Here is a 72,089-nt window from a genome sequence, read left to right on the forward strand (position 1 = left end):
TGATGTTTAAACCATCGAGCTTTTATTTTGGCCAAAAACCTTCAATCAAATTTGGGCTTATATTTACATTTCCTATAGCTAGTGTTATGATTTGTTAGCTATATCATATTAGCTTCTTGCTACGTCAAATTTTACAAAGCGTTGTCAAAAACTCGGGCACAATAGTGTTTCTAGATGATTACGATAGACATATTTGATTATTTGTCCACAAAATACTCCAGTGTTATTGGTCAAGTTTGCTGTAGCATGAGAGCTAATGCTCAAAACTACATATCAAACATGAACACTTAGGATCATTCGCCCTAAATACAATACAAACAAAATATAACAAGGACATACTTCAGTGATTTAGCTCGGATTTCTCCCCTGCAGCGTGAGTAAGGTCACCATGTATTTGGGTTATGAATGACACCGTTTTGAAGAAATGCACTGGTCTTGTTGTTATATATTAATGTCGAACAGCTTGCTGGGAAATGTAGTCACTGTTTTCACGGTAAAGCGCGTTATCGAATTTGTCCTTTAGATGGCGACAAAAATCAACAGCAGAATTGCAGAGACATTCATAACAGGCTTATTTCACTTTTAAAAATACATTTTTGAAAATTCACTGTTTCATCCACTGTGCAGGACATATCTGCTGCAGTCCTCTTTGTACACTGATATAGTCCGGAGAAAATGTGGCCATTCTGGAAACAATCCAGTGGTGTGTTTCCCAAAAGTATTGTGAGCCAAGTTGAGAAACCATTGGTAGTTCTACTTAGACTTTACGATGCTTTTGAGAAATGCAGCCCAGACCAGTCTGGTTTGAGGTGTTTTTTTCCAACAGAGTTCATCATTTGCTCCTTCTAATTGCATAAATTGCAAACTATTTATGATGTTAATAAGTTGGAACTGCTCTGCCTTATTAATTAGCCAGGCCCAGATGACATTAGTTCACTTTCTCTCCACCACTAACTGCAGAAGGTTAATGTGTATTAATGGGTGGAGTGTAAGTGATTGAAACAATGTTTTTCCATATTGCGTTCACATGACCTCTTCTAAATTGGACTATGTAAGAAGCCAGCCAATTCATGCACATGTAGTGAATTGTGGTGAATGAGCTTATGACATACTGAGGGGCACAAAAGTCTCTAAGTGCTTCTATTTTGGAATTTAAAAATAGAATTTCATTTAATGCAACATATTTCATTACAAATTATTAACATTTTATAACAATGTTATATTTGGTTTTGTCCCCCTTTTTTGTAATAACAGCAGCGCTCAAGCTGCATGAACTCATCTTATGCCAGAACTTTTCTTTGTTGTTACCATTTTTACATTTTTCAAAATCCTAAACTTTATTTTCAGGCTTAATTAAAAAAAATAAAAAAAATCCCAAGATTCAAAGTGGTCTTAGATTTTTCTTTTTTTATTATTATATCATATTTATATTTAATCTCATATATAAAAGCACAATTTTTAGAAAGTGTTATCTAGTTGTAGCTACCGCCTACATCTAATGGATGCTAGATTAAAATGAAACAAATGTTTACATTCAAATTTCTCTATGAGTGTGATCTGCCATGTGAGTAAGCAATTGGTGAACTGGTTTGCCCAGAGGAACATGGGAGCTTTTTAGCATCTCAGAAATCAATATTGTGAGATCAATGGCTCTCTGCTGAAGTGCTTTTCCCTGGTGCAATCTGTGTCACACGTACACTGGGACACAAAAGAACTGCAAAAAAAGGACCACAAAGGCCTCACATCAAGCTCTGCTGCTGGAAAGAAGACTTAAAAATAGCATTCAAAGAAAACACTGATCCTAAGGATAGACTGCAAAATGACCAACTTCACAGATGAAGATTTGGACAACTATTTGCAAAATCAGGTGACCTACTTATGCCGTCATGGGTTTTATTGAGTACTGAGATCGGAATAATTAACTTTTGGTTTTTATTTTAATATTTTAGCTTATTTCATTAGATAGCTTTGGATATAGCTTAAAGAATTTTATTTTATATGTATTTAGTTCAGATAGCTTAAAGAAAAAGAACATTGTTTTGGCTTGTTTACAAGATAATTTTGTTCTTCTGTATTAATGGAGGTCGATGTGTTATTGTCAGGTTGATCTCAGACATCGGCTGGTTTCAAAGTCTGTAGAAGATGTGCAGAAAATCATAAAAGATCTTACGGCTGAGATCAGCTCAAAGGATGCTCGTTTCCAGTCCATTGCAAACTCTGGAGTTCATAATGCCAGCCTCAAAGTAATACTTCATGTAGGCCTCTTGTCTATTATACAAATATTAACTGTATTTCATGGATGCTTTTGTAACGTCGTAATTCCTCTGGTGTCCACAATCTGATTTAGGACCAGCCAGCTTTAGTTTCAAAATGGTCTGCGTTACTCCGGGGAAGATGTGCATACAACCCCGCTATCCAAGTAAGCAACAAAACTGTCTGCTGTAGTATCATTTTAACATGAATCTACATTGGACAGCTGCTTTCTCATTGCTTTGTGGACATACTGATAGATTTATGGCTCATTTTGGCAGGTGCTCAGTCCGACTCTGTACCTGATCTCGGTGCCTCTGCAGGGCCTGACGGGTTATAAGGGGAGGCGAACACGTCAGTGGCGTTACTACACGCTGAGTGGCTCTCGTCTCCTCTCACCGGTCCGTGAGCCAGAAAAGCTTTACCAGTGGCTGGAGCTGGAGAGTTTTGTCAACCCGAGTCAGGAGTGGCAGGATTCTCTCATGAGCATTGAGGGTGATATTGTGCCAGCCAAGGTGGTGAACGTCTTCAAAAAGCATCTGGAGACATCCATAAAGACCTGCGGACTAACAAGTTAGTGTTTTTATAGTGTCCCCTTGTTTACTCGCAAAGCGGGAGAGATAAAACATTTCTAAATTAGATTTCTATCCATTTTTTTTTTTTTAACACATTGTCTGAATAATGAAAAATCTCAAAATTCTATTGAGATGCAACTGTTCTGGGATTACAGATCTATCTATCCATCCATCCATCATTTTATTGTTTTGATTGTTTGTTATGCTATTACAATCTTAATATCTTATAGTAGATTCCATAACTATAGCCATTTGCAAGGGTTTTTGCTGTCAGTGGTAAAATACTTGCTGATAACTCCCTAATTTATGCCGTTTTATACAATAAGGTTTGAAAGTCCACACAGAAAATCTGAGACCTAAAATATAATTTAAATCTGAAAATGTTTTAGAATGCTGGAATATGTAATTAATATAATATGTTAATATAAGTTAATATGTTAATAAAATATTGAAAATGAGATTTGCTGAATAAATAAGCTTTCCTTTGATGTATGGTTTGTTAGGATAGGACAATATTTGGCCGAGATGCAAATTTGAAAAAGTGGAATCTGAGGGTGCAAAAAAAACTAAATATTGAGAAAATCGCCTTTAAAGTTGTCCAAATGAAGTCCTTAGCAATGCATATCCACTCACAAAAATAATTTTTTGATATATTTATGGTAAGAGATTTACAAAATATCTTCATTGAACATGATCTTTACTTAATAACCTAATGATTTTTGATATAAAAGAAAAATCGATAATTTTGACACATACAGTGTATTGTTGGCTATTGCTACAAATATACCTGTACGACTTAGGGTCATATATATATGACAAATGTTTTAATATTTATTTAATAATCATATTATGTTAATTTCTGACATTAGCCACATTAACATCATTGTTTAATTGAACTTTTCTCTCAACTTGTTAGAATATAATTTGTAATGAAAACAGCTGTATTACATGAGAAAAATGCAAGTGTTTACAGACTTTTGGATCCCACTGTAAGTATTTTGATTGCAATCAATGAAAGCTTGTTTGCAGCTATCAGTGGAGATTCCATGAAAGGAAATCTTTAGAATGAAATAGTGTGAAGTTTAAAAAGCTCCTGATTTGACAGACAGAGCTTTTAAAGTCTTTTTTTTCTCTCTCTCTCTCTCTCATGTGATCCGCAGGTTCAATATGTTGATGGTAAACACATTTCTGCAAACACATGGACACCATATAGCACAACGTGATGTTAAAGTTTGGATCAACATTCCTACCCAAGAGAAAACAAACAAAAAAAAACAAGATCATAGAGAAATGATTGGTCGATGAGAATGTTGTTCAAGCCCTTAACCCTGGTTCTACCCTTAAACTTAATCCTAAAATCTTCATGGTCGATAAGGATGTGGATCCAGGAATAAATCCTTTTTGAGTAAATCATGTTAAGCATAAATGTGCACTAAAGTGGTTCATTCAACATTTCTTTTGTGCCTTTTTTTTTTTTTTTTTTTTTTTCCCACAGGTAAAGTGAGTATGCTGGAATCAGTTGGATCAGTGGTGCGTGTTGCTGTGGAAACATCAGAGGCACAAATTGAGGTGGAACTGGTTCCTACAGTGGAGCTAATGAACTACTGGCCGAGGAGGGCTCGATGGCCCCGGCTCTTTCGGAGATGGCCTTCCACAGAGCGCGCTCGCTGTATTAAGGTCAGTGGGTGTATATATGAATTTACATATAATTTATATATACAGTACAGTCCAAAAGTTTGGAACCACTAAGATTTTTTATGTTTTTAAAAAAAGTTTCGTCTGCTCACCAAGGCTACATTTATTTAATTAAAAATAGAGTAAAAACAGTAATATTGTGAAATATTATTACAATTTAAAATAACTGTTTTCTATTTGAATATATTTGACAAAGCAATTTATTCCTGTGATGCAAAGCTGAATTTTCAGCATCATTACTCCAGTCTTCAGTCTCACATGATCCTTCAGAAATCATTCTAATATGCTGATCTGCTGCTCAATAAACATTTAATGTGTACAATTGTACAAAATATTTTAATTTTTTTTTAAAATTTTTAATAGAAAGTTCAAAAGAACAGTGTTTATCTGAAATCTAATCTTTTGTAACATTATAAATGTATAATGTAACATTATAAATCTTTACTGCCACTTTTGATTGATTTAATGCATCCTTGCTGAATAAAAGTATTCATTTCTTTAATTTCTTTTCAAAAAAATAAAAATAAAAATTCTTACTGACCCCAAACTTTTGAACAGTAATGTATAATGCTACAGAAGCTTTGTATTTCAGATAAATGCTGTTCTTTTGAACTTTCTATTCATCAAGGAATCCTGAAAAAAAAAAAAAAAGTACACAACTGTTTTCAACATTGAAAATAATCATAAATGTTTATTGAGTAGCAGATCAGCATATTAGAATGATTTCTGAAGGATCATGTGACACTGAAGACTGGAGTAACGATGCTGAAAATTCAGCTTTGCATCACAGGAATAAATTACTTTGTCAAATATATTTAAATAGTACACAGTTATTTTAAATTGTAATAATATTTCACAATATTACTGTTTTTTTACTGTATTTTTAATTAGATAAATGTAGCCTTGGTGAGCAGACAAAACTTCTTTTAAAAACATTAAAAATCTTTCCAAACTTTTGGACTGTACTGTATATATATATATATATATATATATATATATATATATATATATATATATATATATATATATATATATATATATATATATATATATATATATACATTTTAGGTAACACTTTATTTTACTGTGACTTTGTTATATGTTACATGTACTTACTACAGTAATAACAGTAACTTTTATATATTTACAAGCAACTAACCTTAAACCAAACCCTACAGTGAGTACATGTAGTTAACTGTTATTACACAATACTTAAATGCATTACACTGTAACACTGACACCTTAAAATATAGTGTAACCAAATCAAGTTTAACCTGTTTTATTTTCATATTATATTTTTACAAAGCTATTTTGCTTATCTATCTATCTATCTATCTATCTATCTATCTATCTATCTATCTATCTATCTATCTATCTATCTATCTATCTATCTATCTATCTATCTATCTATCTATCTATCTATCTATCTATCTATCTATCTATCTATCTATCTATCTATCTGTCTGATGTCTGTCTGCACACTCATATATAATTATGTAATTATATATAATTATATATTTTGTTACTCTGTTTTAAGTGTGTGTGTGTGTGTTTGTGTGTGTGTATATATATATATATATATATATATATATATATATATATATATATATATATATAATACACACACACACTCAAAATAGATTATCAAAATAAAATGGGATAAAAAATAAAAAAATGTATAAAATAAAATAATATAAATATAAATTTGAAAATATATATAATGCAACTTTTTAATATTATTTTATTATGAACTATTTATCAGTTATAAACTGATTAGTAAACAGAAAATGGCCCGAGTACTGTATACATGCATTTCAATGTTGATCTTGATAAATTCCCTGCAGTCGTTCGGATTCAATCTAATGGCCACATCAAACTACCACTGGCTGCTGTCATTCTCACGGGCAGAGCAGGTGCTGTTGAGTAATATAGATGAGGACGGCGGTTGCCGCAGGAAGTGTTATTGGGTGGTCAGACAGCTCAAGGAGGACATCTGGTGCCCTGGAAGCAAACCCGTCATCACTGCCTACCATCTACAGGTATACCAGCCCAACTGAAACAGGCTCTTTATCTGTTTCCTATCATCCTTCCTGTGATTTAACTTAATGTGGCTGTTGAAACACCATACTGCTTGTATACAAAAGCAAGTTTACACACTTTTCCCACTTACCCACTCATCTAGACGCTGCTTTTCTGGACATGTGAGAAGTACCCCTGCACCAGGGACTGGAAAGACTTCAGGGGATGCGTATTACGGCTGGTGCAAAAACTACACAAGTGTGTTAGTCAGCATTATCTCCGGCATTACTTTGTACGATCCCACAACCTTCTGAAATACAGCAATACTAATGAGCTTGATGACGTGGCAAAGAAGATCAATAATTTCCTGGACAACCCAGGAACATACGTTCATTAGAATCTTCCTCTGTGGGTTAGATGGCAGAGATCTATGTTAGCTGTGCTCTGTTTTGACTGCATCATATTGATGAGATGATCATGGTAATAGGCTGTGGTTGACTTGTATGTATGTCTTTCCTCCTTTTGTCTATTTTATCCTGAAATTGTCACCAGAATTATGATGTCAGCTTTTTTATAGTAGGCCAACTTGTGAATGAATGGCATAAGAGACACTGAATTAAATAATTCAATTAAATATTTTTCTCATCAGCAATGCACACTTTTTATTTCATTATTTCATTTTATTTTATTGGTAACTCTTTACAATAAGGTCTCGTTTGCTAACATTAGTTCATGTATTAACTAACTTGAACTAACAGTGAGAAATGTATTTCTTACAACATTCATGAGTCTTTGTTAATGTTAGTTAATTCAAATACAGTTGTTGTTTGTTCATGTTAGTTCACAGTGCAGAAACTAATGTTCGCAAATATTTTTCGATTTTAAAAATGTATTAATAAATGTTGAAATTAACATTAACTAAGATTAATAAATGCTGTAGAAGTATTGTTCATTGTTATTCCATGTTAATGCTAAGAAATGAAACATTATTGTAAAGTGTTACCATTTTATTATTTTATTTTGTGTTTTATTTTATTATTTTCAAACCACCTACCATGTCCCTAAGATTTTCAGAAAACAGCCCTGAATAAAACCTTCTCATGTGGCCTATTGAATAAGAAAATCTGTTCAAAAAGGATATTTTACATGCTGATCTTTCATTACATCTGACAGGAACACTTAGTTCTGTTCTCCAGCAGAGGGCACTGTGATTACAGCAACATGTGTTACATTGTAAACACAGCCAGCCAGGGAATTGCAAGTCAGTAATAAAGAACTGTTATTTTCATTTTTAGCACATTATATGTTTTGATACAAAAATGTAACAAGCCAGATTAATTTAGACAGTGATCTAGCATGTGTAATCTCAGTGATCTATTAAGCCTATATATAAATTGTCACAGTAAGTGAATCAGAGTAGACATGCAAGGATTTGCTTCACCCAAAGATGATTTCTGTCATTATTTACTGACCACTGTGTTGTTTCAAAGCCATATGACTTTCTTTCTTCCATTTAACATAACAAGAGTTATGTTCACACTACTCTTCTCTGTACAAATGTAACTTTCAAATCTCAATCACCAAATCTGGTGCTTCACTTGTGTGTTTTGTAACCTACTGTGACCTATTTAATATGCAGAAGTGAGAACAAGACAACATTTTAGAGGTGCTAGTGAGGCCAGCAGGGGCTTCTCACCCTGTGGTCTGTGTGGGTCCTAATGCCCCAGTATAGTGATGGGGCACTGCACTGCCAAAAAGCACCATTCTTCGGATGAGATGAGGTCCTGACTCTCTGTGGGCATAAAAAAATCCCAGGATGTCCTTCGAAAAGAGTAGGGGTGTAACTCTGGCATCCTGGCCAAAACTTGCCCATTGGACTCTGTCCATCATCATGGTCTCCTAATCATTCCCATCTAAGATGATTGACACTATCTCCTATCCACCAATAAGCTGTTGTGTGTTGGGCGTTCTGGTGCACTATAGCTGCCATCGCTTCATCCCAGGTAGACTCTGCACATTGGTGGTGCTTTGAGGGCAGAGAAAAGTGCTATATACACTGTAACAGATTATAAAAACATTTAGAACAAAGTAGTAGGACTTAGTAGGACAAAATGCTCCTAAATTTGTATCTTAAAAGCATTTATCCTGTTACAAATCAGTTAACTAAAGGCCTGATGTGTAATGGGGGTTTTATGAACAATTAGTTATTGCACAGTAGCCTTAATCTAATTCAGTATCATAGCAGAGACAACAGGTGTTTGCTTCTGTGAATTTGATATTGTTAATTTCTAAGCAAACAGTTTTTTGTTTATTTTTAATTGTGTGAAGAAAATTTTAAAAATCTAATGAAAAATTTTCCACAATAAAGAACCATTTTTTTTTTTTTTTTTTTTTTTGCAATGGAAAGGGTCTGTGTGGATGTTAAAGGATTAGTTCACTTTAAAATGAAAGTTACCGCATGATTTACTCACCCTCAAGCCATCCTTTGAGTATAGCCTATGACTTTCTTCTTTCAGTCGAATACAATCAGAGTTGAATACAGAAGGTGGTCTGTCGGATGCTAGTTATTTTACTTTATAACATATTAAATATGGATATTTTTTTACACAAATGCATCGCTTCACTTCAGAAGGCCTTTATTAACCCCCCGGAGTCATGTGGAATTATGATGGATGGATGCACTTCCTTGAGCTTCAAACAGGTGGTTTCTGTGCACTGCCATTATATAGCCTTGGAGCATCAGGGTGATTAATATAATATTAAAATAACTTTGTATTCATCTGAAATAAGAAAGTCATACACTCAGGATGGCTCGAGGGTGACTAAATCATGGGGTAATTTTCATTTTAAAGTGAACTAATCCTTTAAAGGTTCTTCATGGAGCCACTGATGCCAATAAAGAAACCTTTTGTTTTTAAAAGTGTTTAATTAATCAACAAAAAATAGTCAGGGAAGACAGTATTTGGTTTTTAATCCATCATAAATGTGTTAGTACTTACATTATCAGACATGCTGCATGCTCATGACACAGCGTTTCTTGAGTTTATCTGTCAATGTACAAGTGTATATTTTTAGAGAGCCAACCCCCCTTTAAGAATTACTGTAACTTGACAATAACAGTTCAACGTATCTGTCAATATATCCAACAGCCACCCAGAACATTTTATGAAGTATTGAGTAATATAAAACACCCTGCTTAAAGCATTGTTTTCTGTCTCTTCAGTGCAGAAATCCATCATTGAAGTTGATATGCAGGGTAAGTATGCGGAAAACTGGGGCTGGGAGCCATAAACTGTCTTATAACAAAAAATTGTCTGTAATTTAGCTTTTCTCAGCACAAATTGGATATGTGACAGAGGTGACAGGATTGTATAATGCCAGAATTGTGAGTTTGTGAAAACTAAACATCAAACGTATAGAAGTTTTCCTTCTATAATATTCCTACATCAAACAGATCCATCATCTGTCTGTTACATCATATTTTTCATCTCTTTCATCTTTAGCTTAGCAGTAAACTTTCATTCAGAAGGACATTTCTGTGATATAACTATTCACCTTATTCCACCACGCCCATTTTTCGCTCTTCCGCATTTTGTCATCCGACTTCCGTTAAACTGACGCGGCACATCCAGTAACTAGATCAGTAGTTAGAAGATTGTTTATAGCGAGCTATACCTTTAGCGAAATGACAAATAACATTAAGAAAATGTATAATTGAATATAAATTGTAAAGTGCACCTCAACACTCCAACCGCTTTACAATGTGTTCGTAACAACGTTGATGCAATTGTACTCTCTTCTTAATCTAATTGTTATGGAAGCCCCTAACTGAGCATATAATACTCATCTACCGTTACAGCTATAGGATTACCGCTAGCGACTACTGGCTTAGGTCCCTCTCAGCCGGAAGTAAGATGACAAAACAAACGCTATGGCACCACCCTTGTTTTCATGGAAAATAAGGTGAATATAGATAGATATTTAGATATAGATAGCAAATTGATGCCATCTTGACTAAAAACAAAATAGCTAGCAGCAGGGGCTTACTTCAAGTTAAGTTCAAGTTATTTTATTTATAAAGTGCTTTAAACAATGTAGAACCTACCAAAGTGCTGAACAAGATCAAACATACAATAAAGAAACAAAGTAATAAAACATAAAATAATTCAAATTCACATCATAATTCAAATAAGAACCAAAAGGCCATGTCAATAAATAACAACTTAAAAACTTAAACCAAACACATGTAATTCAGTTAAAAAAAAAGGTTTTTAACCTGTTTTTAAATTCCGATATGGTAGGGGCCGATTTAATTGCAAAGGATAACTTATGCCAGACGGTTGTGCACTCTGTTCTGGACTCATTGTTTGACTTGTTGTTGTTCCATTTCCCGCCACCAGTTAGTCACCATGGCAACTGATCACCACAATCATCACACCCAGCTGTTCCATCTCACCCTCCTTGTTATCCCTTGTATATAGGTCCTGTGTTTCCAGTCCTGGGTTATCTGGTATTGTTCATGTCAAGTTGGTATATGTTCCTGTGTATTCCTGTTTATCTCCTAGTAAAGGCCTCTTCTAACTATTTCTCTGTGTCGTGCGCTTGATGTACCAGCAACTGTAACAACGGTAGGGCCGACTAACGTTACAGCCAAAGCATGATTTCCTCTTTCTTTAGACAGGCTTTTGGAATCCGAAGCAGAAATTGATCATTTGATTGAAGGCTCCTATTTGAGCTTTACAAATGGAATTGAGTAGATAAATATGGGAGGGCAAGATTATTTAAAGATTTGTACACAAGTTACAGAATTTTAAACTCAATACGGAACTCTATGCAACCAATGTAACAATCTTAATTTTTTTTGTAGCCCTTTAAGAATTTAGCTGTAGCATTTTGTACTAACTAAAGCCGGGCGATTTGAGACTTTGTGATACCATAATATAAGGAGTTACAATAATCCAGCCACGATGTGATAAAGGCATGGATAACAGTTTCTAGGGAACGATCAGAGATTTTTGAAAGCAAGCGGAGATGAAAGAAGCTAGAACCAACAACTGAGTTAATTTGTTTATCAAATGACAGATTAGTATCGAATATAACCCCAAGATTTCTAACATGGGGAGCTGTAGTAGAGCAGAATGACTGGAGGTCAAAGTGTTGATGGTGTGCTTTGGCATTGGCGGGGCCAAAAACAATGATTTCTGTTTTATCAGAATTTCAAAAGAGGAAGTTCGAGGAAAGCCACGATTTTCTCATTTAAACAAGCGTGCAGAGTGTTTAAAGCACAAGGGTTTTTCTTAGACACAGGCAGGTAGATTTGCAGATCATCTGCATAACAATGGAACGATACATCATACTTCCTAAAAATAGAACCCAAAGGAAGAAGGTATAGGGAAAAGAGCAGGAGATCAAATCGAGCCCTGAGGAACTCCACAGGTTAAATGCCCCGGAGAAGAAGTAAAATTACCAATTTGTAAAATAAGATTTAAACCAATGTAGGACTTCATCTCCTAAACCCACATAATGTTCTAACCGAGAAATGAGAATTTCATGATCTATAGTATCAGAAGCTGAAGATAAATCCAACATAACCAAAATCACAGAATCACCCAGGTCTGTAGCCATTAGAATATCATTAAGAAGTTTTACCAAAGCTGTCTCAGTACTATAGTGCTTTGAAACCCGATTGAAAGATCTCATAGATGTGATTATCATATATATAAGACTGAAGCTGACTAAGCACAATCTTTTCCAGTAATTTAGATAGAAGAGGCAACACAGAAATCGGACAGTAATTTGATAGAATAGAAGCATCAAGGTTAGATTTTTTTTTAAATAGGTGTAATCGTAGCTGTTTTTAGAGTATTTGGGATTTCTACTTCCCATGCTAACCAACTAAACTAAACAAACTAATACATGATAAAATATACATGATAAAATATATGATAATACTGTGTGTTTTACTCAAGGTAGTCAGTTTTTAGCTTGTTAGCTTTTAGCCTTCACCAGCAGAATGAGCACCAATAAGCAAAGATGGCAGATTTCAAATCAGGAAGGAACATCGGCAGAGTCCCTCACCAACTAAGCAACTACTTTTAAAATGAATTGTTATAATAGATGGCTCTCTCCAGGTAGAGTCATTAGTTAGCAGTTGATGCATTAACATGAACATTAATCTCTTTTAATGTTAGTTTTAACATTTGTCTTCCTAACAGTTCTGGAAGGACTTCCTCGCTCTTGTTCTCTTTCAATCATGTCAGAAAGTTCTGCCCTTTGGGCCTGTTTTGTGCTTATAGCTCCTCTAGTTGTGTTTATATGTTGTGCCATGTGTTTTAATGCAGTTTTTTTCACTCTCAGTGAATTTCATGAAACAAGCGGCTCTTTGTTTAGGGTGCCAGGCACCCTCTCATGCATTGCAATAGACTGGGAGACCCTCATCCTACCACTGTCTCTCTTTCACCCTTTCTTTTTCTCTCTATCATTCTATCTCTTTCAGTCTCTCTGTTCCAATAGACCATGATTAGACTAGTATCCAATAAAAATCAAATGTGCATTGCTCATGTTTTGCATCAAGTACATGAGTGCAGAGATGAATTACCATTGACGTAGATTGAGTTCAGTGAGTGCACACAAAAAGTGGAGAACCCTACAACTGCCTCAGTGAATGGTTGAGGGAACATTCCCTTGGATGGCGGTAAACATAGTGACCCTCTCTTTCACTCTTTGTTACACGCTTTCTTTCACGCTGGCTTTGAAAAGGGACAATTGTGCGTAACATCCTGCTGGTACGATGGCATAATGGTTTCAGTGTGAGACAGCTTTCCCTGGACATTCTGTCATCTGGGTGGCATGAGATATAATGTGGAGCCTTGAGGAATAGCCTTGTTTCCCATAAACATGACAAATGCAAACGTATTTTCCGCTACTAAAATGTAATTAGTTGAGTTTACTTAGAAAGCTTAATTAAACTGTTGGGTTTACTTAAAAAACTTAAGGAAACCGATCGCCTTAAATTTAGCAAGTAAGTTAACTCATCATTTTGAATTGATAAAACTAGCTACCACACAGTACAGAGTACTTAGAAATCTTGAGGATTGGTAATTCAATTTTACAAATTGAGTACTTAGTTCAGTCATGTTAAAAATCTTGTTCACATTATGTAGAAACTGCCTTAAATTTCTCAAGCATTTTTTACTCAGTTGCAACAATGGACCATGCATTTATTTGTATTTATTATAACTGGAGATACTGTTGAAAATAATAAAGTTTGATGTCACCATCATGGTGGAAAGTGTTTACTTTAGTTGTGACTTTTAACATTAGTGTTTCTCTGGCTGTCGTAACTCAGTGTTTGTAAGACACAGCTGTTATGGTGAAAAAAGCCAAGAGAAATGCTGGGATTGATCTATTGCATCTTTCTTGATGATGTCATTGAATACCCACATATTTAATCCTGAGGTTTATACTTGATCAAAAGTGTGGTTTTTCATTAAAAACAAATAAGTATTTTTTGATAAACAATGAAACTGTAGCAAGAGACGGATCACTGTTGAAATCATATTTTTAATATGCTAGTCAAAACACATTTTGGACTATATAGACACACAGAGACATCAAGAATCAGCGTGTAAATCTCAACAATGGTGACATGCTTCATGCTGCAATGCATGCTGGGAGCCATGGATGAGTTTTATACTATGATGGCTCCCAGCATGCATTGCATGTCACCATGGTTGAGATTTATACGCTGATTATTGATGTCTCTGTGTGTCTAAAAGTAGCCCAAAATGTTTTTTGACAAATAAAATATTAAAAATATATGATCTCAACCGTGCTCAGTCTCTTGATCTAGTTTCAGCAATAAAATATTTACTTGTTTATAGTAACAAAGCACACTTTTGATCAAGTACAAACCTTGGAATGAAATCTGTGGATTTTTGATGATGACATTATAAGTACAGACCCAACAGATCAATCCCAGTATTTCTCTTCACCATAACAGCTGTGTCTTACAAACACTGAGTTACGACAGCCAGAGAAACACTAATGTTAAAAGTCACAACTAAAGTAAACACTTTCCACCATGATGGTGACATCAAACTTTATTATTTTCAACAGTATCTCCAGTTTAATAAATACAAATAAATGTATGGTCCATTGTTGCAACTGAGTAAAAAATCCTTGAGAGATTAAAGGCAGTTTCTACATAATGTGAACAAGATTTTTAACATGACTGAACTAAGTACTCAATTTGTAAAATTGAATTACCAATCCTCAAGATTTCTAAGTGCTCTGTACTGTGTGGTAGCTAAACCCAACAGTTTAATTAAGCTTTCTAAGTAAACTCAACTAATTACATTTTACAGTGTATCAACCAGATGTAGTATAAACATTACTACAAGATAGCTACCACGGCTATCAAACTAAGAGATAGATTGCCCAAAAATTAAAATGTTGTCATTATTTAATCACCCTCATGTCATTTCAAACCTATATGCTTTCATTTCTCCATATAGATCTGTTCCATTTGACCATTTGACTGCTGGCTGTCAAGCTCCAAAAAGCACAAAAAAGGACCAAAGAAATATCATAAAATTAGTCTATAGACTAACTTGTCTATAGACTAATTTTATAATTTTATAGACTAACTTTAATTAGTCTATAAATAACTTGTGTGCTGTATTTCATAGCTTTTGAAGCCATATGTCTTTTTATTATGAAAAGATCAAAATTTAAATCATTATTCACTTATGATCACCCAAAAAAAAAAAAAAAAAAAAGTAATTTAAAAAAAATTCAAATTCTATCTAAATTATCAATTTTTTACTGCATTAAAAATATATAAAAATTTGGCCAAAGTGTAGGAGTGGAAATAAGTTATTATTTATAGGTTTAAATATAACTGTACAGATCACAACTAAGTAAATTAAATGTAAAATATTTATGTAACTATATAGTGGTGGTCAGAATAATTGGCACCCTTGGTAAATATGATCAAAGACGACTGTAAAAATAAATCTGCATTGTTTATCCTTTTGATCTTCAATTCATAAAATAAGTAAAAATCTAACCTTTCACTGAAGGAAAAGAAAATGGGGGGAAAATCACATTATGAAATAAATGTTTTTCTCCGAAACATGTTGGCCACAATTATTGGCACTCCTAGAATTTTTTATGAGTAAAAAGTATATTCCCATTCATATTTACATTTTTTTTAGCACACCAGGGTGACTAGGAGCATGAAATTGTCCAGGCATGACTTCCTGTTCCACAGGAGAATAAACATGAGGAAACACAAAGGCCAAATCCCCTTAATCATTCATCACAATGAGTGAAACCAAAGAATATAGTTCTGAAGTGCAGCAAAAGATTGTTGAGCTTCAAAAAATAGAAAGTGGCTGTAAGAAAATAGCTAAAGCATTGAAAATCCCCATTTCCACCATCAGGGCAATAATTAAGAAGTTCCAATTAACTAAAGATGTTACAAATCTGCCTGGAAGAGGACATGTGTCTAAATCATCCTAATGCACAGTGAGGAGGAAAGTTTGAGTGGACAAAGACTCTCCAAGGATCACAGCTGGAGAATTGCAGAGATTATTTGAGTCTTGAGTGTCAGAAAGCCTAAAAAAAAAAAAATCAAACAGCACCTACATCCCCACAAGTTGTTCGGGAGGTTTTCAAGAAAAATCCTCTGCTCTCATCCAAAAACAAACTCCAGCATATTCAGTTGTCAGACAAGACTGGAACTTCAAACGGGATCGGCTTCTATGGTCAGATGAAACTACAAAAAGAGCTTTTTGGCAGCAAACCCACCAGATGGATTTGGTGCACACATGGATAAAAAGTACCCCATGCCCATAGTTAAATATACTGCTGGGTCTTTAATGTTGTGGGCATATTTTTCTGCTGGAAGTCCTTGACATCTTGTTCAGATACATGGTATCATGGATTCTACCAAATACCAACAGAAACCTGACTGCTTCTGCTAGAAATCCAATAATGGGCCCTGGTTGGATCTTCCATCGGGACAATGATCCAAAACAAACATCAAAACCAACACAAAAATGTGTCACTGAGCACAAAACGAAGCTTCTGCCATGGTCTTCCCAGTCCTCTGACCTGAACCCTAATGAAAATGAGTGGAGTGAACTGAAGAGAGGAAGCACCAACATGGAGCTGGGAATCTGGAGGATCAGGAGAGATTCTGCATGAAGAAATGGTCTCTGATCTCTTGTCAGGTGTTTCCCAAACTCATCAGGCATTATAGAAGAAGAGTAAGAGCTGTTTTCTTGGCAAAAGGAGGTTGCAAAAACTATTGATTAAAAGGGTGCCAATGATTGTTGCAAATGTGTTTTGGACATAAACATTTATTCCATAATGTGACTTTCTCCCCACTTTCAATTCTTTTTCTTCAATGAAAGGTTCAATTTTTGCTAATTTTATGAATTAAAGATCAAAAGGATAAACAATGCAGATTTATTTTTACAGTCGTCTTGGATTTACCAAGGGTGCCAATAATTCTGACCACCACTGTAATAATATTTTCTTGTGTGTACTGAACTTGTAATATAAATATGTATAAATATATTTATTAATCCATTGGCCTTTTTGTATATTATGTAAATATTAAAATATATGACAACATATATCTGAATATATTTTGCCATGGTTAGGACTTGGAATGTTGTGCATGATTCACTGCTTTTAATAAAATGGAAAATAATGAGCTAAAAGCACCATAAAATTAATAATACTTAATACTTCCTCTTTACATGTGTGATATTTTTTGGAACTTGACAGCTTGTAGTTACTATAAACTGTATGAAAACTTTTCTATGTGATTTTTTTTTTTTTTTGTCTTTCATGGGAAAAACAGAATACAGAAAATTGTGAGGGTGAGTAAAAATTTCAGTTTTGGGGGAACTATTCCTTTAATGTGACAAGAGTGGATCATCTGTTACATTCAGTGTTGAGATACTTTCACATCTGTTGCATCTTTTTAGAGCTGGAGACAGAGCTAACATCAAAGAGCTTCGATCGAAGATGTTCAGCATCAAGATAAGATTGAGTGGCACCATCCGAGAGAGAGACAGACAGTGGTGACAGGTGCACTGATAGAGAGAAACGCATGGAGTGCAGAGGAAAGAAGCAAGAAAGGCTGGCGTGACAACGGGACTGATGTGAAGATGAACCGTCTGTCGCTGACACAGATATAGACTGACAGTTACAGATATGCAAAGACAGACAGAAACTCAGAGTAAGTGAGGAGTATGATAACTGGAGTATGACAGCAAAGTTGGTGCTTTGAGAAACCTAGCCTATGTTGAAAGAGATAAAAATGGAAAACCAGAGATTTTTTATTTAAATGCTTAGATTGTGAGCAGAAGATCTTTTTTTTTATTTTTTTATTTTTTATGAATTTTAGATGCCAAGATGCCAAAGTTTGTAGTAAAAAATCTGATATTTCAACATGAACTCAAACATTTTCATTAGAATTTTCCAAGACCTATTCTATTATTTTTATAGTTTGACACTGTCAACAACTCATATGCCTATTTTTATTTTTCCTAAGTATATTTTTTGGCAAAACTTCTCATCAAAAGTCAATACTTAGAAGGGTAGATATTTTGATTAGTGTCCTGCAATACAATGGAGTTGTATAACTCCCATGTGTCACCTTGAAGGTGGCATAACTTGTTTGTTTGGTTACCAACTTCTTCAAAATATCTTCTTTTATGTTCGGCAGAAGAAAATGTGCATTGGGAAAGGCCCAAATTTTACTTGAGTGCAGTCAATTAGTATCAAAATTTATGGTATCCCATAATAGCCATTGTCACCAGATTTTTTTTACAGTGTATTTTTAGCAACTACAGCTGCCAATTTTCCACTGTAAATTTAAAAGGATATTTTTACTTTGACCCTCTAACCAATAAAATTCAACACTGACATTTTGGATCCAACACCATATTAAACATATTTACTCCATGCCTTTCAATTCATTAAATTTCCCATTGCATATTTAATGCAAAATAAATAGCAGTTCCACTTTATACACATATAAGCATCTGTTTTGCCTTAATAAAGCTGGATTTTGTCAAACCTGCTTTTTGATATGCCATGTTAATATGAAGTGCCATTCTGTTTGCTGTCATGCCTAAGGTCACATCCCAAATCATTCATTTTCTCATTGTCTAACAAGTTTTGACATGTCATTATAAATAGGCATCAGTAAAGTGAGCCACAGACAGAATGCCCACCAGCACTAGTGCTCTTCTAGGAAAGAAGAAATGGCTTGTCCATCAACCAACAGGACCGTTACAGTGGCCATTGTATCTCAGTCTAGGGTACGGATGGTGTTATCTGAAACCGTGACAGGTTTGTGTTTGTTTATAATAGGATCCATGAAAAGACAGTGTACCTAACCTGTTTAAAAAGGTGCATTCGGTCTATATTTGGACTTCTATGGACACCTTAAAGGGGGAGATGGTGAATGAGCTGGATGGAGATCAAGAGAAAACGGAGCTGGTCTTTGATATGTCCCAATGAGAAAAAATGCCTTTAATGGAATTGTGATCAGATCAAAAGGATTGAAAGGGCGGAATTACAATGCATTTGTCTAAGGTAGCATCTGTGTCCCTTTGGTATAAACAGATAAAACACCAAACAGAGGCTTGGGTGCTTGAGTGATATAACCATTTGTAATCACAAGATTACACATAAAATAAAAGCAATGCATCAAATGAAATTGGAAAACCCATTGAAGTGGCCTTGCTTTACACCATTCACAGCTCTTTCTCTTGCATGTGACATTGATATTCTCAGGCGTTTAAGAATGTTTGGTGGCTTAGCTGTATACACAGATTACCACCAAAGCTCTTGCATAATAGGTCCTAAGAACTCATGTTAAGTGTTCAGATTTACAGAGAAACAGCTTTAAAATGCAATAGTATTTAGACATAAGTTAACAAATTATTACATAATACCAATAATGTTATATAGGACAACTCCAAAACTACATGGCAACCCCTCTTTGCGCTCACTGGCTCCAGCTCAACACCAGGGTTGTTTCCTGGCGTTGTTCTTGGTTTCCCACGTTGTCATGGTTCCCTTAAAGCAGAGTAAAACAAGCAAGGGAGGCGAAAGCAACCAATGATGAAAAGTTTGATGAATGATGAATGTGATTTTTTCTTTTGTTGTTTTTAACAGAAAATAGTGATTCCTTTAATTGAACAATATGATGATGAGGTAAAGACTTATGTTTAAAAAATAAAATCTTTTTTATCCTATAAAATCTATGCAGTTTAAAGAGGTGGTTGCTTCACAAACGAGGGTCAATTCAATGCTGGATTTGCACAAAAGATTAACATGACGGCACATGCTAGTTGATGAGTTGAATCAACTCCACAGCAACTACATACATTTATCCACTATATCCACTATAAATTTATCCACACACTTCTTTCTATTCATCCTGAGTCTCTCCATCAGTGTCCAACTCCGGTTTGAACAATGTAAGGCTGAACACTGTTACTGACAATCGTAGTTTTGTTGCTTTGTCAGTTTTGTTGTTGTTGAGCAACTGAAGCGCAAGCTGTTAAAGCTCCGCCCTCTTCTGGAAAGCGGGCTGGGAGCAGCAGCTCATTTGCATTTAAAGGGACACACAAAAACTCACAATCAAATAGGGGCAAAATTGACAAGCTATGATAAATGATGTGGGGTATATCGAGCTAAAACTTCACAGACACATTCTGGGGACACCAGAGACTTATATTAAAACGTGTAAAAGGGGCATTATAGGTCCCCTTTATGTTGTTTGTGATCATATTTTGCTGTATTTTATATGTTATTCTCTTATAGTTGTGTACACTTCCGTATAAAATTGTCACCGTACTGAACATAATTTTGTTTGGTTTACAGATTTTCAAAAATATATGAATTATATACAGTTTTAAAAAATAAAATTAAAAATTTCTGATCAAATGTTTTGTTTAAAGGTAGGGTAGGTAATTTTCAGAGAGGCTAGCAATAGCAAGCTAGCTTTGAAAGCATGAGATTCCACCCTCCCTTCAGAGCACTCTTAAAAGCCACGCCTCTTACAAAACACATGAAAGTGTAAAGCAAGGAGCAAACAAAAGCATCACAGGAGATGGCATTTAGAGTCTCAAGTCTTAAAGGGATAGTTCACCCCAAAATGAAAATTCTGTCATCATTTACTCACCCTCAAGTTGTTTCAAACCTGTATAAATTTCTTTGTTCTGTTGAACACAAAGGAAGATATTTTGAAGAACGTAGGAAACTGAACAGTTCTGGGGCACCATTGACTTCCATAGTATTTTTTTGTTCTACTATGGAAGTCAATGGTGCCCCAAAGCAGCCTGGTTACAAACGTTCTTCAAAATATCTTCCTATGTGTTCAACAGAACAAATAAATTTATACAGGTTTGAAACAAGTTGATGGTGAGTAAATGATGACAGAATTTTCATTTTGGGGTGAACTATCCCTTTAAAGCACATAACATTCAATAATAATGGACATAAACACCCTGTACCACCTGACTGCTGCAGATTAATTTCGGCATTGACAGTGCTGCCATCGAGATGCATACATTCGAGACACAAACTGCTCAGAGTAACGTCACATAGGCCTACAGGTTTCCATCTCTTCAAAATTATGGTAGTTATGGCGTGAATGCAGCATATGCTCGTTGTTTTGGTTAAAGGTGATAAAGAGGATCTTTTCGTCAACTGAGAAACCAAAGACTGTTTTTTTAAATAAGCGCATGCGTAAGAACAACCCCCCTCCTTCACAGCTCATTTAGAGGGAACGCCTCCCAAAACTCGTAAACACTCGTATTGGAACACAAGTGTTTATCACCGGCATTCGATCTGTCGTGTTAGTGGATTCATTTTGTCAGACTCACCGCAGGTAACTCATAATCTGCAGTTGTTACTCCTGGCTCCTGACAAAAGCATTGCATGCAGCGCCTGTGGAGTGTGGAAAGTTACTGGAGAGCGCAGCCGCGCTCGTCTCTCACAAGGAATGTCATGGCAGTGATTGGCAAGCCAGAGGGCCAATCGTTTACGCGATGATCGCGTAAACGACTGGCTGATGTTTTTAAGGCCCTACCTCATGCACAGATGATGTATATTAATATTATTACTTTCAGTGCACCTAATAAATAGTCTTTTATCAGTTAGTAAAGACAGTTTCAAGTAACATTGCAAAAATGTATAAAACAAAACATCCTCTTTAGCACCTTTAAGGAGGAACTTGTAAATGGTGGCTGCTGTTCTGTTTGCGGTGATGTTTGTGTAACTGTGCATAGCATGAAACGTGCTGATGATGTGTGATGTCTGCATGGAGGTATGAAAATACATATGCTGACAGGCAGGTAGGAAATCGGACCAAATGAAATGAATGGGCTTTTTATGGTCCTATGCCTTCCACAGATTATATATTAATACATTTAATTAGAACACTTAACTTAGTGGCTGCAATCAGGATGTGAAGAGACTTTCAACCAGCACAACAAAAAATGTTTCTGGAACAAATCGCCTTACCTGCCTTTAATATTAAAGTAAAAGTTGATTTTATTCTGTTCTATTTATTTTATCCCAGACAAGCTATTTAAAGTGAACTTTGTCATATTCATAATTATTTATTTTGTATTATTTATTATAAATGCTTAGGGGTATAAACGTTCTCTCAATGGATTCAAACCTTAGATTTTACACTTCTCCTCTTGCGCGCGCACACACACACGCTCCACACAGTTTGCTCTCTTCCTATTGGTTGTTCAGTTTCTACACAGACTCTCATATGAGTTGAGCTGCAGCAGAGTTGCTGCTGATTTGATGCTCTGCTCCTGACATTTGAAAAGGGCTTTGAAAGTGAACATATAGTTGCACAGTCGCCGTTCATAAGCAAAAATGGGAGTTGGGGTAAGTAAAATGATATTAATTCGCGTGTTATGTTAAGCATTTTTGATATTTAGATTAATGGGTGTCAGGATGCGTTTATGAAAGTTATTTTCGAAAAATAAGGATTATAAGATCGCTGGTGACAGCCTAAAAAAATTCAATATAAAAAGTAAATATATTTTGATAACACAAACCGTGGTAACGTCTAGTTCAGCGCTTGTATTTTTCAAAAACTGAATAGAATAAATATTTCATATTATGTGTAGTCATCATTATGTTGTATGTTGTTGGGTTGTGGAGTGATTTATTGTTTATTATTCTATGACGGCATTTAATATTTCAGTATATTTGTATTTTGAGGTGGGAGTGTCGTAGGCTGTAGTATGACCTGTGAAGCGCTTGCAGAACTCATTAATATTCATCACTATTTCCGGCCATATTAGCATATTCAGTGTGGAATCATGATTTAAAACCGTGCTTCCACTGTTTTGCTATAAACTTTCTATTTATTGTTATTGTTCTTGCGTAATGTAATAGTTGCATATGTTCTTACGTCCTAATACTAGTTCAGTCACAGGTTGTTGTTTCTATGTGGAGTTTTCTCTCCTCCCCTTAACATGGTGTGCCTTATCTAGGTCAGTACACTAGAATTAACACAAAACTTCCTAATCCTTTTTAATAAGAATAAAGGAAAGATGTCAACATGTAGCCTAATGTGCTGTACCTATTTTCACAGTGTAGAGTAGACTCATAGGTTCTTTCACTGTACAACCAAGCAGCTGTGTTTAATTGGGTGTTAAGTGGGATTATTTGCAACTGTTGTGACTTTGTTTTAGATCATTCAATGAAATCAAAACCACTGTGGAAAAACATTCTCAGATCCATTTTTCATTCTCACAAACAGTTGCTCCCGTCACACTCCCATGTGTCACCTTGAAGGTGGCATAACTTGTTTGCCTGAGGCAACAATTGCAGTGAACTCTGCTTGACTGGACAGCTGAATAAAACATGAGCAGTTTTTGTGTGGCTGTTTATCTGTTGCGTGTTTACGAATGTGTGACCCTCGCAGATATTCTCAGATAAACTAGTGATACTCCCACCTTTGCCTACTCATGTTCTCTTTTGGAAATGAAATGTACTGTGGGAAAAAGCTTTGTTGATTCTGCTTATTTCTTTTCGTTGGATAGAGGCCAAGATGACATGGTTGCTTCCATGTCCCTAGTTGAGACTGGCTCTGTGCCACAGAACATTATTAGACTTGTTTGTTCCATGTAGCAGATCATGTCAAGAGAAAACTGATCTCATTTTGAAATGCATCAAAGACCCTTGAGAACTGAGGAGGCTGGCAGTAATTTGAATATGTTTTAGTAATCAGATAGTTGCCCTCATCTGCACCACATGAGATGTAAGGTAATAAGTGACTACGGAAACATGGGAAAAACATGCCTTTACTGCATAGTTTGCATTATACACTGCTTTCTTTTATTTATTAAAAAAGGTACATTTGACCAAAAATGACAATTCTGTCATTATTTACATCAACCTTCATGTTGTTCCAAACTCAAGAGGAGAAAATTTGAAGACTGTTTTCCAATTTTTTTTTTTTTTTTTTTTTTTGATGCAGTGACAGTTAACAAGACCTAAATTGTTCACACTTCACAAAGGACGTAAGAGCACCATAAAGGTGTCATAAAAGTGGTCCGTTCAACCATTTTCTGAAGCCATACAAATAATTCTTTTGGGCCAGATCTTTCCAGTGAATCTGTTGAACCGGTTACCAGAATCAGTCTGAAATTAATAATTAATATTTAAATCGAACTGATCTGGTTCTCGATTGCAATTCACTGATTCAATTATCTAATTGCAGAGATTAACAGCCAGGATAATATTATCCATGAAAAACAGAGTAAATGTCAGTCTTTTTCTCACCTAAATATATAACAAGTCTTTTGGCTGCTTGGAATATAGCGCACTAGCTGAATGAACCACTTTCATGGTGTTGTTTTAGAATCCTTTTTAGAAGCTTGAAAGCTTCAGAAAGCTTTGTAATTTCATGAAAAAGAGCATCCATCACAGTCTTCAGAACATCTCCTTTTGTGTTCCACTGAAGAAAGAAGGCTATACAGGTCTGAAACAGCGTAAGAGAGTAAATAATGACATAATTTTCTTTTATTTATCCCTTGCATGAATTATAACCTAACTTTTGCCACAGAATGACTCAATAAACAATTGTCACAGCCAAGATCTCCTAAAGTTATTATTTAATGTTTCAAACATCTATTTCAGGATGGACGGGACCAGTATGAGCTGGCGGCCACGTCAGATCAAGGAGGGAAGAAAAAGAACAAAGCCAAAAAGAAGGAGAAAGATATGGATGAGCTGAAAAAGGAAGTGGATTTGGTAAGTCTTTACTTACAGTTTTGTTTCAGTTTAATACACTCACTCATAATTTTTCCAAGGTTGAATCTTTCGGTATAATATTTATTTCAGGATGATCACAAACTGACTTTGGAAGAGCTCCACCGTAAATACGGTACAGACTTGAGCAGAGTAAGTCCTCCAAGTGTTTTTTTTTTTTTTTTTTTATAAAATGACTCTTAATAGACTTAACATAGTCTTCTCTGTGACTTCATCAGGGTCTTACAGGCGCCCGTGCGGCAGAGATTCTGATCCGTGATGGACCTAATGCCCTCACTCCACCTCCAACCATCCCAGAATGGGTGAAGTTCTGTAAGCAGATGTTTGGAGGTTTCTCCATGCTTTTGTGGACTGGTGCCGTTCTCTGCTTTCTTGCATATGGCATTCAGGCAGCAATGGAGGATGAGCCTGCCAATGACAATGTGAGAGGGAATGCTGAAAAATATGTGTGTTCCTTTCTTGGATGTATTATATCTAATCTTGACTATCTCTTTGTGCAATGCAGCTGTATTTGGGAGTTGTGTTATCAGCTGTGGTGATCATCACCGGATGTTTCTCGTACTATCAAGATGCTAAGAGCTCAAAGATTATGGACTCTTTCAAGAATTTGGTTCCCCAGGTACATATTTCTTCCTAATTTCAGTCCTATTTTTTTCCCATTCATTTTACCATTTTTGTCTTTAAACCTAATAAATAATAAACTAATCTATGAGCTAATCTATTTTTGTATTCTTATGTGTTTTTTGTTCAAATTATAAACCCTTTTTTTCTTTTTTAGCAAGCATTGGTTGTCCGTGATGGTGAGAAGAAGCAAATTAATGCTGAAAACGTGGTGGTTGGTGATCTGGTGGAAGTAAAAGGTGGTGACAGGATCCCTGCTGACCTGAGAATCATAGCCTCACATGGCTGCAAGGTTATTATAAACCTCTATTTCTTACCTTAGCTGATCAGTGTAGTGAGAAATTCACATTTCCTTTCTGTGGCAGTGGCATTTTGTAAAAACTATCTTTGAAATTGGATGTTTTAAGGTGGATAACTCCTCACTGACTGGAGAATCAGAGCCTCAGACACGGTCCCCGGATTTCTCAAATGATAATCCACTAGAGACCAGGAATATTGCTTTCTTCTCCACCAATTGTGTAGAAGGTATTTTATATTCTTATTTCCTACAGATGTTCAGTAAAGTGTTTCACTTCTATTCTCATAATTGTTAAGATTTCATTGTGAATAAATTCATACATCTTTTTATTTTTATATTGACACTTTTACTTTTATTATTAATTACTCATTATACCATTAGGTGGCAAAAAAAGTGACTGTCTTCATGATGATATTATTGACTTAACCAATTACAAACATTCAGAAATGAAACAATGACTGACATAATGAGTGAGTCATTGAAACATTTTATTTTCTGATTGGATTTAATTTAGCAACTGTGATTCATTCAGGAACACCAGTGGTTAATTCTACTGTGGTTTTAGTCTTACAGTTGAGTAAAAATCAATGTCTTCATCACTGTGGTTTGTTCTGATGATTGGTTTGTAATGATCTAAGCTAATCATGTGACTGGTCTTTGAACTGAGCATCCTTAGTCTGCATTTTCTGTAGATTTCATGTTGACATAAAATATTTCCATCACAATTTGGAACTACTTTTTGTTACCAAAGCAAAAACAAAGTAACTGGCGATATTGTGTCTAAAATGTAATTTACTTAATATTAAAGGATTAGTCCACTTTCAAATAAAATTTTCCTGATTATTTACTCACCCGCATGTCATCCAAGATGTTCATGTCTTTGTTTTCGTCAGTCGAAAAGAAATTAAGGTTTTTGATGAAAACATTCCAAGATTATTCTCCTTATAGTGGACTAATCGTTTCTCTAAACGGTTGAAGGTCAAAATGACAGTTTCAGTGCAGCTTCAAAGGGCTTTAAACGATACCAGATGAGGAATAAGGGTCTTATCTAGCGAAACGATCGGTCATTTAAAAAAAAAATACAACTGTATATGTTTTATATAAACAGATGATCGCCTTGTATGTGCTTCCGCTTTCTGCATTCTTCAATAAGCTTACGCTGTATGTCCAACGCTTTCCCTATTCTACTCACGTAATGAACACGGCGCTAGTTCCGTTAGTAGAATAGGGAAGGCAGAGGACATATGGCGTAAGTTTTTTGCGGAAGCACATACAAGATCATCTATTTATATAAAACATATACAGTTGTATTTTTTTTTAAATGACCGATCGTTTTGCTAGATAAGACCCTTATTCCTCGTCTGGTATCGTTTAAAGCCCTTTGCAATGAAACTGTAATTTTGACCTTCAACCATCTGGAGGCCATTGAAGTCCACTATAAGGAGAATAATCCTGGAATGTTTTCATCAAAAATTCCTTTTCGACTGAAGAAAGAAAGACATGGACATCTTGGATGACATGGGGGTGAGTAAATTATCAGGAAAAATTGATTTAAAAGTGGACTAATCCTTTAACTTCTTGTTTATTGAACTGTTGTATAAAAGCAGTATAATATTTAAATTGTGTCATGTGTAAATATGATATACATACACTACTGTTAAAAAGTTTGGAGTTGGTAAGATTTTTTGATGTTTTTTTTTTAAAGAAGTCTCTTATGCTGACCAATGCTGCATTTATTTGATCGAATATACAACAAAATATTATTACAGTTTAAAAAAACTTTTCTATTTGAATATATTTTAAAACTTTCAGCCACCATAACTCCAGTTTTCATTGTCACATGATCCTTCAGAATTAATTATAATATGCTGATTTGGTGCATTTAATTAAGATTTCTTCTTAATATCAATGTTGAAACCGTTGCTTAATATTTTTTTGTGGAAACCATTAATATTTTTCTGGATACTTTGATGAATGTAAAGCTCAAAAGAACAGCATTTATTTTAAATAGAAATTTTTGTAACATTAAATGTCTTTACTGTCACTTTTAATCAATTTAATGTGTTTTTGCCGAATACAGTATTAATTTATTATTTTTTTTAAAATACAAGCCTCAACTTTGGTGTCTTCTGTTTCTTGTAATACTTCACACTTGTTTTAGGTACTGCACGCGGCATCGTCATCAGCACCGGAGACCGTACTGTAATGGGCCGAATTGCAACACTTGCGTCTGGTCTAGAGGTTGGGCGCACCCCCATTTCCATTGAGATTGAACACTTTATCCACATCATCACCGGCGTGGCTGTCTTCCTGGGTGTCTCTTTCTTTATTCTGTCTCTCGTTCTTGGTTACTCCTGGTTGGAGGCTGTTATCTTTCTTATTGGCATCATTGTGGCCAATGTGCCTGAAGGTCTTCTTGCTACAGTCACGGTAAGTTAGTTCAAACTTACTTACTATTGCTTTCAAAGTTAGGCCCTTATATTTGCATGACACCTACTCTCTGTTTCTCATTCTTTAGGTTTGTCTCACCCTCACAGCTAAACGTATGGCTAAGAAAAACTGTTTGGTTAAGAACCTTGAGGCCGTTGAAACCCTGGGCTCAACCTCAACCATCTGTTCTGATAAAACTGGCACATTAACGCAGAATCGCATGACTGTAGCTCACATGTGGTTTGATAACCAGATCCATGAGGCTGACACCACAGAAAATCAGAGCGGGACCTCCTTTGACCGCAGCTCGGCCACCTGGACTGCATTGGCACGCATTGCTGGGCTCTGCAACAGGGCTGTGTTCCTGGCAGAACAGACCGATGTGCCAATTCTGAAGGTTCGTTTTTGATGTGATGCACAGCAGTTATTCTATACTTATTATACTTATACTAACCTATGTCACAGGGTATATGTTCATGTATGGGTCATTGCACAAGTTATACAGTAACTTTTGGTGGGTGTATGCTTTTTTAAAGAAGCATATGTATAAACCAATATATATATATATATATATATATATATATATATATATATATATATATATATATATATATATATATATATATATATACATACATATATATATATATATATATATATATATATATATATATATATATATATATATATAGATATATATATATATATATATATATATATATATATACATACATATATATATATATATATATATATATATATATATATATATATATATATATATATAGCAGCCCAACTTTTTTTAACATTGATAATAATAAGAAATGTTTCATGAGGGGGAAATCAGCATATTAGAAGGATTTCTGAAGGATCATGTGACTCTAAAAATTGGAGTAATGATGCTGAAAATTCAGCTTTGCCATCAAAGGAATAAATCATATTTTAAAAGTTATTTGAAATGATAATTACATTTCACAATATTACTGTTTTTACTGTATTTTAGATCAAATAAATGCAGCCATAGTGAACGTACTGTAAGAGATTTATTTTTGAAAAGCTTAAATAATCCTCCCGACCCAAACTTATGAACTATTATATAAAACCATAGACAGACAGACAGACAGACAGACAGACAGACAGACAGACAGATAGATAGATAGATAGATAGATAGATAGATAGATAGATAGATAGATAGATAGATAGATAGATAGATAGATAGATAGATAGATAGATAGATAGATAGATAGATAGATAGATAGATAGATAGATAGATAGATAGATAGATAGATAGATAGATAGATAGATAGATAGATAGATAGATAGATTGATTGATTGATTATATCATTATTATAATTTGTCAGTGTACTGTCCAATAATGATCCTTATTAAAATTGGAAAGTAAAAACATGTATGTCACATATTCATTGTGAACATTGTTTGTAAGATTTTAAACGAAATATCTCTCTTTTGTGTTTAAATGTTTAGAGAGATGTTGCTGGGGATGCGTCTGAATCTGCTCTGTTGAAATGCATTGAGCTTTGCTGTGGATCAGTGAAAGAAATGAGAGAAAAGTACACCAAAGTGGCGGAAATCCCTTTCAACTCTACAAACAAATATCAGGTACTGGATGTAGGATCTAACATCTCTATATGGATTCTTATTTGGAATGCCAATAAATAAAGAATTTCAAATAAAAAATAATAAAATATGGAATATAATTAGTCCAATTTAATGGGTCTGTGTTGAATTGTGGATTTGTGGCCAAAAACATAAAGCTGTTATTTCAAGATTGGTAGAAATATTCCTCGTAATTAATCACACTAAATAAACATGTTCAGTTGACAGCCTGAATTTTCACATACTACTTTCTGAAATAAATGCATCTCATCATTATCTGAAATGATCTGGTGCATGCATTGATAGTTGTCAGTGCACAAGAACCCAAATGGTGGCACAGAGACTAAACACCTGCTGGTCGTGAAAGGAGCCCCGGAGAGAATCCTGGACCGCTGTGCTACTATATTGATACAAGGGAAGGAGCAGCCTTTGGATGACGAAATGAAAGAATCCTTTCAGAATGCTTATCTGGAGCTTGGTGGCCTTGGAGAAAGAGTTTTGGGTAAAAGAGAAAAAACTGCTTCTTCAAATAAAAGTTGTGAGTTCACCTGGACTGATCATTCATGTTCTTCTCCAACAGGCTTCTGTCATTTCTACCTCCCCGATGAACAGTTTCCAGAAGGTTTCCAGTTTGATACTGAGGATGTGAATTTCCCTACGGAGAATCTGTGCTTTGTGGGTCTCATGTCAATGATCGACCCTCCACGTGCTGCTGTACCTGATGCTGTAGGCAAATGCAGAAGTGCAGGAATAAAGGTAAAGCAGAGATACATATCCAGCATATGTGCTGAATTTATTATATAATTATAGTTTACACATATATTTCTGAACTATTAGGTTATCATGGTAACTGGTGACCATCCAATCACTGCAAAAGCCATAGCAAAGGGTGTTGGGATTATTTCTGAGGGTAATGAGACTGTGGAAGACATTGCTGCTCGCTTGAATATACCTGTCAATGAGGTCAACCCCAGGTATCACAGTGTGTTAGTTTTACCAAAAACGTTACTGTAACTTGCCTTGATATGAATCTAATAACACAGTGAATGTCTATTTTCAGAGATGCAAAGGCCTGTGTGGTTCATGGTGGAGACCTGAAGGACCTCACGGCTGAACAGCTAGATGATATTCTGAAGTACCACACAGAAATTGTGTTCGCCAGAACATCACCACAGCAGAAACTGATTATTGTTGAGGGGTGTCAGCGACAGGTAATGACTGAACTTCTGAATATATATCTAAACAATGGGTTGTGGACCTTTATACTTCAATTAGACAGACAGCTTAGAACAGGGGTTTTCAAACCTTTTGGTTCCATGGACCCCAAAATTTGATCCCCACTCTTGAGAGACACCCTTTTAAAATTAAAATGCAACTAAGTATCATGTACATTTAAAATACAGGAATCAGTAAGATAAGCACCGCTTTTTCCAACATTACTAATAGTAATAAATGTTTCTCGAACAGTAAATTCACAAGTTCACCATTCAGTGTGAATGGTTAATGGTAAAACAAACTTGGCTTGCTGTCCTCGAAGGAGGCTCAAACCCGAGGCTCGGCTCGAGCTCTGAGTTAAACCCCCCTATAATAATACTGCATAGAGGGAGAAAAAGAGAAATAGAGGAGGAGATGGGGAGGAGGAGGGATGCTGGAAGAATTGTCGCTGGGATGACGTAGTGACTGCTGCTTATATACGCTCATAATGATGATTGACAGGACTGAATGTTTAGGCTCCTCCCGAACCTACGTTTGGAACTACGTTTAGCATATTAAAGGGTTAGTTCACCCAAAAATTTAAATTCTCTCATTAATTACTTACCCTCATGTCGTTCCACAACCGCAATACCTTCGTTCATCTTTAGAATGCAAATTAAGATATTTTTGATAAAATCCGATGGCTCAGTGAGGCCTCCATTGCCAGCAAGATCATTAACACTGCCCAGAAAGGTACATATTTAAAACAGTTCATGTGACTACAGTGGTTCAACCTTAATGTTATGAAGCAACGAGAATATTTTTTGTGTGCCAAAAAACAAAATAACTTTATTCAACAATATCTAGTGATGGGCCTTTCAAAACACTGCTTCATGAAGCTTCGAAGCTTTACAAATTTTTTGTTTCGAATCAGTGGTTTAGAGCGTGTATCAAACTGCCAAAGTCACGTGATTTCAGTAAATGAGGCTTAGTTATGTCATGTGTTTCGAAACATTTCGAAATTTCAAATTGGTTCACATGACTTTGGCAGTTTGATACGTGCTCCGAACCACTGATTCGAAACAAAATTTTGCATCTTTGCAAAGAATATTGCCTAAAAAGATGAACATGTGATTATAGATTCTCTTCGTTACCATTTTTATCACAGTTAATCACAATAATCACAATACATTTTATGATTTCTGACCAGTTTTTTGAAGCTGAATGAAAAATAAATAAAACAGTATTAATATTAACTTTGGGGTTAAAGGGTTAGTTCACCCAAAAAATGAAAATTCTGTCATTAATTACTCACCCACATGTCGTTCCAAACCCGTAAGACCTTCGTTCATTTTCAGAACACAAATTAAGATATTTTTGGTGAAATATCTTAAGTATATGACTCGTCCATAGACAGCAATATAATCAACAGTTTCAAAGTCAAGAAAAGTACTAAAGACATTGTTAAAACCATCTACGTGACTGCAGTGGTTCAACCTTCATTCTATGAAGCGACGAGAACACTTTTTGTGCACAAAAACAAAAGAAAAATAACGACTTTATTCAACGATATCTTCTCTTCTGTGTCATTCTTATACAATGTTTACGTCCAGTGCTTCCAGGGTCTATGTCAGAACACCGACTCATTATTGGCCAGCTCCTGTGTCAGCATCACACACATGCGTCATGCTGCTCACGTGATCAGCATCGGCCAATACTGAGCCAGCATTCGGACGTAAACACTGAAGCCTTCACTGTGCTTACTGTGTCACCTGCATAAGGATAATGACAGGGAAGAGAAGAGATTGTTGAATAAAGGTGTTATTTTTGTTTTGTTTTTGCACACAAAAAGTATTCTCGTCGCTTCATAAAATTAAGGTTGAACCACTGCAGTCACGTCAGCTGTTTTAATGATGTTTTTAGTACCTTTCTGAACCTTGAAAGTGTTGATTATATTGCTTTATAGACAAGTCATATAGCTTTCAGATTTCATCAAATATATCTAAATCTGTGGTCCGAAGATGAACAAGATCGGGTGTGGAACGACATGAGGGTGAGTAATGACAGAATTTTCATTGTTGGGTGATCTAACCCTTTAAGCTTATTTAACATTTTTCTATTTTATTCTTATATACAAATACAAGTTTTCCACCAACCCCTCAGAAAATGGTAAGAAAATTGCAATTTTGAGTTAATGTTAATAAATCATTTCTGTTCCAAAGGGAGCCATTGTGGCTGTAACAGGGGATGGTGTGAATGATTCACCTGCACTGAAGAAGGCTGATATTGGTGTTGCTATGGGCATTGCTGGCTCAGACGTGTCCAAACAGGCTGCTGACATGATCCTGCTAGATGACAACTTCGCCTCAATCGTCACAGGCGTAGAAGAAGGTACGGGAGACCTTTATTCATATCTTCTCATTGTTGTGGGCTCTTTTATTAGTGTTTTCTCTCCACTCTAGGCCGTCTGATCTTTGACAACTTGAAGAAGTCCATTGCTTACACCCTGACCAGTAACATCCCTGAGATCACACCCTTTCTGTTCTTCATTATCGCCAACATCCCCTTGCCTTTAGGAACTGTTACCATTCTGTGTATTGACCTGGGAACAGACATGGTCAGTGCAGAACACATTGGGTTATTTTCTTTTTCACACTTGTATTTGGTCTTTCAACCTCTACAAGAGTTGACAGTAAATCATTTTGTTTTGTTTTGTTTTCAAGGTCCCTGCTATTTCTCTGGCATATGAGGCTGCTGAGAGTGATATCATGAAGAGACAACCCAGAAACCCTAAAACAGACAAGTTGGTGAATGAAAGACTTATTAGCATTGCATATGGGCAGATAGGTAGGTGGCCATATTGTGTCTTTGTTCTAGTTGCCTTAATTGTAGAGAATGGTGGTAAATATGCTAAGATTGTGTGTTTGATTCCTGGCGAATACATACATACTGATACATATCTTCAATGTAAAAACAATTGCCAGAATGCGTACGCTTCCATCCAAAAGTTTTGAAAGTCTCTTATGCTCACCAAGGCTGCATTTTCTTTGATCAAAAATATAGTAAAAACTGTAATATTTTGAAATAGTAGTACAATTTCAAAAAACTGTTTTCTATTTTAATATATTTTAAAATGTAATTTATTCTTGTGATGGCAAAGCTGACTTTTCAGCTTATTTATGTAAAATAGAAATCTTTTGTAACATTAGAAATGTCTTTGTCATTTTTAATGCACATCAACTTAATGCATCATTGCTGAATGAAAGTATTCTTTTTTCACATTTCATGATACATATTGTTTTAAAGCAGCTTTACAAAGAATGCATGTCAACATTACAATTTAGAGAATGCAGTTAGCTAATAATGTAGTAACTTTAATAAATGTAATTTACAATCACTGTTAGCAGGTTGCTTGGCTAAAGAGATGCGCCTTTAATCTAGATTTAAACTGGGTGAGCGAGTCTGATCCCCAAACATTATCAGGAAGGCTATTCCAGAGTTTAGGAGCCAAATGAGGACCCATTCATTCATTCATTCATTCATTCAAAAAAATCTTACTGACCCCAAAATTTTTAAGTAAATGTAAATAAACTACTGTCAGGATCCAAAGAGATTGTCAATGTAACACAGTTCATAAATATGGGAAGAAGGACGCGGGAACCGGCGAACATTCAACAATACTTTAACATAAAATAAACAAAGAACAAAACGAAAGTAATGCCGGCAGACCCTCGCGGACGTCTGCCGGCCACACAAACATAATAAACCATAAAATAAAGTCCAGGCCTGGTCCTCTCTCGTCCTTCACTGACGTCGCTCCTCCTTTTATGGCTCCGGAGCTCCTCCGTGAGGGATTCAAGGCCGGTGTGCCTCCCAGGTGAAGCTCATTAACACTCGCGCCGTTCCCTCACGGCTCTCGCCCGCCCTGGTCGCCACAGTCAGTTTTACTGGTATTCGATCAGGTGCTACAATTAGCAAGTTGAGAATCCCACTCCAAATTTTTGCTGACTAACATGCTACCATACTTTATAAAGGCTTCTCACAATAGAATATGTCAATATTGCTTCACAATTAAAAAAAAAATCTTGTCTGGTTCTGCAGGTATGATTCAGGCTCTGGCTGGATTTTTTGCATACTTTGTCATTCTTGCCGAAAATGGCTTTTTACCATCAAGACTACTAGGAATTCGTGTTGGTTGGGATGACAAACATATTAATGACCTGGAAGACAGTTACGGACAACAGTGGGTAGGTATTATGAATTACGTCACAGTTGTGAACCATGATTTGCGACATGCTAATAAGGGGGAGGGGTATTGTCATTCCACAGTACCTATTGCTCTATTTTCCCAAAAGAGAAAGAAGTTTTTCTCTTTTTAAAATAATTCTCTTATGCTTACAAAGCTTTCATTTATTTGATCAAAATACAGTAAAAACAGTAAAACTTTCAGCAGCCATTACTCCGGTCTTCAGTGTCACATGATCCTTCTTCAGAAATCATTCTGATATGCTGATTTGGTGCTCAAGAAACATTTCTTATTATAAACAGTTTTCAGGATTCTTTGATGAATAGAAAGTTCAAAGGGACAGCATTTATTTGAAATAGAATTTATTTGTAACATTATAAATGTCTTTACTGTCACTTTTGATACATGTAATGCATCCTTGCTGAATAAAAATATTAATTTCTTTTAAAAAGAAAAGTGTACATCTGCTAAAACTGAATCTTGTCAGCATTTAGGAGTACACAAACATATAGTTATATATAGCTCCAAAACCCTACTTTTTATTTCATGAAGTATTCTTAAGTAATACTTTTAGATTAGTATTTTACCAAAGCACTTTTATGTTTTTCAGACATACGAACAGAGAAAGATTGTGGAGTTCACTTGCCACACAGCATTCTTCGCCAGCATTGTGATTGTGCAGTGGGCCGATCTGATTATCTGCAAGACCAGGCGTAATTCTGTCTTCCAGCAGGGAATGAAGTGAGTCTGGGAGAACAAATGAGCTCTGAATGAGCGTAAGCCGTGTTCTTGAAGAGATTTTCATTCATTTATTGTCTATTTACTACTATTGTCTATGTACAACTACAGGAACAAAATCCTGATCTTTGGATTGTTTGAGGAAACAGCACTAGCGGCTTTCTTGTCTTACTGCCCTGGCATGGATGTGGCTCTCAGAATGTACCCACTCAAGTAGGCTAAAATTGATTTGTATACAACAAACATAGTTATTTCTCGCCTGGTTCTTTGGTTTATGTTCTGCTCTCTATATACAGGCTCAATTGGTGGTTCTGTGCCTTGCCATACTCTCTTCTCATCTTTATTTATGATGAAATCAGAAAGCTCGTCCTTAGAAGGAACCCTGGAGGTAATCAGGAAACTGCACCCGTGTTCTAAGCAATTGCACTGTATTGTAGAATTTAAATGAATACGAATGTATGTCTATGTACTGTATGAATGCATCATTTTCTATTTTTATCTGTAAAAAATAAAACATTTTTCTTTCTTTGCAGGTTGGGTGGAAAGAGAGACGTACTACTAGACCATCGTGTTAGCAATACATTTGTGAGCTATCTTTGTGGCGTTACAGTAGTTTATCTCTTCTGAAATTAACCTGTAAATTTTTAAATATTTTTATATAGAACAATTGTAGTACCGAGATCATGCTGACACTACATGCCGTGCTTAGACTTGAAAAACTTGAAAAGTTTTTAATTGTGTAATTTGAATAAACTGTCAACTTCACTAAAGATGTGGTCTCATTCAATAATAATAAGATTTTTTTTTTGTATGTTATGTTAATTTTCTTGGTACAGCAAGGATGGAATATCCATATTGATTGTCAATATGGATATATACAGTAAATGTGCCAGTGATTTTTTGTGAAGGTAGCAAGTGATGTTTTTGCAAGTCTGTACTGAGTATTATAGTGTAATTAATTAATTTCTAAATAAATATATTTAAGTGTATTATTAAGACACATCAATATCAACATAGTGCCTATGTTGCTTGTTATATAGTTTGTACTAAAATGTGTTTTTCTGTCTTCATTCAATCAACTTTCTCACTGAATGGTTCTTTCAAGATGGCTAAGAGCCTAGTAACCCAGAAGAATAGAATCATGTTGGCATGGATACACAGCAGTAGCCCTAAACTATTTCATTTAGAATTTAAGGAACAGAATGTGCCTGTATTTTCTCTTAGTTTTTCATTCATTTAGAACCCACTGGAATGTTAAACCACTCTTTGCTTTTTGTTATTCTGCAGTGGTGTTACCGGGTTGATTTGGCTTAACACACACACACACACACACACACACAAACTAAGCTAACCACTCCACAAAAATTCATTTTTCTGAACTACTTTTTTGATAAATCATGACTGCATGATTCATTTTGAGCATGAGCAACATGAAAGGGCAGTGACTTCTAGATCAATACTTTTCAGCCCACTATAGATAAATCATGATTTATTAGTGCAAAGTCCATGCTTTTTGTTTTTGCAGACAAATAAATTACTAAAATTGATCTCAGTCAAACTTTCTTTTTGTGAATGTGATTAACAGATTAACACTAACTAATCATCTCTGACTGAATGTGACAAACTACACTCAAACTCAAGACAATACATTCAAACCACCACATAAAACTTTTTTAAATAATTATGAAACATTATTATTGTTTTTTGTTTTTTATCAGTATTTGAACATATATAGCTTACATATTATTCAGCAGTATCTTGGAAGTCAAGGTGACCCAAGTTCTGCTGATCTTGATCCAGATCCTGACAGAGCCAGATGGGTTTACAGTCAATAATTATTCTCATTAATGTCAATTCTGTCTTGCTTAATTGCCCTTTTTTAGCTTTCATGTATCTCCTTGTCAGCCTTCTTGTTCCACACATTTTTACACCTGTGGGTTGTCTAATTCTTTTTCTGATTTCCTATTGAAATAAATATTTTAGAATATAAATTGTCTGCATTTGGGTTAAAAAATACTTCATTTGCATGTCAGTTGAGATGGAAAGTGTTTGACTCCAACCATATGAGAAAGTAACTCTTCAAAGCACTAGAAGAGGCCTGCAGAGATATTAAGGTGTGGGAGGTATGCAAAATTCAGTGTTCTTTCCTTACACTGTGAAGAAGACTGAGAAACATTGTGTGATGTGGATGAAATTATGGAAATTATTGGTGTGAGAAATAAATTCACTGGCAACAACAGCAACAGTATCATCATTGGCAAACAAACAGAAATTTCAAAATAGATGTGGGAAAATGATGTTTTAGGTAATATAGTTGAATATAGTGGAACGCAATAAAAAAACCCAATTCAAACGTTATGGTGTCAGTATTTAAAAAAATTATTTAATAAATGCAATGACTGAAAAAAATGGATGGGATTTTATGTATTTTCTTTATGTAAATATAAAATGCCACAGAAGCATATAAAAATGTGGCTGTTCAAACAAAAAAAATTTTTTTATTAAATGTTTTTTAAAAAAAGGCTCTATACAGGTATTTCCTAGATTGTTATTGAAACGTTTTCTTTAAAATACAAATCTCTTGCAGTATATCATTAGCTGACAACATGCATGAGCTAATGTAATTAATGTATCACTGCATCAGCAACTACACATTTACTGTAGTCTTTAAATAAAGCAACATGCAGTAGAAAATCAATGTTTCTGGATCATAACTGACTGAAGCAGGCTTTACTCTCCAGCACAATGGTAACCTCACAAAACTCAGATAACAGAAACATTAAACACTAACAGATCTCTTTAGATCTCTGCATTTTCACTTATTACAAACCACTCTGACTTTATTTCTTTCATTCAAATCTTCTTAATGAGGTGTTGATGTTTTATCAAAATTGATAAATGTCACTGTTACGGAGGTAAGCACTTGTTTTAGTTGGGCTTCTGACTCTTGACATTTTAACATAACTTTTTCTCCAATTGTTGTAATTGTGTGTTTCTAAAACACATTTTGTTGCTCATAGTTGATGTTTTTGTCATCATAACGTGGCTTTATTCAATTCTATCTTTGAATATTGTATTTTTTTCATGTTGTTGTAGTCTTATGATTATAAAAATCTTACCATGCTTTGAAATTTTGAAAGTTTTTATCATTGTGTAGAAATTATCCAGACAGGATTATGTAGACTCACACAGACATCAAGATTCTGCGTATGAACCTTAACAATGGTGACACAACAGATTATTTCTGAACATCACAAAACAAACTACTAAAGTGATTTTTTGTTTTTGTCACCATTGTTGAGGTTCATACGCTGATTCATGATGTCTGTGTGAGTCTAAAAGACACCGCTCAAAGCTCTGTCAGCATAATAAATGAAAAAAAATAAATAAATAAAACTCAAAAAACTCTGAGTTTAGTCTCTTGAGAGGATCAGTGAATCAGGACACTCAATAATGATTAAATCATCATTACTACTAAATAACCAAAGTCATCTGATCAGAATGTTGATTTCAATTTTTGCTGTAACAAGCACATTTTGAAAACACGGCTAAAGCAGCCCAAAAAAAACCCTAATGTTAAAATGTCAAGAATCAAGAGCCCATCTAAAGCAAACGCTCACCTCCATAATGGTGACTTCAAACTTTATTATTTTCTATAAAACACCCACGCAGAAGGGATGTTCTCAGGACCTTGTGCAACATTCCTTATAAGTTCTCTAAAGGTGATGAAAATTCTGAACCTTTACAGAACATTTGGGACGTTTCTAAAACTCCCTCTTTTGGTAATGAAAGTGCTGCAGTTTAAGGTTCCTTATATGACTTTTGGGGGACATTCGAATTTGGTTAATTTTATGGTTACATAAGAATGTTACAAGGAGGATATTTGGGACATTAACAGAATGGTCCTCTGTTGGTCATTTAATAACGTTCCAGATATGAGTTTAGGGTGACGTTTTATTTTGGTTATGTTATGGTCGCATGAGAACGTTACAAAGAGGACATTTGGGAAGTTAACAGAACGTCCTATAGTCCCCTAAACATTCCCAGAACATCCTGAATGTTCCCTGAAGGTCCACCAAATAAAGTCCCCCAACACTTAAAAGAACTCCACATCATGACTGTCTCTGAACATACTGGGAATGTTACTAGACACATCCTTAACACCAGTGGGGATGTTCTGAGAATGTTCTGGGAACGTAAAATTTCTAGCGGGGGAACCTGTCACCTTATAATGTTCCCAGAACGTTTAGAGACGTGATTTATAGGTTTAGGACTACATTTTCAGACAGGAATGTTGTACCAGGATCAACTAAATATTTTTATTCAGGAACATGTCTTACTTGGCAAAATCATGGTGACCAGTAAATACGTCATCAAAGAAGAAATGTCATTGCAACAGGAAGGGGAAGTTATTTTAATTAAATATCGCAAGGACAAAGAAAGAATGTGCAATGATAAATCGCAATATTTCATAAGAAAAATAAAAATTGTCAATTATGATTTCATGGTGACTTTAAAGCCTTAAAAGGCCTCAAGAGCTTTTTTCCACTGTGTGGGTCAATACCTTTATTAACCCAAAGCACTGAGTCTAAGTGCAAGCTTTTGTCTTAATCAAAAAGTCATACATTGTTTTCAACTAAATGTGACTTGGCGGTAACAGCATCACTCTGCTAGCCTATAGAGAATAGAGCTTTTGTTGGGCCGAAAATGGGACTTGATTCAGGGGCCCACTGCTCCGTGACAAGAATAAAATGCAGCTCTGAACAAAAAGCTCAGTGGTGAAATTGTAATTTATATTCTCCACTTTGAGACAACCACATAATCATGGAATAGGAAAGCACAGTTTTTTTCATGAAGCTTGTGTAATCAATAGCTGACATATTGATAATACTATTATAATAATGCTGTTTTTGCTTTGAAGGATTATCACAGGAAAGATCAATTCAAATGTTGTGCTTCTAAGCAATAGGGTTTTGGTAGTATATTTGGTTATTTCATTGCTTATATGTCCTTTTGTGTTATAAATGGAAAATATGGGCTCTTAGAAACATCTAATATACATGTACAGACTGTAACAGGTTTCATGGTCAGGTCCAGGTCAGGATATATTTAGAACATGAGCAGTTCAGGTATTCTGTGTATTGATCATATTGTCTGTCTCCTGCTGGGTCGTGTAAGTGTAAGACTAACTATACTGAGAGAAGAGTTTATATTCTGAGGGAATCTGACAGGGATTCGAAGAGCCTTGAGCCTGTCCTGTTATGGCAAGATTTCACAGATACTTGGTAATTCTCAGGATTGATGCATTTTGTCTGAGCCACATCACTGACTGAAATTTTACATATGAGCTTTTAACTATGGGGGAATGGCATCCCCCTTGTTTAAAAAAAAAAAAAAAAAAAAAAAGACAAAAAATCTTGTTAGCTCTACACTTCACCACAACGGTAATCTCCAATCTCCAAACAACACTAAAATAATAAAAACTTACATAATAGAACATTAAACAGCAAAACATCTCTCTATATTCTCCTGAAAAATGCATAAAATAACACTTTTTCAACATTTACTCTCCCAATTCAACCCGGTGCAAAGCATGATGGGAAGTGAAAGTCTTGTTTGATTGGGTTACTTGACTGAAACATGGTACTTCAAAATGAAAACATCAGGTGTAAAATTTCAAGTCAATTTTACATAATGCAATTACATTTGAACCAAAAACAATGGTGTTAAATCAAAATAAATTGTTTAAATAAAGTGAACAGCATCAAAAAAAACACTTAAGTGTTCAAGAAAACACTTAAAATTCTAAGTAAATACAACTTAACCGAGTCAATGTATAAAGAGTATAAATGTATTTTTTTTTTTTTTTTTAACACTATACGGCCCGCTTGTGGCTCAGATCTGGTAAACAGGAGCGGTCACCCAAGTGCCCGCATCATTCCATGCCATATGTGTCCTAGATCAGGGGTTCCCAAACAGATTCCTGGAGCCTTCCCAATACTGCATGTTTTCCATGTCTCCTTAATCAAACACACCTGATTCAGATCATCAGCTCATTATCCAAGACACCAAGATCTGAAATGGGTGTGTCAGACAAAGGAGACATGCAAAATATGGAGTGTGTTTGGGAATGTGTTTGGGAACCCCAGGCCTAGATCAGCACGTGTGGCAGATGTGGGCTGGATTTGGACCAGCACAAAGTTGCTCTCTGAGAAGTGTCATTTGGAACTCATTTAAAGAGTTATTTTTATTATAACTCCAAAGGCACCATTTATGTAGCCTAAAGTGATGGATTGTGTGTATGTGTGAGAGAGAGAAAGTCTGGTGGTCAGGTTGAGTCAGTCAAGTTGCATACTATGAGGATAAGATTCTCCAAATTCATTAATGCTCAAAAGCTTAGACCTTTAGGCTTTTAATATATTTTAATTCCATTTTAGTATATTTTAAAAATGTAATGTATTCATGTGATGGCAAAGTTGAATTTTCAGCAGCCATTACTTAAAGGAATAGTTCACCCAAGCCATTCTAGGTGTATATGACTTTCTTTTTTCAGACGAATACAATCAGATTTACATTAAATAATGTCCTGGCTCTTCCAATCTTTATAATGGCAGTGAATAGAGATTTTGAAGCCCAAAAAAGTGCATCCATCCATCATAAAAGATATCCACTCCGGCTCTGGGGGATTAATAAAGGCCTTCTGAAGCAAAGCATTGAGTTTGAGTAAGAAAATTATCCATATTTAAAACTAAAATAACTAGCCTCTGGCAGACTTTTGGTCAATTTAAAGTGTCTTTGCTGAATAAAAGTATTAATTTCTTCCAAAACAGGAAATGATACTGACCCCAAACTTTTGGGCAGAAGTGTAGAGAAGGACTCCTTTAGGTCACTTTATATGTAATTTAGTGCAATTATTAACAATGAAAGCACAAAATGAGAAATTGAACTTTGATTTGCTATTGAAACAAAGCAGGAGTTATGGTCTATTGGTTGCGTTATTTTTACAGGAACAAACTGTAAAAATAAAGTTTAAAAACAAAGGTTCCAAAGGGGGGTTTTAACAGAGATACAGAAGAACCATTTTGGTTTCCCCAAAGATCTGTTCAGTGAATGCTGTTTTATTAACAAAGTTCAGGAGGAGCATGTTCAGATAATCTACCCAATCAGCATGAGGAGGCATATATAGAAACATTCGACTCACCTCTGTCCCATGACAGTTTTCCAGCATCCATCCTCCACCCTAACTCCCCACTCTTCACTCTTATCTGTTCTTATCCCAGCCAGGGATATGAGGGAAGTACTCTGGGTCCAGGCCACATTCTGAGAACGGTACCCTCCCGGACAGCATGCTAAATACACATACTCTTTACTTTATTCAAGTGTGAACTTGTGAAACAGTTCTTAAAAGAACTATTTATCCTTATTGTGAAGAACATTTTAATAATCTAAAGAACCTTTTTCCACTATAAAAAAGCTTTTGTGTTCCATGGATGTTCTTCATGGAATCATTGATGCAAATAAAGCCTTTTATTTTTTAAGAGTGAAGGGTGTAAGAAGAATCCAGACCACATCTCTTCTTCAATGAAGGGTTCATTGTGTCCACGGAATTCATGTCTTTGTACTGTTTTTTTACAGTTCAAACAGCACTATTGCACACTGTCCTATTATTTTAATATAGTTTGAGAGGGCACATTAAGCTTTCACAAAGTTACATAAATGATGAAAGATGGAAACAGTATTTGGTCTTTGTTTTGGACCTGTTGCTTTCAGAAACAAATCCTGCTGTGGATAGTTCACATAAAAATACAATTGTCATCTATCATTAACTCACCCTCATGTCATTCCCAACCCATCTGACTTTCTTTCTTGAATACAAAAGAAGATATTTTGAAGTGGATTTACAAAGTCAGGCGAGATCCAAAACAATTTCATTTTTTGGTGAACTATCCTTTTAACCTAAATTAGTTCACACCTCATTGTGTGGTTCAAGTTAAATGCTTTCTTGTGTACAGTAGCACTACATGTGAAAATGTTGGATTGAATTATTCGGAAGAGATGATTAATACAGAGTTATTTACCACTAAGAGGTCAGTTATGGCCATTTCAAAACACATTAAGTCAAAGTGAGGTAGATATAATTGTCTATGCATTTTTCTGAAAAATCCTTACCCTAATCAGTTCCTTTACACTCTGTTGCCCTCTGCTGGCAATGGTATATCATTCCCTGTTCATAAAAATAAAAATTAGATATGTCTGGATGACATCTATACAGACACTGTTTTTATTCATACATTCACTTGTCCAGTCTGACATACTCCTGCTTTTTCATAGCTTTCAATTTCACTTATATTTTAATGTTTTGCAGTTCAAGTAGACATTTAGTTGTGTCCATGGTCACTATGAATCTTTGACACCCTCCTTGAATAAACTCTCAGGGATAGAAGGAGGTATCCAAATCCTTCAGATCCCAATTACTTTGAATTTCACACCCTTGGCTGAGCTGAGGAGCCTGACACATCTGCAATGCAGTTATCTTCTGAAATGATACTTCCAGAGAAGTCATTTTCTATTTGTTACAGAATAGACGCTAAGGAATTGCTGGTGGATGTCACACTGTAAACAAACACTTATCACCTAAACACACAGTCATTAACCTGTCAGGCATTAACATGTGCTTGTTAGCAGAGCGAATTATCATAAACTCAGAGAACAGCTGAGGCACAGAGATATTACAGTATACATTACAGCTTAAAATCCTGACTAATAGAGCTGCTTATAGTAAATACAAACCGAAATACTTAATCTAAATGCGACAAAAACGAGAGTTCCTAGAGCTCAGTGCTTTATTCAAATGAGGGTGGTTTGTTGTTTATTTTCCCAGTGCAGGGAAGTTTTGCCACCACAATGACGCATTTCTTTTTGCAGCCCTATCTGCACCCTAAAAACATATATATATATATATATATATATATATATATATATATATATATATATATATATATATATATATATATATATATACAGAATTTCTTTAAGGAAGAGTTCTTAAGGCCCTTCATTTATCTTTAGAAGTACCTCAAGGGAAATGCACAATTTAACAGAAACACTGAGAAATGTTGGGTGAAAGTTGGATAAAAGGATATTAAATTGAGGTACTTGGCTGTCCTGCATTTATATAAAAATATGTTTTACAGAGATATACAGTAGTGACCAAAAGTGATATCTGGCCTAGGAAAATATTATTTCAAATAATAAAAATATTTAAAAATATTATTCGAATAAATAAAATATTTATTCAAATATTATTAAAAATGTGTTAAAGCATTTTCGTAAGCATATTGCATGGTTTGGCCTGGCAGTCATACAAATACACATGCAAAAACAAAAGAGAACAATGAAAGAGTAATAACTGATTATGCTGTAGTCAATGAATGCTTTTTCCTGTGAGACTTTTGTTTGTCTGCAATTTTATTTAATTTTTTTTTGCATTGTAAAATAAAGCAAAAAACCCCAAGAAGCCATGGTTTACAGGGAATTTAAGGGGCATTGTTAAGCACGACGTGCCCAAAACCCCCTTAGCTGTTATAAATTCACTGTAAACCACAGCTTCACGGGGCTTATTGCTTTCATAAAGCGGTTACCACACAATACAAATATTAAAGCCAAAAAATATGTACGGTCAATGCAACTTTCATGGTGTAAAATCATTAAAAGCCTTCCTTCCGCCGGAAAAAAAAATAGTCCCTGACCGTAAACAGCAACAGAAGTTACATTTATTACGCCATTAGATGGTGGCAAAGATTGTCTTTATGAGTGTATCAGTCAGTCACAAAGACTTTTATATTGAAACTTGTGAACACGGAACAGGACGCAAATGACAAATGCTTTGACTAGCGCCTTCAGTTGTCAGCAGGGCATGGAAAACCAATTAAGTGTTAAAAGGACAAGATCACAGCGGACATTCAAACGGATTTTTTTATTTTGAACATAGGACTGACCTGAAGGAAAATGCTAAATCTGAATGCAGGTAATAAACTCAATCTTTTTCTCACAATACTCTTCTACATAATGCAGTAAGCTTCAATGAACAAAATCAATTGAGAAGAACAAACATATGTTTACGTTGCTAAGAGTGGTTGCTAAGACAGACGCAGTAACATCAACATCGTGTTGTTTTGAATGGGAGAAAGTGTAACGCGCAATATGGCAGAACAAGTCCCGCCTTCTAAATAAGAGCCAATCGCCGACTGGTAAAGTCATCGCGTCACTGCAGCAGCCGTTAGAATCACCGGTTTCAGTCAGACGCGTGCCTCCGAAGAGATGCGCATTTTGGTCTGCGCATGCGCATTAGCTTGATCCAGCCTGAAAAATAGTTTTTTTTGTCATGATTCGAGCGTTTAGAAACTAAATTTATGAACCGGTTGTTGTTATATTTCACTGGTGATTTCAAATATGAAATTTAATCGTAAGGTTGGCGAACAGTTTTGGAGAATTTGATGTTTCCCCATTCAAAGAGATAGGAGCTGCATGATGCCCAGGATGCCCGAGAGGCGTTTCAAAGATGGCAACCGAGTGAAATGACTTGTCTTAAAGGGACTTTGGTAACATACACATTCAGTGTGCAGTGATACTTATGTAATGTGGTCAAGGTGTATGTTTTCAGGAATTTTACAATGGCTTCGAACACTGCTCAACAAATCAGAATGAAGGGCATGAACTATCTGTCTTATAATAAAACTTGTAGCTGTTGTTTTTGCCTTTTCCCCCCCCCAAATAATTTTGTCAGATAAATACCAAGTTTAGTGTTTTGTTTGTTTAATAAACTTGTATAGGGTCATTAAAAACAGATATCCCCTCTGACACTTTTGGCCACTACTGTACTCGATAAAATTTGAGGATCTTTTTTTTTCAGGCGTGACTGTTTTTTATTTTTAAAAAAATGACAATGATTACATTCCATTTAATTTATTAATATAAGCTGTACCATTCAGTATGAATTTACTTTTAATAGTATCACTGCAATATAAATTCCATACAGAACAGATTTATTGTTATCATATATTATCCATATCCCTGGACTGGTGCAGTGGACAAATGCAGCGTAAAGATATTACTGTTGTGTGTGATTGCCTACCAGGAACCAGATAAAATTATCCATACTTTAATCAAGTTACATCTCTTTATTCATATAGTGTCCATTATACATATGCAGAAGATGTGAAGAAGGTTATTAAGACCACCTGAGGCTAACCATTACTGCTTTATAGTAATTTACATTTTATGATATTGCCTAGGCTTTCCTGACATTAAAAAATGAAGCGGAAATTAAACCAAATCAAATGTATACATCCCTATTGTAGTTTACAGAAGAAGAAAAAAAAAAAAGAGTTGCTATTTTATTGCACCCTCTACTGGTTAAATTTAGTGACAGCGCTGACAATTTGTTTGCTTTATCAAACCCATATATCATGCAGACAAATGGGTGCGAAGGCTACAATGCTCATCTTCCTGGAACATAATTGAAAATAATTGAAAAGTTCACACCAACATATTCAGGAACGTGGGATATGGAAATACAAAGGAGAGTGATTCTGCTGCTAATATTTACTACAATCCATCAATATCAGACATTACTTAGTAGATGAAATTATTTATTAGATGAAGGAGAGCTAGTTTGTTAGGGTTGAGTGTAATGAGAGAAGAGTCAGTGAGTTCGGCAGTTAAATGTAGAGGACACATTATGTGTAATAGGATGCATTTGGATGAGCAAAATGAGCCAAAGGCAGTTCAGCACACGTACAACAAGCTTTGATTGATCTCCTTTACACTGCCAGGAGACAGAGCGACTGAACCATAGAGAATGCATGCAATAAAACATGGGAACTGTGAACCCACCAAAAATCCTTTCCACTATAGAGAGAGGAGAGCCAGTAAGCCAGTCTCTGTCAGAAAGTGTACTTCAGCTTTTAAGGCCTAATCCATTAGCACATATTCAGAAAGCACAAAGCTGTATCAAAGATCTCGAAGAACACAAAAAGAAAGCTGTCAGGTGAACAAGAATATTCTCTTTAGCTTTGACTCCTTCAGTGGGGACAGAGAATAGAATTGTGTCAAAATCAGAACCCCCTTGATTACATGGAGCAGGCTTTCAGAAAAAGTTTCATGTGCAAAATAAAGAGGGTAGATCGTGATTATGGCCTTGCTGCGAATTAGAAGTCTTTCATGGATTTGCGTAATGCCTTTGATTATGTTTAAGTGGTGGAATGGGAATACGGCTCATCTGGAAAGCTGGAGGCCGTGTGGGATGAATGTGATTGAAAGGGAGAACTGAACGGCACGTCAGAGAAAAAGCACACATAAAAGCAGGCGAACATGTGCCATTGAGGATTTCAGTAATTGCTGTGAGACAATGAGGAGGCCTATTCTTTCGAAACACACTGCTGTTTAAAGCATGAAATCTGTGAAATGCATGACATGTATTGGTGATTAGTCAGTCAGGCCCACAAGGTCAGAGCTCTAATGGCTAATCATTCATTCAGAAAGATTTACTGAAGATAGGATAGCACCGAAATGAAAATTTTGGGCCCAAATGGAAAATTCTGGATGCACTTGACCAAAACTGAAACCGAAAATGATCATTCATATCTCATTTCTTTTTGTAATTGTATTATTATTAGACTTTTTAATTAAATTCAATAATTTAACATATTTTTCGGCTTATATTCTAGTCCTTTTTTCTTTTTCGGACAAAAACCGAAAATGGCATTTTTGGTTTGAATATATTGTAATGCATACTTGATTCTACATTGGTCTACATTTCACAGCATATGGATATTTCAATCATGACAACTCTCGGAATAGTTTTAACATGCTATGGCAATGTTAATGTATTTGGTCTTGGCGGACTAGATCTGCTACACTACTGCTGCTGTTGATTATTGCTGCTGCTGCAGAGCAAGTATGGACTTGCTATTGTCAATAGATACACAGACACACTGCTGTGAGCATGTAAAATATGCTGTTGCTGCATAAATAGACATACATAAATCCTGTAGCAGATCTAAGCAGGTGGAGCTGGGGGAGGTGGAGGTTTCAGAGGATCTCTGATAGCACTTCAGGACTAGCTTACAGCAAACAATGAACCAGACTATTTAAATGTTGAGCAAGCAATCTCACTGTCTGCAGGATCAGCAGAGGCCAATCAGCTGGCACCATGCGGTAATGTTGTTGTCACTTGCAAATTGCATGTAAAGGATCGATCAGCCAGCGCTCTCTAGAATTTCATGACTGAACTAGATGTTAGTATGAAATTGTCAAAATAGCATGTTTATATTTAATTTAATTTATTTATTTAACCTGGAAGGTCCTGTTGAGATCAGTATCTCTTCTATCAGGGAGTCCTGGTCAAGATAGGCAACACAAGACAAAAATTACAAAGAAGTACATAATACCACACAATACATAAATGCAAAATACCCATATCTAAAAAAAAAAAAAACAACACAAATCCTAATCAGCTATTAAAAAATTTACACTGTTCCATAAAAACAAAAAAAAAAACAAAAAAAAATGTTTAAAATCTCTAAAAACTAAGTGAGAGATGGTACATATTTCATGTGTAGTATAACTAGAAGCTCATTCCATGCATAAGGAGCATCGTTAGAAAAAGTAGATCTACCTATTTCTGTATGAAAATGGGCATCTTTAACATTTGTCTGTTGATCTGTATTATAGATACTAGTACACTATGTCAACCAACTAGATATATAATGTGGTAATTTACCCAGCAAAGCTTTTAAAACAAAAATTAATATATGTTTTTTCTCTTTAAAGGTGCTAAAGAGGATGTTCCCTTTCAGTCGGTCACGTTCGACGTACGTCAGTAGTGACCGACGAATTGGGATATCGCTTAGAGAGCCCTATCATCTTTGTGTAAACTAAAACAAGCCAATGGAATTGGCGTGCGATATTTGCATAATGCGCACCGCCTCCGACAGGTGTATATAAATAGGAAGCAGATGCAATCGCACTCTGTCTTTCGCTTCGGAGCCATTCACTGGTGTCCTATTTAGAAGACTCCTTTCTTCGTGTGTTTTTCTTACTAAAACACTGCCTCAGAAGAGGATCTGCAGCGAGCTTTGGTGCTGGTGAAGAGGGCACGTGCAGCGAGGTCGCGAGTGTCTGAGGAGCCGAGCTATAAGCTCTAAACTGCTGTTTTCACAGCAACACAAAAAAGAGTGTGTGTGAGGCAGCGATTTGGGCCGGTTCCTCGGTGTGTCAGGGAGTGGTGTACCTGACACATCGCGTCGCTCCCTGGGTGCTTCAGCACGAGTGAGTTGACTTCCCCTTCTAAAAGAGCTTTACAGACGAACCCTGACAGTATGTCATTTCGTCTGTGCGTTACTGGGTGCGGTCGTTCCCTGGTCCCTGCTGATGGGCACAATCGCTGCATCTCGTGTTTGGGCGTTCAGCACGCTGAAGCAGCGTTTGTGGATGGTTCATGTTCCCATTGCGGGAACATGACCATCGCGGTGCTGAGGTCGAGGCTCTCCTTCCTGAAGTCTCAGGAAGCGGGAGTCCCCTCTCCTATGCCGCGTACGACCGTTTTTTCCGGCCCCGGGAACCGGAATGACGGTACAGCGCTGTATAGGGAGGGCGACCTGAGGATAACGGTCAGGGCTCCCCCGTCGAGCGGAAACGCTCCGCGGGCCCCTGCCCCCTCATCAGCACCGAAACCCATCCTGCCGCCGTTGGTTTCCGCTGGGCCCTCTTCGGACTGTCCAGCCGTTACCTTTGGTGCGCCGGCGGAGGATCAGATGTCGATCGCTGCGTCGGAAGGCGAGTTTGAGTGTTCGGGGTCTCGGCTGTGCTCTCCCGGGCCGCCTTGTGTGTCGGGCTCGAGTGGAACCCTCCACCCTGTCCCGGCCCATCGCGGCTGGATGATTGGTATTTGGGGGCGGGTCGCGCTGGCCAGCCCCAGCGTCCCGCCCCAATGCCTTTCTTCCCGGAGGTGCACGATGAGGTGACCAGGTCTTGGCAGACACCGTATAGTGTTCGTTCGAGGCCTGGCCCCCCGTCCGCCTTCACCTCCCTGGACGGCGGGGCAGCCAGGGGGTACGCGAGGATCCCGCCAGTCGAGCGGTCTGTTGCGATGCAACTGTGTCCAACGGCCGCTGGCTGGCGTGGTGAGCCGCGACTCCCGTCCCGGGCCTGTAAATTCTCAGCCGGTCTGACTGAGAAAGCTTACAGTTCCTGTGGGCAGGCTGCCTCTGCCCTGCATGCGATGGCGCTTTTGCAGGTCTACCAGGCAAAAGCGCTGTCGGAAATGCCCCAGGAAGGTCCTGACCAACAGCTGCTGGGGGAGCTGCGCGCTGCCACCGACCTCGCCCTCCGAGCGACGAAGGTGACAGCACGCGCTGTTGGTCATGTGATGTCTACCTTGGTAGTCCAGCAACGCCATCTCTGGCTGACCCTGGCGGACATGCGGGATGCCGACAAGCAGAGGTTCCTAAATTCCCCCGTGTCCCCGGTCGGCCTATTCGGCGACGCGGTGGAGAGCTTCGCCCATCAGTTCTCCGCTGCACAGAAGCAGGCTGAGGCTATCAGTCACGTTATGCCACGGCGGTCCGCTGCTGCCTCCACCCAGCCGCCCGTGGCTCAGCCTCAGCCCGCTCGTCGCCGAGGGCGCCCGCCTGCATCGTCCTCCGCCCCTGCTAAGACGGCAAAGCAGCAGCCTACACCAGCCAGACAGCAGGGTGCCGGTCGCGGGCGTGGTGCCCAGCCCGTCTCCGCTAAGCCCGGTGGTAAGCGTAAGAGCAAAACACGGCACTGAGACGGGCAACCTGGAGGGGAAGGATCTTGCTCTTCGGGGGAGTTTTCCACCATCTCTCCCACCCCCGGAGGAGGGCCGGGGGGAATTTGTGTTTGTCTGTCTACCGCCGCTGGCTCTCCGGAGTCCAGCGGTACCCACTTTTTCACAAAAAGAGCAGTTTCCTCAAACTCCAGGTCACAACAAGGGGTGTCTGTCAGTGTGCCAGGCTCCGCCTCGCCGCTGACAGCTCCCCCCCCATTCGCCAGCAGGTGGCAGTGTGATGGTGCAGACCACGTCCCGTGCGCGGTCTCCCATGCACACTGCTGCCTCGCAGAGTCTGACCCCACTCCGGGCCGCCCCCAAGCCGTCCGGGTCGGGTCCCTCTCTGCCTTGCTGCCCCACCCCCGGTGCGTCTGTGGTGCCTTTGGTCCTGCTGGCTCAGTGTCTGGAAGCGTGGAGCACGCTCCCCAGCCTGTCCAGTTGGCTCATTCATACTATCAGACTCGGCTATGCGATTCAGTTCGCCCGGCGTCCCCCGGTCTTCAGGGCTGTCCACTTCACTCCGGTGTCGTTGGACAGTGCTCCTGTTCTCCGGGTGGAGATTGCTGTCCTCCTGGCGAAGGGTACAATCAAGCCGGTCCCTCCAGCCGATATGAAGTCGGGGTTTTACAGCCCCTACTTCATTGTACCGTAAAAGGGCGGTGGGCTACGGCCAATCCTGGACCGTCCCCAGGATTGGTTTGCAGCAATAGACCTGAAGGACGCATACTTTCATGTCTCGATTCTGCCTCGACGCAGACCCTTCCTAGGTCGGTCTGCGTTCGAGGGTCGGGCATGTCAGTACAAAGTCCTACCCGACATGGTTGTAGCTCCCAACCGGTTGGGTCTTCAGGTCAACTGGGACAAGAGCAAACTCGCCCCCGGGTAGAGGATCTCTTGTTTCGGTCTCGAGCTAGACTCGGTCGCACGGACTGCGCGTTTCACCGAGGTGCGCGTCCAGTCGGTGTTGAACTGCCTGAGCTCGCTCAAGTGCAGGACAGCGGCTCCACTGAAAGATTTTCAGAGGCTCCTGGGGCATATGGCATCTGCAGCCGCGGTAACGCCGCTCGGATTGCTTCATATGAGACCGCTTCAACACTGGCTCCGCGGCCGGGTCCCGAGATGGGCGTGGCAGTGCGGCACGCTCCGTGTCCCCGTGACACCGAGCTGCCGTCGCACCCTTGTCCGGTGGTTGGACCCTTCGTTCCTGTGGGCCGGAGTACCCCTCGAACGAGTGTCCAGGCACGCTGTGGTCTCCACAGATGTCTCTGCCACGGGATGGGGGGCCACGTACAACGGGCATGCAGTGACAGGTCTTTGGACGGGGCCTCAGCTGCATTGGCATACCAATTGCCTCGAGTTGCTAGCGGTTCGTCTTGCGCTGGCCCGCTTCAAGGAGCTGTTGTCAGGCAAGCACGTTCTAGTCCGCTCACTAAGCATTGCGGCCGTTGCGTACACCTACCGTCAAGGTGGTCTACGCTTCCGTCGCATGTTGCAACTCGCCCGCCATCTCTTGTTGTGGAGTCAGAAGGATCTGAGGTCCCTTCGGGCCACTCGTGTCTCAGGTGTGCTCAACCGTGCAGCCGACGAGCTGTCACGGCAGCATCTACTTGCGGGCGAGTGGCGGCTCCACCCCCAGGCGGTCCAGCTGATTTGGCAGCGGTTCGGCGAGGCCCAGGTAGTCCTGCTTGCCTCCCCGGAAACTGCCCTCCGCCAGTGGTTTTATTCCCTGACCGGCGGCACGCTCGGCACGGATGCCCTGGCACACAGCTGGCCCCCGGGTCTGCGCAAACATGCGCTTCCCCCAGTGAGCCTTCTCGCACTATTCATGTGCAAGGTCAGGGAGGACGGGGAGCAGGTTCTGTTAGTGGCTCCGTACTGGCCCACTCGGACCTGATTCTCAGACCTCATTCTCCTCGTGACAGCACCTCCCTGGCCGATTCCTCTGACGAAGGACACCCTGACTCAGAGACGGGGCACCCTGTGGCACCCGCCTCCCGATCTGTGGAACCTCCACGTGTGGTCCCTGGACGGGATGCGGAGGTTCTGAGTGATCTCCCGCAAGCGGTCGTAGACACCATCACTTCCGCTAGAGCTCCTTCTACTAGGAATCTCTACGCGCTGAAGTGGAACCTGTTCGTCGAATGGTGCGCCTCTCGCCGAGAGGACCCCCGGTCATGTTCGGTCGGATCCGTGCTTTCCTTTCTGCAAGATGGGTTGGAGCGAAGGCTGTCTCCCTCCACCCTCAAGGTGTATGTTGCCGCCATTGCCGCACATCACCATGCAGTTGAGGGTAAGTCCCTGGGGAAACACGATCTGATCGTCAGATTCCTGAGGGGGGCCAGGAGACTGAATCCTCCTCGCCCTTCCTCCGTACCCTCTTGGGATTTGACCCTGGTTCTCACAGCTCTCCGGGGTCATCCCTTCGAACCTTTGCAATCAGTCGACCTGAAACTAATGTCTCTTAAGACGGTTCTTCTGGTTGCATTGGCTTCCCTGAAGAGGGTAGGGGATCTGCATGCATTTTCGGTCGACGAAACGTGCCTAGAATTCGGGCCCGGTGCTTCTCACGTCATCCTGAGACCCCGGCCTGGATACGTGCCTAAGGTTCCTACCACTCCCTTCAGAGATCAGGTAGTGAACCTGCAAGCGCTGCCCTCGGAGGAGGCAGACCCAGCCCTAGCTTTGCTCTGTCCCGTCCGCGCTCTGACAGAACGCGAAGCTTTAGGACCTCAGATCAGCTCTTCATCTGTTACGGAGGCCAGCAGAAGGGAAAGGCTGTCTCCAAGCAGAGGATGGCCCACTGGATAGTGGATGCCATCGCCTTGGCGTACGAATCCCAGGGCGTGCCTTGCCCGCTCGGGTTGAGAGCCCACTCCACCAGAGGGGTGGCCTCTTCCTGGGCGCTGGCTCATGGCGCCTCGCTGACAGATATCTGTAGAGCTGCGGGCTGGGGGACACCTAACACGTTCGCTAGGTTTTATAGCCTACGTGTAGAGCCGGTATCCTCGCGTGTACTCGCATCCACTAGTCGGTAGACGTGTTGTACCCACTCTAAGTGTCGGCTTGCAATGCCATTCCCGCCACTGGCCGGATACGTGCATACTTTCACTCCAGTCGTGTTCCCCGCTTGGCGAACCCTGTCGAGTTCCTCCGCCTCCCCCTTCGGCTCGGACATTGCGGAGTGTCTGATGCCAGGCCTACATCCGTCGCTGACGCTGTCTGTTGGCTGGGGCCCATATGTCGTGACCCCTCTACGTGAGCGGTCCCATATGTGTATTTTCCACGGTTTAAAACTCCCTACGGGCCGAGTCCGTGTCTTTCCCTTAGCAGAGCCAGCTCTGCTGTCACCTGTCAGATGAGTCTCCCCCTAACCAGGTGGAGCCATCCCAGGGACTCCATATGCGTACTGCCCCCCCGGGCCAGTCCATGTGTGTATTCCCACGTAAACTCCTCCCCCATTGGGTAGGTAGTGGTTTCCGCAGCGTCCCTTACGGGTTCGCTTCCCCAGTGTGTCTAGTTTACTTAGTGGGTAGTGGTTAGACAGCAGTAGACTCTCTCGGTGTAAGCTCGCCCCCTTCACCGCCAGCCGGTGCTATGGGCGGCTGAGCTTGTGCTGGGCACTGGAAGGGGTTTCGTAACTGTGGCGCTTTAGTTGGGATCCCAATTCGTCGGTCACTACTGACGTACGTCGAACGTGACCGACTGAAAGGGAACGTCTCGGTTACGTATGTAACCCTCGTTCCCTGAAGGAGGGAACGGAGACGTACGTCCCGTCGCCACAGTTTCTGTACCCTCGCTGTAGTGCGGACACCAGTTGTCTCCTCAGCGAAAAACAGAGTGCGATTGCATCTGCTTCCTATTTATATACACCTGTCGGGGGCGGTGCGCATTATGCAAATATCGCACGCCAATTCCATTGGCTTGTTTTAGTTTACACGAAGATGATAGGGCTCTCTAAGCGATATCCCAATTCGTCGGTCACAACTGACGTACGTCTCCGTTCCCTCCTTCAGGGAACGAGGGTTACATACGTAACCGAGACGTTTTGTTTTATACATTTTTGCAATGTTACTTGAAACTGTCTTTAACTGATAAAAGACTATTTATTAGGTGCACTGAAAGGAATAATATTAATATACATCATCTGTGCACGAGGTAGGGCCTTAAAAACATCAGCCAATCGTTTATGCGATCAACATAATGAATCCACGAACACGACACAGCGAATGCCGGTGGTAAACACTGTTCCAATACTCATGCACGAGTTGTGGGAGGCGTTCCCTCGAAATGAGCTGTGAAGGAGGGGGGTTGTTCTTACGCATGTGCTCATTCCAAAAACTCACTAACAGTCTTTGGTTTCTCAGTCGACGAAAAGATCCTCTTTAGCACCTTTAAGCACAAAAGTCCATTTTGTCATTTCATATAAATTACAATGATGTGTACGCCTATGGACACTTGCACCAGTAAAAAAACATAAAGCAGCATGAAAAACTACATCCAGTTTTTTTAAAAAAATTCAAAGGTGCATGCATATTATATCACCACAGTCCAATACTGACAAAAATATACTTTTCACTAATCGTTTTCGAGCAAAAAAGGAAAAACATTTTTTTTTTTAAATGAAAATAAAAGCCTAACCTTGGTCTCAAATTTTTTTAAAGGCTATCAATATGAGTACTAAAAGTCAGCTTACCAAGATGTTTGTAAGATGCAACCCTCTCAAGCTAAGTACCATCAGAAGTTTTAATCATAAAGTCATTAAATGATAATATGGAGCACATGAAAATCATGTATTTAGTTTTTTTAGTGTTCAACTCTAATTTTAGGTTATCAAGAAAAGTCTGAAATGAATGAAATACATATATTCAATACATTCAAGTAACAATTAAAGGAACACTCCACTTTTTTTGAAAATAGGCTCATTTTCCAACTCCCCTAGAGTTAAACAGTTGAGTTTTACCGTTTTCAAATCCATTCAGCCGATCTCCGGTTCTGGCGGTGCAATGATATTACGCAGCGCCCGTGAGCCCCTGCTTGCACAGGGAACGTGCCTTGCAACCATGGAGATGTTTGTGAGAGACGCTGCGTAATATCATTGCACTGCTGCAGCCATGGAACGGCAGCAAAGTTCCTTGATTATTACGCCTGAATGAGAGTATAGTTCCTAGCCATATCAGCCTAGAAAATCGCAACTTTTTATTTTCCGTCGGTCTTAGTACACGATTTAACTACAGAAGAGTCAAGTTTTAAATAGGAAAAATATCAAAACTCTTTAGTCATTTTTAAGCGCGATGCTAACGGTCTAATCAGATTCAATGAACTATGCTAAGCTATGCTAAAAGTGGTACCGCCAGAACCGGAGATCGGCTGAATGGATTTGAAAACGGTAAAACTCAACTGTTTAACTCTAAGGGAGTTGGAAAATGAGCCTATTTTCAAAAAAAAGTGGAGTGTTCCTTTAAATTAAACTTATGAATGTCATTGGATTTGATAACATTATAAAATCAAGTTTCCAACCTAAACATGGTACAAAAAGATGCAAACGATAAAACAATACACAGACAATTTCTGGTTGTCAAAAGTAAATGTCTGCTGTGAGTTCTGAGTAAAGATCTTGCATCTGTTTTCAGAAGCTATACTTGGTTTGATTTTTTATAGAATGCAATGAAATTCCAACATTTCATTGTGACAATTCTACAGAAGTGTCCAAATATGTTTGCAATGCATAACATGTCTGTTAGCAAGTAAGAGATAATCATTTTAGTGAGATTTGTGGTTCAAATAACTAAAACAATCTTTCATATAAGAAAACTTAATGCATTTTATTTGTATATTTCTATTAGCAAAATTGTGAACCATTTTCCAATTCAGCACTAGAAATAAGCCATAGTCAGTGTACCAGAGCAATGGCATTTTATAATGTCACATAGACGATTCTGCATTATCTCTCCAGTTAGGTAAGTAGTTAGCATTACAAGCTTCATTGTTCATATGCCAGGTTGAAGGATTATGTGTGTATGCCTGAGTGTGTTTTCTTTTTGCAAACTCCATTGAGTCATAACAAGTCAAAAGAAGTTTTTGTTCTCTTTGTGTATAGCGTCAGTTCTGTTCCTGGGCTCTGACACATTGTGCCCGGTAATCACTCATCATCGAATCCAATAATTCATGCTTTTATGACAGATGAAACCATTTGGAGACACATCTCATCAGTAGTCAAGCATGGTCTGTGGACCACGCTCATACTGATCGTTATTTCGGCGTGGGACATGTCAGGGAGTAATATTTCAATTTAATGAGTAATGCATTTAATTGGGCACACCCTATTAATCGCACAATATTCATAACTCTGTCGTTGTCTTACTTAGTTATGTTTGCTTGAATGAGGTGCGTGTTGGATGTCCTGATCAATGCTCACTCCAAGCCATATGTTTACATGGACTGTAGCACTACTGACACAATTATGATTATTAAGACCGTTTAATGAACTGAAGATTACAGAGATACACTTAAAGGTGATGCCACTGCTGCTAATTGCTAGGTGATTTTAATTAAACTCCAGGCACTCTAAATGACTAATCAAACCACTTTACAGACTCGTTCCTATACAGTGACTGGGCTTGTGTATTTTGCTCATGCAAGCGTTTCTTTATGACAAGGATGCTTAAATGGGCACAGCTTAATTAGAAAGGGACCAATGGTGAGTCGAGGAGAGGGGAGTGCGTTGACATCTGCTCTTGGTGAAAGAGTGCTGGGTCAGCATTTCCCCAGCCTGCAAGGGACAAAAATGCTAAGGGATATGTGGAATATATGGAAAATAGACATTTTAGCCTCCCTTAAGACATTAGCAAACCCCTGAACACTCTTCAGTGAGATGATCATCCATATGAAATGTTCCAGCTCTTAAAAGAATAGTTCATGACAAACAAAAGTTTAGCTAAAAAGTATTCTATAAGTGCTCCATGACTTAGATTTTTTTTAAATAAATAAGTCATTTGGTCAGGGTCCAAACGGGGTAATATTACTTACAATTTCATTTTAATTTAGAGACTGATCAGAAGTCATGATAATATTGTGATTATTTAATTCTATCGACATAACTAAGCCGGATACACTACCATTCAAAAGTTTGGAGTCGGGGTTTGATGCTCCACGATATCAATTTAACATTTACATTCACAAAGCTGAATTTTCAGAATCTTCAGTGTCACATGATCCTTCAGAAATCATTCTATTATGTTGATTTGGTGTTTTATTATTATTAATGTTGAAAACAGTCGTGCTGCTTAATATTTTTGTGCAAACAATGACACATTATTTTCAGGATTCTTTGATGAGTATAAAGTTGAAAAGAACATAATTTATTTGACATATAAATGGAATGAACCAAGAAAAGCTTAAAATTGCATGGAACTGAAGCAAATCCAAGGAAAACAATGGCAACAGTTCTGCTTCAGTTCCATGCAATTTTAAGCATTTCTTGGTTCATTCCATGTTTTCTAGGCAACCTCTCTCATGCTAATTCAGATTAGCGCAGTTTTATTTTAAGTCCGGACTTAATCTGTGTTTCTGAAAGCCATTTTTTGATTAACTATTCTAGATTAAGGCCTATCCTGGTTTAATTTAAACACTGTCTGGGAAACCACCCCTAAATGTTTAATACTGGATCAGGATACTGGATCAGCATCTCAGGTCTTGTACTGTAACAAGCAACAGTTTGTGTTTCACAGTTTATATTCCCCTGCTTTGAGCTATGTGCCTGCTCGGACTCCATCCTTTGTTTTTTTCACTGCATTGCTCGCGGCTGTGAGTTAATGGAGGAGTAGAACTGCATTCAGAGGCAGGTTGAATAGTAAATGACTTGAAAAGGTGTCATATGCAGAGTACAGTCTGGCCACCTGGTGGCAGACACAGCATTCTCAAATAGCATCTTTACCCATTACAGGTGTTTTTTTTTTTGTTTTTTTTTTCAAGGCTGACAAGAATTCATGTGTCAAAAGCACTACAAACCTGTTTTTTATTCAAACTAGTGGTAATTGGGATATATTGTTGGTACTTCCATGCAGACTTTATATTCCTATTTTTCAAAAATATTTTTCTGCGTGACACTCATGTTGTCCTTTATTTCTAAAGTTAGCGTTAAACATGTTATGAGTAGAGCTGCACAAATTAAATTGTAATGAGGGAGTGTGTGTCATAAATCAGCAGTGGTAACATGTCTGAATATTATATGTGTTGATACTTAGCCAAGTTGATTCACTAAGAATGACTGTTCTCATGGGCTTTCTACTTTTGTAAAGGACATTTATGTCAGAAGCTGGGCTGCTTTCATTTCCGTGTTCCTTTGAGCATTTGTGAAAACTCTTTGAATTGAATGCCAGGTGTGTGAATTGAATGCTCTTTCTGTGAATCCATAGGATTTTCCTGAACTCAAGCGTGAAAGAGTGAGGGTAGTGCTCTGGAGAACAAAGAGACACAACAGGATGAACGCTGAGCCAAATGTAGCTAACACCTATTTATTCGCTTCCCATGAATCCCGTGCAAATACATATTGACTTGAATTATAAGTGTTTTCTTTTGCTTCACACCCAGTTCTCACCACCCACAGTGATTTATATTGAACACAAAAATGACAAACTGGCAAGCTCTAATTTGATTGAAAGGCTACTATGAAATTTGGCGCCCAAGCCTTATGTCACAGTATAGTTTTGCTTAATATCCAACCCTAAATTGTTCTCTATATTATATAGACATGTAATATCAATTTTCAGTCATTAAGTGGGAATTTGATGTATGCAAACCAAAAGATGAGATCATTCACAAGTCTCTTTAATATATTATATGCAACCTTTATATAAAGCAAATAAAAAGATATAAACTCAAAAGTTTAGGGACAGTAAGATTTTATTTAAGAAGTTCTTATAAATGCTCACCAAGGCTGCATTTATTTGATCAAAAATACAGTAAAACAGTAATATTGTGAAATATTACTCCAATTTGAAATAACTAATTTTAATTTATTTTAAAATGTAATTCATTGAAAGCTGAATTTTCAGCAGCCATTACTTCAGTGTCACATAATGCTTCAGAAATCATTCTAAAATTCGGATTTTTTATTGCTTATTTCTTATTATTATCAGTGTTGAAATGTAAACACTATATGTGTGAGAGTCAGAATAAATTTTTTTAGGATTCTTTAAGGAATAGAAAGTTTAAAAAAAAAAAAGGGAAAAAAAAGCATTTATTTGAAATTGCTGTAATTACTGTCACTTTTGATCAATTTTTTTGCATCCCTGTTGAATAATAGTATTTAATAATAATAATAATAATAATAAAATATCTTATTAAACCAAACTTTTGAACGGTAGTGTATATTAGATATACAATATATTAATTAGGACTGGATGAACAATATTTAACAATATTGAAAATGAATCTTCTATCATTTACTATAATAATAATTTTGTGTTTTATATGTTTTTTTGTTTGTTTGTTTTCCTGATCAGAAAAGCTATGTTTGAATGGCCTTCATTAGAGAAAGATGCTTTCAGCCCACATAATAATAGTATATAGGCCTAATAATATAGTAGAATAAAATATTTACAGCATCTACTGGCTAACCGTTTAAGCTAACCATCACTGGCCTTATTGATTGGCATGTAAAAACAAAGGAAACATTACATTACATTACACGTTAGTCTCTTTCTGTTTAAGCGCGTGATTCTTGGCCTGAATAAGTTGCAAATGGGGACTGGAAAGATTGTGAAATGTAGTCAAAAGTCTGAAGCCCATCTTTACAGAAAGAGAGAAAAAGGACATAATGAATTTGGAATGCCATTATAATCCACAAGTCAATCAGTCTGTCAAGACTGTAGGTGTGTGCAGTGTAGGTGAGTTTAATCAGATTCAAGTTCGTTTTGACATTCCCAAAGAATAAGATTCATGTGAGGACTGTAAACTTTGAAAACAAAATGACGAAATGAATTTCGTTCAAGGCCATGCTTTTCCCCCCTACATTGTCAGTCACTGGTGCTAAGACTGCATAAATTATTCATGACACTGCGGTATCCTTACACATGTTGTAGGGACAAATGAGTGTTAAAAAATAGCCCTAAGGCCAGTTAGAGAGTTTCCGTGCTTTTGGAGAACAGCCCTCTGTTCTGAGCAGCCGTCCATCACCCTCCTGACGGACAGTGTGGGTTATTGATTTTACGAGAAATGCTCGACAGGGATTCTAGGACTGGCATGGAGGAGATCGAAAAGGGTCCTATTGCTCCACACCTACATGCAGCATCATGCTTCACTTTCCTGTCAGGTTGAGATATACTTGAGTGCGGTGGAGGATGCCAGAATAGAGGCAAAGGTTTTTCACATAATTTCACGTGGTTTGAAAGCTTATTTTGAGTCGGAGCATGCCAGTGCAAGCCAAATCATTCTTGACAGGATATACATGTTATAGTAAGCTGTATGAAATTACCTCATGATATCACATGCATTCGATGCATCTAATCCCTCATATATTTCCTGTCACTACATCGAAAAAAATGACAGCTATATAGCAGCTTGTTATTGCCAGGGTCACTCAGTGGGTGACGTCAGAATCTCTGTGTTTCTCATCTTGCGCTTCTTCTCTTCCTTCCTATTTTATAGATTAGTGTGTTAAATCTACTTCCTATTCCCTAGGGCCTCATCTCCAGGATCCACTCTTTAAAAACTAAGTGTTTAATCATTCTATTGTCCTGATTATGGCCTTAATGCAGCCATTTGCACCCATTGAGCAGGGCAAAGCACCCCAGGAGAGCATAACTGTAGAATCAATTGTGGGCAGTGCGGTCACAAGATTCCTACTCAGAAGCTTAGCAAAGAAAGTGTGTGCTTGGCATTAGCAGCATTTACTCTTATTTTCTGTTAAAGAGAAAAACACTTTAGTTTAGATACACCATATATACATACAACCAGAAGACATTATGAACAGCAATTGTTGTCAATGTAAACATAGCTGTTATCTACCAGTCATGAGCGAACATTTTGCTCGTTGCTTTGTTTATGTTTTTCTGTTGCATTTCACTGGTGATAATATATTCATTTAGCAGATGCTTTCATCAGCAACTGACATATTAGGAAATTAAAGGTCTGTTTACATCAACAAAGATGACTATAATCAGGGTGCGATTTGCTGGGGGGGGGGGGTGGATGCTACTTCACCAAAAGACCTTATAAAATATATATAACACACGTTTAAATAAATAAATAAATAAAAATAAAAATAAATGGACTTTGACCATTGGTGCTTCTGCTCATGTGATGATAGATGACACTGTGCGTTCACTTGGATTTTTTTTTTTTTCATAACACTGGAAAGAACTTACACAATACTCTGTCGTTTTTGGTCATACTGATAAGAGTAAGACATCAATCAAAACTGTCTTCTTTTAACTGTCTTCTTCATCCGGTCTCTGTGAACTTGAACACATCAGAAAAATGAACCGAAACTTTGTTTATTTTGCCTCAGTCACGATAAAAAATATAGAAAGCTTAAAATGTGAAATTTAAATAAACCAAAAAAACTATAAATGGATTAAAATATTCCTTTTTCAAAATATTCCAATATTGTTTCATTAAAGTTCATAATTATTTTAGAAATGTTACTTATCATGAATAGGCCTTAAAAAAAAGTTTTTTTCACAAATCGCACCCTGACTATAATGATAGCTATAACTATAACATTTTAATAATTGGTCTAATTCTATAAGAAAATTGATGGCCACACTATAGCTAACTATACTAGCAATTAAGGGGTGGAGCACAAATGAGGCATAATGACAACTTATAAGACTGCAACAATGAGTAATTCAAAACATTTTTACATTATTTTACGTAAAACGTAATTTTGAACAAAAGGCTCAAAAATTACCACACTGATGTTGTGTGGTCAGTGTGAGGTGATAATGACACATACAAAAAAATTGTGTAGCCTAAATATGCCAAAGCATTGCAAAGTTACAGCCTCAGAATCAGCTTGGCACCGTGTCATCAAATTAGTTGATGCATTATTCGAGAACGGTTGGGTCAATCAACAAGCTTTTAATACATTTTTGCCGACATGGTCTCACAAAAATCTAAGTCCATTTTGGTGAAAGGAGGAGGAGATTGAAAAAGTAGGTTTTCAAGAAAATTTAAAATGGCGAATAGACATTTCAACTGAATTGGTATCATTGTTCTTGGTATGACTCAAGGAATCTATAAAGACCATTTTCATCATAATTTTTGAACACAAGGTGGCGCTGTTTGTAAACTGTGTGAGGATGTTTAGGGCATGGTGCCAATGGCCCATACTGAGTTTGTAACGATTCACTAATTCATTCGTAAAATAGCTACAGCATTTTACGACAAAATTCAAAATGTTGGCCAAAATGGGACACATGGGAAAATTTGAATAAAAAAATTTGATATTATCAGATTCAGTATGCTGCACTGAATATAAAGAAAGAGACCAGTTTGACAGCGAATCATAATGCACCCCATTTAAAGCGGAAGAAGCATTTAAAACGGAAGACAACAGAACTGTAGCACATACTTCGAATAAACAATTTTATCATTCGTTGGTGTGGACATTAATATTGTTATTGTTATCGTTATAGTTGTCTTTACAATTATCATTTGTGGTGTTACTGGGTCTTAACCAGTTAACTGTCAGTGTCACTTGGCACACTCTTATTGACACACATTTATTGCCTTTTTTCCCTATCACATATTTTAGTAGCTAATCATGATGTATCATAAATTAGGTATCTTTCTGAATCTTAAACACTCAAAATTCATCCTGTGGAAAGCGTTTTGAAATCATACACCCTTTTAGCGGGCTTCTCCAGTAGGTGGTCTCATGTTTAAAATTTACAACATTTTTATTTATAATCACAATTTGTATAATCATTTTTATTATTTTTTTGGTCTAAGTAAGGTACCTCAATGTTTGTGATATCAACTTCAAATTTGGAATACAGCTTGGTTAGACAAATGGTTGAGATTTTCTTGCCATTTTCAAAAATAAACATTATAAGTGCAGTATATTTGCTTTACAGTAAACTACAACTTGCACTTCCACTTCAGCAAAAAATCTACTGAATGTCTTCTTTAAAAAGAGTCTGCATTGCATTCCAAAGCATTCATAACCAAGTTCGGATAGTTAACAGAATTCAAAAATATAAGCGAAAATTATAAAAGTGTGAAACAGTATCCAAAGAATATAATAATTTAAGATTTTCTTTAAAGTCTTGTGTGTTCAGAATGCATTAACCTTTATGAGTCACAGGAGAAGTTTAACTAACTATTAATTAACTAACTTTATTTCTTGCACATTTTCTGGAACTTTCCTTTAATTTCAGAGAAGTTTCAGCCATTTTAGAAAACCTCAAAAAGCAATCCAAATACTGATAAGCACATCACTTAAATGTCCACACTCCACTTTTTTTGTCTCTATCTTTTTAATGGTGATGTGTCTAAACTCATCAAAGTCAAGTGCAATACCAACGCAATCCCCACTCAGGGGGACGAAACAGCAATGGAATGTCGATATTTGTGTCATTAAAACAAAGAGGAGGATGTTCTTAAAACTATATCAGTATGTGGGCAGAAATTTAAAACAATTGTGCAGATAACAGGCTGCTTACATGGCTTAGGAGAGGTGCAGATACCTGAGGGAAGATTAGAGGGCAGAAGGACAAGATTTGGACCACCTCCTGAAAGCCACACTAAGCCAACAGAGAAGATGCCTTCATCTTTATGTAAACACACACTGGGAGTTAGGATTAAGAGTGGTTTAAACAGAGCCGCACTACTCTAATACCAAGGTTAAATGAGAATCGTGTGTTATCCTATGTATTGCTCTACAAAGAGCGCTGGCTTGTATAATGAAGGCGGTGAGTGTCTCTTCAATGGCATAGGTCGAGCACTTTGCCCGTCCTTGACCTATGTAGTGCTATTAGTTCTCATATTATTAACTGTGATATTTAGATGTACATTTTGTTTACATTGTTGATATTGATAGCATCAATAATGTTAAAGTTTTTTTAATGTATACTACATTTCAAAAGTTTAAAAGATTTAAAAATGTTTAAGCAGCACAACTGATTCAAAATTGATACTAAAAGGAAATTTCATGAGCACCAGATCAGCATGATTTCTGAAGGATCATGTGACATTGCTGAGTAATTGCTGATGAATATTCAGCTTTGCATCACAAAAAAATAAATTACAATTAAAATAAATAATCTATATAAATAACTAAAAGGTTATTTTAACTGTAATCATATTTTACAATATTACTGTTTAAACATTAAAAAAATCGTACTTATAATTTTATTAACAATAGGGATGCTTCGACCAATCGGCCGCAGATCGGTATCGGACAATAATCTTCTATTGCTGAATTCGGAACCGCATACTAGTATTATTCATACCATAGAAAGATATGGTGAAAATGGCAAGAGTAGTTACTAGTATGCGGCTCCGAATTAAGCTCATGATTCGATCGGTAGTCACTTAATATGGCCGATCTCACGAATCATCGTGATTTGATGACGTAAAATCGTAAAAAAAATGGTTTACGTTGCTGCCGACACGCATGTAAACAGTATCCAGATGAGGCTTTTGCACCACGTTCTGCTTTGTAATGTTGTGAAACATTAGTAAACCATAGTAAATCGCTCACCTTTATTTAGAGCAGGTTGTCTCGATTCAGTAAATACACATATAATTTAGCCCCTAACCCCACCTCTATCCTAACCAATTCTTAACAACAATACAAGATAAATGTACAATAATATTAGTTACAATATTATTATATAATAATTTAAGTTTTCCTGCATGTTTTTTTTTTTATATTTTTTTTATGATCATTTTTTTTAACACCATATGATTATATGATTAAATTATGAATTTATTTTTAAATGTTTTAAAGTTCTGTCCTATTAATTCCATGAATTTAATATTCTATGAACCTTCTGTTCATACATCAAATGCTTACATTTTAGATGCTGCCAATATGGTAATAAATATAATGTGCATTTCTGTGCCTATGCAAACATATTAAACCATATGTGTGCTAGAAATACACTTATGTACAAATACCTACTATTATTAATGAGATCAACTTGCAGCGGCATATAGAAACAAAAGAAATACATTTACATACACTTATACGGGGAACTTATGGATGTTGATTACTTTTAGGATATTGCTAGGAGATATTAGAGGTTATATTCATACATCATGCTTACACAACACTTATATTTACTAAATGTTTGATTGATTCTGGATATTTATACTCTTTCATTCAAGATATTCACTCTCGGATAAACCTTTCAAGAGAACTGATACAAGATGTTTGCACATAGTAAACAAGCTTCTTAAAGACGTAATATGAAATAGCCAGTGACACATAGAGCTGCTATTTGTGGTTTACACAAGCTCTCAAAAGACTTCATTCATCCCTTAAAGCAAAATACCAAAAACTCAACACTGTGACATTTGAAACTGTGAATGTGATAGGGCTCAGAGGAAAGCCCTGCAAGACGGCCAAACCTTTGACAAGAGCAGTTAATCTGAGTGGGAGAGTGAACTGCAGTGAAACAGGTCCATCTTATTCAGCAGAGATCATGTATTTTCTCGTAGTCATGACGTGTGGTTATGCTCTCTCTAGCTATGCATTAACCCGCTGCCCATGAATAACTAGCGTATGTCGGCCCACGCCAGCGCAGACATGTCAGGCACATTCATCCTGGCTTTCCACATCCTGTTTCTCAAATGCACCATAACCTGAGCCATCTAAATGGAAATGACTTTTAACACCACTCCAATCAGAATGCAGGACAGGCAGAATCATATGCAGTGGGAATTTAGTGAATGTTCTGAGGCTATTGTGAGTGAACTCATGTTACACTCCCTTAAACTTTCTCCTCTGTCTCCATAATAGTTGACAACCGGTGTCATTAATAATGGTCGGCTTTGTCTGAAAGCTGGTTTGGGCGACATGGGCGCACTGGGGTCTGCCAGGTTGGTGCTATTGGAGTGTGTTTGAATGTTTGATGGAAGAGACTGGAGGCTAAGAGTCAATCATTGTCTGAGCACAGATGGTGTTGTGCCCTGTGATGGTAATTAAATTTGGCTTCTCTTGCCTGTCTTAAAATGAGAGGAAAAGGCTACAATAGACCGACCAGTTTTAGAAGTGATCTATATGGTGTGTAGTAGGGGTGTAACGGTACATGTATTCGTCCCTAACCATCATGGTATGGACGTCACGTTTCGATGCATTCAGTCAGATGATGAATACAGTCAGTCAAAGGCGATCCACGCTACAATCTGGAACAGGTGTGCGGTAATGCAACGCTGTTTGCTTACAACAACAATAGGAAAAAGAGCAAAAAAAGAAGAGGCGATTTATGCACCAACCCAAAGCAAAGAATGGCGACTCGCCATTGGCAAGTTCAGATGACATGCATGAGCTTGCTAGTAGCCTATACACTGAGTTTCGATGAATTTTTGTGATGCACACCACTAACTTCACAGAAAGGAAACCGGGATGGCAGAAAGCTGTTTATTTTCTTTATTTTACAATGTTTTGTTTTATTGTGAGTGTACACAAATAAAAATAGACCCTTTATAGTTTTGAATGATATCTTACTCTTATCTGTATGACCATAAATGGGGGAGTATTTTAAGTTGTTTCCACTGTTATAATGAGACATATCATTTGGCATTGTGTCGATTTGTGTCGTGGAAGTCTCAATACTACAGTCCGGTGATTAAATATGTGTGTCCTGGAAATGGGAAGCCTCCGGTGCTGCTTCACTCGCTGTCCTTGTGGAAAGGTGAAGTAGACTCTTGAAAAAGCGTAATATTGAACTTTGTGCATCCGCCATTGTCACTGTATTTTAATGAACTCTCACACGCAAAGAAAACTAATCTCTGCATGAGTTTTATTTTTCAGTATTCTATTTATTTTGTACTTGTACAGCATGAGAGATGCTTTTCAGTTTTTTAGTTGATTGGGACCAAATACCTTTTGTTTTCATCAGCCCTACAAAAAAAAAATAAAAAAATGACCTAAGAGTGCATTCTATTTACTGCTTCGTGCTTAATAGGAGGCTGTGCTGTGCCAACTACCTCAGGGGGGACTAAGAGCCGCTAGGTGGAACAAACTGTAATTCGCACTATTGTCTGTTGAAAATATGAAAAGAAACCTAGCATTGGGGATTTGTTGCTTTTTCCTGTTGAACCGAAATTGTAGCGAACCATGACCCCAAAACTGAGGTACGTATACTAAACCGTGACTTCTGTGAACCGTTACACCCCTAGTGTGTAGTAGTGTTTTCTTAGCATGGTCCCATTTGCCACAGCTGGTATGCTGAAACTTGCCACAGCTGGTATGCTGCATGAGTAATCTTATTTTAATCGTGATCACGATTCCCACTTCTCTTGATTATTTAAGCATAATCATCTGCAATATATGCGATATATCCAATCATAAATCTTGATTATATTGTCTGTGATTGTGGTTGATGAATAAATGTATGTACTCTGTGCTACAATACAAGTCTTTTTTGTTTAAACAGAAAAACTTTAAAATAATTTATATAAAAATAATTTATTTGTGCTTATGTGAAAGTGCAATAATTCTAATGAAATGTAAAAAAAAAGACATTTTTCAAAAAAAAAGTATATAATACATATGATATAATACATATATAATACTTTTTCGCAACTACTTTTGAATAGCCATCAAAGCAGAAGGATGTTCTTTTCATTGTGAATATTAATCATGATATCTTTTTTTGAAAAACATCTTTTTTACATTTCATTAGAATTATTACACTTTCACATAAGCACAAATAAATTATTATTATTATTTTTTTATTTTTTTTCAAAATTTCAAATTAGACACAATAATTGCATACTGGAATCAGATATTTAATTTTAATTAAGAAAACGTTAGGAACAATTACAGAGGATTTTGGACTGTTTATGGGCCTATAGGGTATTTAGTAAGCCATTTTTTTTGTTTGTTTGTTTGTTTGTTTTTGTTTTGTTTACCATTACTCCATATGGCAAAATAACTTTTAGACAGTTGGAAGTCACCAGTTTGACCTCAAGCTAAAAAATAATAGTATTTTCTGTAGCTTTACTGAATGACAATAAAATTGCTTAGAACTAAATCCAGCCCCATGATCAAATCCAGCATCTGTCTCCTCAGTATGGCCCAATAGTCTTCAGAGCTATTTGCAAAGTAGTCCAATTCTTTAGGCAAATGGAACCCCACTGGATTTGAGCCTATAATCATAATAAAAGTGATTTAGCAATTTGATTAAACATAAGGAAGGCTTGCATGTGTAAAATGTCTTACAGCCAACAGTCTCATCTTACAAAGAAGAAAATGTAGGTGTTGCAACTTGCAAGTAAACCTTTAGAATTTACAAATCACTGCTATATAATCACCATTTAAAGTTTTTTTTTCATTTGGAAAGGCAGGAAATAATAGTGTTTTGTGAACTCATTGCATTGGAAACAGACTGTTTTTTGCAGACAGACAATATGAAAGTATATTTTTCAGTAAAGTCTTTATTTTACCATTCATTACCCTGACTTGGAAGGAAGGCTTTCCACTTAGACGAATAATAGTAACAATATAGTCAACCCACTATATTCAAATTTATGCAACATTTCCTCAGAAAATATAAAGCCTTGTCAGTGCACCACAAGCCAAGTTATCTGTGCGAAATATATTTGTCAATTACCACTGGTTTTAATCTGGGTGTGAAACATGTGACTCAAATTGTACTAAAAAAAATGAGCAACAAAAACATGGTAAAGTTGAGATGACCATGTTATTCAAAAGAACTGAGTATAACCCTGTTGCTGTAAGTGTGATGCACTTTCGGGGAGCAAAGAAGAATAAATTTGCATTCCTGGCTAAATAATATCCCCTGACATAGTAACTTCAAATGTATATTCCAAGGGCATTGAATAATGCAGTTTATGGAGCTATAGGCATCCCATTTCTAACTGAATTGGCATCACAAAATGCTTTTTTCCTATGGTATATTAGTATAAAACCATTTGGGCCCATCTTGTGACGTTTGATATTGTAATCCATTTGAAATGTCATGAATCCTCAGATGTTCTCGACAGAACATTGGACACCGCATGTTCCAAATTCAAATCCAGCAGATCTTCATAATGAGCAAAGAGAGCATTTTCTGTAATTGGGAAGTTTCAATAAATGTAAGGTAGTGAAACTGTCTCTAGATGTGGTCTCTCTGGCTTTTATAAGACTTTTTGAATTTGATTTTACTGGACAGTTTGGAAATTACCATGGGTTTTCACTGCTTCATATGATTAAGATTGGAGCCATTCACAGGAGCTCTGTCTGGCGTTCAGAGCCTCAGCACAGAGTAGCCCGTGCAGCATGCAATTTTTCTGTTTCACATTTTCATAAATTCAGTCAACCTGCTGTTTACAAAGTAGTGTAAACAAATGTTGGCAGTGGACACAGGCGTAATTAAAAGGGCCTCTAGTGAGCGCTGGAGAGATGACGTTTCCCATATTTCAGGATGTAAATGTATATTATGACTTTGAGTACTTCCACAGGCATGTACAGATGGCTCTACAGGCATGCAGTCCAAATGTTTTGATGCATTGCTTTGATAGATGGGGATACGTATGCCACTGTTGCATTGTAGTATTTGCAATTCCTGTTCTTATTTGCAGAATGAGGCTGAAAATTCATGTTATTCTTAAATGGTAGCTGCCATACATTCATTGACAACAAATACAAAATCTATTTTTTTCTAGGCCCCCTGGGAGTGTACCTATTTGTCAAATGTAGATTTGTTTTTTAAAGTAAAAACATGTACAAGTGAGTTTGTTTGTGTATATATTACATATACTGTATGTATGTGTTTGGAAAAGAAACCTAGCATTGGGGATTGGGGAATGTCACTAGAAACTCAATATATAATTTCAAGTCAAATATATCATTAACTCAATCAATTGAATACACTCATTATGGAACTTAAAGTGATAGTTTACCCCCAAAATTAAAATTCAGTCACCATTTTTCTCTCTCTCTCATGCCATTTTGATTCCATAAGACTTTAATCATCTTTGGAACATGTGACTGTCTTTATGAGTGAATTGTTGAATCATTAATTCTGTCAAAA

At 37.2% G+C, this 72,089-nt stretch overlaps 3 protein-coding genes across 6 annotated transcripts in view; 2 read left to right on the forward strand and 1 right to left on the reverse strand.

The window, feature by feature from the left end:
• The window catches only part of dnajc28 (DnaJ (Hsp40) homolog, subfamily C, member 28), a 2,650-nt gene extending 2,038 nt beyond the window's left edge, over positions 1-612 (reverse strand). For both annotated transcript variants that reach the window (XM_067409036.1, XM_067409035.1), the window contains exon 1: positions 340-612. The gene's annotated coding sequence lies outside the window, so the exon portion shown is untranslated. The remainder of the gene's footprint in view (positions 1-339) is intronic.
• Positions 613-1,733: 1,121 nt separating this feature from the next.
• On the forward strand, positions 1,734-7,141 carry mab21l3 (mab-21-like 3). Its single transcript, XM_067410641.1, has 6 exons — positions 1,734-1,867; positions 2,103-2,243; positions 2,532-2,823; positions 4,321-4,502; positions 6,365-6,559; positions 6,703-7,141. Exons 1-6 carry the CDS (start codon positions 1,820-1,822, stop codon positions 6,934-6,936), a joined length of 1,092 nt encoding a protein of 363 aa, XP_067266742.1. The 5' UTR covers positions 1,734-1,819; the 3' UTR covers positions 6,937-7,141.
• Positions 7,142-22,354: 15,213 nt separating this feature from the next.
• Positions 22,355-36,936, forward strand: atp1a1b (ATPase Na+/K+ transporting subunit alpha 1b). Of its 3 annotated transcripts, XM_067409888.1 has the most exons (23): positions 22,430-22,481; positions 23,648-23,870; positions 24,747-24,860; positions 24,951-25,010; positions 25,097-25,300; positions 25,384-25,497; positions 25,657-25,791; positions 25,907-26,024; positions 27,959-28,227; positions 28,316-28,624; positions 29,714-29,848; positions 30,152-30,347; positions 30,426-30,601; positions 30,683-30,819; positions 30,906-31,056; positions 33,262-33,430; positions 33,502-33,656; positions 33,763-33,886; positions 35,141-35,286; positions 35,896-36,026; positions 36,135-36,236; positions 36,320-36,411; positions 36,557-36,936. In XM_067409888.1, exons 2-23 carry the CDS (start codon positions 23,859-23,861, stop codon positions 36,583-36,585), a joined length of 3,078 nt encoding a protein of 1,025 aa, XP_067265989.1. In that variant the 5' UTR covers positions 22,430-22,481; positions 23,648-23,858; the 3' UTR covers positions 36,586-36,936. The 3 variants fall into 3 exon arrangements, with proteins under 3 accessions (XP_067265987.1, XP_067265989.1, XP_067265988.1); XM_067409886.1 differs by lacking the exon at positions 23,648-23,870 and having other exon boundaries at positions 22,355-22,481; XM_067409887.1 differs by lacking the exon at positions 22,430-22,481 and having other exon boundaries at positions 23,312-23,870.
• Positions 36,937-72,089: the final 35,153 nt, after the last annotated feature.

The sequence above is a fragment of the Chanodichthys erythropterus genome, chromosome 14 (assembly GCF_024489055.1).
Source record: "Chanodichthys erythropterus isolate Z2021 chromosome 14, ASM2448905v1, whole genome shotgun sequence".
NCBI lineage: Eukaryota > Metazoa > Chordata > Actinopteri > Cypriniformes > Xenocyprididae > Chanodichthys > Chanodichthys erythropterus.

Excerpts from the sequence above, each read along its gene's own strand:
- mab21l3 (XM_067410641.1), top strand. The coding sequence starts at position 1,820 with ATGACCAACTTCACAGATGAAGATTTGGACAACTATTTGCAAAATCAG. Across the intron at positions 2,824-4,320 it reads AAAGACCTGCGGACTAACAA|GTAAAGTGAGTATGCTGGAA; the intron begins GTTAGTGTTTTT and ends TTTTTCCCACAG. Across the intron at positions 6,560-6,702 it reads TCACTGCCTACCATCTACAG|ACGCTGCTTTTCTGGACATG; the intron begins GTATACCAGCCC and ends CCACTCATCTAG.
- atp1a1b (XM_067409886.1), top strand. Across the intron at positions 33,657-33,762 it reads TTGACCTGGGAACAGACATG|GTCCCTGCTATTTCTCTGGC; the intron begins GTCAGTGCAGAA and ends TTTGTTTTCAAG. Across the intron at positions 36,027-36,134 it reads GTCTTCCAGCAGGGAATGAA|GAACAAAATCCTGATCTTTG; the intron begins GTGAGTCTGGGA and ends GTACAACTACAG.